The sequence below is a fragment of the Vicia villosa genome, unplaced genomic scaffold (genome assembly GCF_029867415.1).
Source record: "Vicia villosa cultivar HV-30 ecotype Madison, WI unplaced genomic scaffold, Vvil1.0 ctg.000232F_1_1_3, whole genome shotgun sequence".
NCBI lineage: Eukaryota > Viridiplantae > Streptophyta > Magnoliopsida > Fabales > Fabaceae > Vicia > Vicia villosa.
In genome coordinates this window covers 108,149-180,237 of record NW_026705087.1, presented here as the reverse complement: position 1 = coordinate 180,237, position 72,089 = coordinate 108,149, and the positions used below count along the sequence as shown (strand labels likewise).

The 72,089-nt window shown below is 34.9% G+C and overlaps 2 protein-coding genes and 1 non-coding gene across 3 annotated transcripts; 2 read left to right on the top strand and 1 right to left on the bottom strand.

Annotated features, from left to right (window-relative positions):
- Positions 1 to 35,136: 35,136 nt before the first annotated feature.
- Positions 35,137 to 40,076, top strand: LOC131625651 (zinc finger CCCH domain-containing protein 30-like). Its single transcript, XM_058896496.1, has 2 exons — positions 35,137 to 35,276; positions 37,310 to 40,076. The coding sequence occupies exon 2, from the start codon at positions 37,321 to 37,323 to the stop codon at positions 39,493 to 39,495; it is 2,175 nt and encodes a 724-aa protein (XP_058752479.1). The 5' UTR covers positions 35,137 to 35,276; positions 37,310 to 37,320; the 3' UTR covers positions 39,496 to 40,076.
- Positions 40,077 to 44,197: 4,121 nt separating this feature from the next.
- LOC131625650 (small RNA-binding protein 11, chloroplastic) lies at positions 44,198 to 46,432 on the bottom strand. The gene is made up of 4 exons (XM_058896495.1): positions 46,044 to 46,432; positions 44,781 to 44,849; positions 44,589 to 44,695; positions 44,198 to 44,489 (listed from the first exon to the last, which is right to left on the bottom strand). Exons 1-4 carry the CDS (start codon positions 46,153 to 46,155, stop codon positions 44,370 to 44,372), a joined length of 408 nt encoding a protein of 135 aa, XP_058752478.1. The 5' UTR covers positions 46,156 to 46,432; the 3' UTR covers positions 44,198 to 44,369.
- Positions 46,433 to 60,944: 14,512 nt separating this feature from the next.
- LOC131625664 (small nucleolar RNA R71) lies at positions 60,945 to 61,051 on the top strand. The gene has a single exon (XR_009290918.1). It is a non-coding gene; the product is annotated as a small nucleolar RNA R71 (small nucleolar RNA).
- Positions 61,052 to 72,089: the final 11,038 nt, after the last annotated feature.

Genomic DNA, 72,089 nt, shown 5'->3' with positions numbered 1-72,089 from the left:
TTCAATCAAAAATTCATTCTTGGTGAATATGATCTTGAAGCCTTTGTCACAAAATTGGCTTATGCTAAGAAGATTATGCTTTAGTCTTTCAACATCTTCAATGGATGTGAAAGGTGGTGTTCCAACTTTGCATATGCCAATAATATTTCCTTTGTTATTGTCCCCGTAAGTGACATAACCCTTGGACTTTTAGATCTAGAGATGAAAATTTGTTTATGTCTCCCGTCATATGCTTAAAAAAACCACTATCAAGATACCATAGGTTTGTAGTGGTCTTAAAGTAAGCCTACAAAAAAAATTAAGTTTTGTTTGATACCCAATGTGCCTTGGGTCCTTCATAGTTAGTTACTTTCTTGAGCCACACATAATGCCCACTTTTAATACTAAAGTTTCTTACATAGCAAACATTAGGTGTATGACCACTTATACCATAATAAAAATACGTAGGAACAAAGTTACTTCTATATCTAAAAATATAAGATTTATTTTTAGGAAATCTCTTCTTAGGATGATGGTAAAAATTGTGTGCTTTATTCACTTTCCCTTTGTTGGATTGATCACTTGTCTTAACAAAGATAGTTTTATAAGTACTTGGTTTTTTTTAAATTTGGAATAACCAAGTCCATTTTTATCATTGGAATATATTTTTTTACTAAGGATAGTGTTCAATCCAATTTTCCATTTTTCATATCTTTCAATAACTCTTTTCGATTGGACAATTTGAAAAGAAAGTGAATTACAATTTTTGCATGTGAAATTCTGTTTTTCTTTTTCAAGAAAAGTTTGTTTTTCAATTTCAAAATCTTTTTCCATGGTGTCAATATTTTCTTCAAGAGATAAAATTGGTTTATTTTGTGTTGACATTGTTTTATATAAAATTTTACATTCATTGAGTAATTCATCATTAGCACCTAGTGCATCATCATTATAAGAAGATGTTTCGTTGCTAACCCCTTCTTCTTCATCATCATCAGAATGGTGTGATGTCATCAATGTAAGATTAATATATTATTCGCTTTTCGATTTGAAAGATGAACTTACTTCATTGTCATCACATGCTACATATGCTTTCTTTGGATTATTGTCCTTCTTCCTTTTGAAGTATTTATTCTTCTTTTCAAGTGTAGGGCATTCACTTTTAACATGTCATCTTTCTCCACATTCATAGCATGTAACCTTCCTGTTGGTGTTTCGCTTTCAATGATCTTCTTTTTCTTTTCGTTTCTTAAAAACTTTTCAAACTTCTTAATAAGATCTTTATCTTTGCCACTAGTGGACTCATCCTCTTGATTACTATCATAATGTTTTAATCTCATCTTTAAGGCAATATCTTTTGAATATTTTTTATTGAATTTCATGCTTCTCCAATCATCCAAGTTCTATTTCCTGCTTTTGGAGTTTTTTTTAATAATGTTGTGGATGTCATATTGGATAAATTCTTCTTTTCGGATACCACCGTTACTTTTGGTTGTCATTCTCAGGTCAAAGATCTAAGCACTTTAAGATTAAGTTCATCGTTAGTAAAAGTATTATCAAGTGCTATCAAATGATTTTTCAAATGCACAAATATTTTTTCAAGTCAAGGATTGATTATCGGGGTTGCATTATGAATAACTCGTACTCTCGACTCAAAGTGTTTAATCTTGATCTTTTAACTTCACAGTTTCCATCAATGTATCCCATATTTGTTTTGTTGTTGTGCAATCTGAAATGCAAAAGAAATCATCCATACTAAGAGCATCTTGAAGAATATTTATTGCTTTCTTGTCATAGAGGATTTTTTCTTATCATATTCATTCCATGAACTCTCATGCTCAGGGATGCCAACACCATCAACAACACTGTTATGAACGAAAGGGTCATTTTCAACTACTTTCCATACTTCTCTTCCTATAGATTCTAGATGCACTTTCATGCGTATTTTTCAAAAATCAAAGTATTCACCACAAAATAATGGAGGCTTTTTAGTGTTGTCACCGTCTTTGAAAACCAGGTTTGTATTTGTTGAAGTCGTTTTGGATCTGTAGGAATAAGTTACCTATAACCTGCTTAATGCCAATTATAAGTATTTAATGCGCCTAAAATGGGGGTGAATTAGGTACTTTAAAATTTATGGTTTTATGAATGGTTACTTCTTTATTTTATGGCTTATGCAATGTGATGAAAGCGATAAAGTGTAGAAAGGTAAAGAACACCGACAAATTATACTAGTTCCCCTCACATTCTGAGAGTATGTCTAGTTCCCTTACAACATGTAATATATTTTAGGCAAAATACCCTTTTTGGTCCCTTATGTTAACCTCGGGGTTCATTTTGGTCCCTTAACTTCAAAAAGTGTCATATTGGTCCCCTAACTCTTCAAAAGGTGTCATTTTAGTCCTTTTTGTCATATTAGCGACGAAAAAACTCAAAAATCGGTCGCTAATATGGATAAAAAACTCAAAAGTTTCATCCTTAGTCTTCAGGATGAATACCCATAACTTCCTAGAATAATCATCAACTATGGATAGAAAATACCTTGCTTCTGAATGTGATGGACACCTTGCAGGCCCCCAAAGATCAGCATGGATGTAATCAAGGGATTCATGTGTTCTTTGTTTGCCTTTGTGGAACTTCACTCTGCAAGATTTTCCAAATACACGGGGTTCACAAAACTTCAGCTTTTCGACTTTGTCTTCACCGAGCAGATTTTGTTTCCCTAATTTGACCAGACCCCTTTCACTGACATGGCCCAATCTCATGTGCCAGATTTCTATCTTCGACAAAGGTTTCGTGGATGCAATATTTGTCAAACCACTTACAACTTCAGCCTCAAGGGTACACAAGCCTTGTTTCTTCACGCCTCTCAAGACTTCCTTCGACCTCTTCATGACTCTTAGGATACTTTTCTCTCCTTAGAAAACATATCCTTTCTTGTCAAATTCACTAAAAGAAAGCAGATTTCTCTTCAAATCAGGAACATACCTGACTTCAGTCAACAACCTTATTGACTCATCATGGAGCTTGAATCTTACAGACCCAACACCTGCAACCTTGCAAGCTTTGTTGTTTCCCAGCGGTACTGATCCACCATCTTGATCACATAATTCCTTGAACAAGTCTTTGTTTGGAGTCATGTGCCAAGTGCAACCTGAATCCATAATCCACTCCTTCCTAGAGTCACTGCTTGAAACCACAAGAACATCAGATGATTCGAAATCATCTTGAACAATGGCTGCATTGCCATTATCCTTACCTCCATGATCTTTCAGGCGTTCAGAGCACACCTTTCATGTGTGACCCTCCTTCTTACAATGATAGCATCGAATACCAGATGCTTCGCCACTATAAGACTTTTGTTGGCTTTTTCCTTTCTTTTTGTCGAACTTACCATCATTTCGCAAGAATTTTCCTTTAACGACCAAACCTTCACCAATAGTCGAAGGTTTATGCTTCATTCGTTCGTTCAAGTCCTTTGAATGCAAGGCTGATTGAACTTCTTCAAAGGACAGGGACTCCCTTCCATATAGGAGAGTTTCTTTGAAGTGAGTACGTGATCGAGGCAAAGCGCACAATAGTAACAGCGCTTGATCTTCATCATCGATCTTTACATCAATATTTTCAAGATCAAGAATCAGCTTGTTGAACATATCCAACTTCTCAGCTAACACTTTGTCTTCAACCATCTTGAATGAATATAAAGCTTGCTTCAGGTAGAGTCAATTTACCAGTGATTTGGCCATATACAAACTTTCAAGTTTCATCCATAACACTGATTCCGTCGTCTCCTTTGATACCTGTCTGAGAACCTTATCACCAAGGCTCAACAAAATTGCGCTGTGTGCCTTCTCGATCATAGTCATCTTCTCCGCTGTCGTTAATGCAACATTAATGGCTGCCTGTCCCTTCAACGCTTCCAAACAACCTTGTTGTACCAGTAGGGCTTTCATCTTCAAGTGCCACATACCGAAATCATTCACTCCGGTGAACTTTTCAATCTCATACTTTGTTGACGACATCTTCTCCATGCTCACCGCACCAATTTGTTGTGAATTTAATGCCAAGAACAAAGTATAATTCAAGGAAAGAATAAAGAACAAGGAAGAAGAAGAACACAAGAATTGGTTATAACTGTTATTCTTTCACTTTCACTTAGAAAACAAGATTACAAGTTTTCAAGAATAACAAATAACCTCTCTCACCCTAAATCAGGATTTACAGCATTGCAATGATGAGAGACTAGTATGCTATTTATAATAAAACCTAACATACTAACTAATGAGATTTTTCCACAAGGCCCATTATACAAGTCAACTTAATAAACAAGCTAACTTAACAAATTAGGGTTTAAACACTAAAACCTAATTTAACATGCTAATAACCTTAGCATCTTCGACACCTGCATGCTCGACTCATCTTCGACTACAACATGCACATTTCGACACCAGCATGTGAACAACCTTCGACTTCATGCTTAACCATGTTGAGCTGTCGAACCAAGAAGCTACCCTTCGACCATACTAGAGTTCGATCCAATATCTCACAATTGCATTATTAACGGTGAAGGGGTAGAGTAAAGCTAAGAAAGGGGTTTCTAGAATGATGGACTCATACTAAAAGAATAGAAGTTCTATAACAAATTTGATCTTTACAAACTTTAACACTAGATAATTTGTAAGAAACTTGTAATGTATTACCATTGGCTCCTCGGAAGGAATTTTTGGTTTTTTTATAATATTGAGTTGGGATCAATCTTCTTGGATGCAGTTTAAATATGCTCCTGAATTTATCAACGTAATTAACTCATAAGTTTTATCTTCAACAAGGAGATTTATTTTACTATATCATTTGTGGGATATTAATTTTTCTATTTTGTTAATATCACCATTTTCATTATTCAAAACGATAGTTTCTTCATTCTTTCTAGTTGAGCTAGATGAGGCTAATAAATTTTGATTAACTTGATTATGAATAATCATGTTTTCTGATAACTCTAAAAGTTTAATTTCTATCTCATCATCATCCCGGATTTTTAGAGTTCTAATTTCATTTTTTTAATTATTAATTTCTTTTTGTAAATCTTTAATAGAAACAGTTTTTTTTAACTGGTTTCTTAAATAAATCCATAACCTTTTTAAATTCTATTTTGTGAATATTCTTCTTATAAATATTGTTTTCATCTATAATATTTTTAATTTATCTCACAAAAAATTATTGCCTCTGAGTCTTGCATTTTGTTTAATATTTTTTTTTTGGTAGTAATTTTGTTTAATATTCTTATTAAGGTATTAGTTTGATTATTTGTTAAAACATTAATTCTTTTGTAACAATTGTTACAATTACAGAAATCTAGACCTAAATATTCATCAAAATTATTAATTTAATATGTTTCTTCGTAAGAATATTTTTTAGAGGATGAGCTTTCTTCCTCTAAATTTAATAGGATATTATTTGAATTAGTTATTAAACTTTCTTTTAAAATATTAAACTGTTGAATTAACAAAATTTATTATTAATTAAAAAATTATTATAAAGAATAACTCATTTCAAAATTAAGAAGAAGCCAATGTATCCATATATTTTGTTACCTAACGAGTAAAAAAATTACCCAATAATTAATTTAATCCGAAAATATAATTGTTTTATTATATTTTAGAAAATGAAAATATACACACGTGCAAGACCGCAACAAACTTCAATATGAAATTCATTTCAAAGTTAAGAAAGTTAGTTAGCAATTAGAAAGTATAGATAGAAAAATTTGGTAAACAAAATAACTTTATAGAATGTAACAACTAAAATTTAAGAGGTTGTTTTGAGAAATTACCATTCAAATTAAATCGTGAACAATCATATATTGATTGATCTTTTCATAAAATAAATGGATTTTTTTTTTTCCTAATGTTACAAGTAAAATAAAAATAATGTGGGACTAGAATTTATAAATAGTTGACACTTTTATTTTTCGAGTTGATTTTATAAAAATAAATTATATCTAATAAAAATATTTAAAATTATAATAAAGTCTATCAATCAAACTAATTATAATTTATATTATGTACTAAATTTATTAGTATTAAATGTGGGAGGTATATTAAAAAATTTAAGTCTCACATAAAAGAAAGATAAAATATAATTATAATTTATAACTAGTCAGAGACCCGTGCTGTCGCCCGGGTGTATTATTTGTGGTGCAGTATTTTTTGAATGATATGAAAAATGTGTAGTAAATAACTAAAAAAATATAGTAATTTAGAATTTTTAAATAATAATCATGAAATAAAAAAAAATAACAATAAAATATTTGTTAATGTGATGACACATGAATGGTCTTAATATCAGAACACTTGTATAGTATCAAATACAAATGTAAAATGTTAGATATAAATGACAATTTTGAAATTATTTATTTTTTTAAAATGAACAATAATCATATAGATTTAATTATATTAAATAATCATACACAAAAAAATATATAATTGTGAGATGGAGAAAAAATTAATATTTAAAGAAAGATTTTATCTCTTAAATTAAAATAATGAATAAATATTGTCTTGTTAGTGACCGGTGAAATATTTGTGGTGTAGTATTTTATAAATGACCCGTGAAATATTGTCTTGTTAGTTATATTTAAATATTTATGATATAGTATTTTTTTTAAATGATAAGAAAATTTTGAAGTAAAGAAATTTGACCAAAAGAAAATTAACCATCTAAAAAAAGTTTTACTAATAAGATAATAGCAGTGTAAGAATTAGATATTGTGTTGATAATGACTCGTAAAATAAAAAGTTAATTATTTGCATGGCTATTGAATATTATTTAATTTGATAAAAATAAAATTTTAATTTTAATAAAAAAAATATTAATTAGCATTGATATTAAACAAATAGAATTGGAGTGGCAGGGTGAAAACAATATCAGAACATATCAGAAAAAGAGAAGTGAAAACAATAATTGTTTAAAATAAAAGAATAAACGTAAACTGTAATTCCTACAAAAGTTAAGGAGATTTAACCAACTATGACTTAACGTTTCTTACTGTTCTCGAAACATATATAAAAAATATAATACTTGTATAAATGTGATACTGGTGTATCTTACTCTAACTATTTATGTTTATTTTTTTAAAACGGTGTTAATTGGAATTTTGTAAATTTATTATATTCCAAATGAGTAAGCTTACTACAACAATGGCTTAATTCATTTATATATACAAAAATGACAACAATACAGATAAAATATTTTAAGCTAAAATACAGTACAGAACATGCTTCATATATTCTTATACACTGACTTATTATTAAATTTCTGTATAGTTGCTTCTCTGTTGGAGGCAATAGAAATCTTCTGATCCTTAAGCAATTTCAAACTGGGAGCCAACAACCGCGTGTAACGATCAAAATACAAAAGCTGCTTCAAGAGAAGCACAAATTCTCGAGGGAACTTTAATCCATAAGTTTCACTGGCTCGAACCTATGGAGTACAACGATGACATAAGTATTATATAATAGTTAGCCTTCATCAAATAATACAATTAGCACAATTAAAAATATCTAACCACGTCAAGAAATAGTGCATTCATCTGCCTCTCATCGACAACGACTTCAGTGTCCAACTCCTGCACTTGAATAGCAGGCACAAATTCAGAATGTAAAAATGCTCCCCAAATTAGCAAACATGTAAACATTGACCTACGTAGTCGCTGTCATGCATAAGAAACTGACAAGTGAGTTTATGTGTGATACAGTTCTCCAAATCTCTGGAAAAGGCATTAGCAAGATCCATTTGCAAAAAATATAACATCATAATATAAAGAAAACCACAACAAAATATTCAAAGAAATAATAGCCTCTCATGTCAGGCCAATATATCAAATAGAAACACCCAATTACCTTCAAATCTTCTTAATGCATTTGTCATTAACTTCATTTCTTATAAAACAGGCTGCAAAGTTTGCTGTTGGGCCTGCTACTGAATATTTGATGATGATTTCAATTGCCGAAAATGTTAGCATATTATAACAACCATGTAACTGAAATAATAATCCATACAATTTAATTGAAACTGATCTAATGGAGATATCCCAAACAATTTGACTCAACCCAAAGGAAAAGTGAATTATTTAATGTTTCACCTTGGTTTTCACCATCTGTCTGCCCAGTCGGAGCCGTTTCATGTCTTTAAATGGTAAATTAGCTTTAGTCTGAAAGTCCAGTTAATGCACCAATAGTTAAACTAATTGTCAAACAGACTCAAAGATGGTACAAAAGTTACATAAAATGACATTGTAAGCATATGCATTCCTAGATTAAGAAATATCAGGTAGAACTTTTTAAAAACAATGAATGAATGACTTCATAAAGAAAGGCATTCACAAACTCCCATAGGTAGAACTTTTTTATGGCTGAAATGCATAAAACCACACAACTTAAATTATATAGTCTTCTATCAAAGACTGAAAAACAAACAGTACTTATAAATATATGAAAACACAATTGGAAACTAAGAACCTTTATAATCTGAATGAATCTACAACTACATAACACCATTGCATATGTGATTTTAAGTTCTTTTAAAGAAGATTGCAAATTTCAATTAGGAGAAAATCATAAGTTCATTTTAATTAGAAACCTCATGCAAGTTAATAGCTAATCCAAACTGTTTGAATTTATGTAGAAAGTGATTTACCTCATAAACTCATTTTACCCCATAAACTCATTTTAACTGATAAACTCATAAATTTATTTGTAACACTTGAAGGCTCACCAGAAAGTGTAACTTTTGCAGTCTCAGATTATAGATCAAAAGGGAAGAAACTGGATCTGGAAGAGGGAAATAAACATGAACATCTTCATACCATGACACCAAAAAACTGGATCTGAAAAAACACAATCGAGCAAGAGAAATAAAATGGACAAACGTTCACCACTGAACCGTGCGTTTTTTCGAGTGATTGCTTACCAACAAATACATTTGGGACAATGTATTGGCGAGTGAGTCTTTTCAGAAACTTCTGCAATTGTGGACCTAATATGAAATACAAAATCAATTAAGATAAACATAAATTGCATACACGAATTCGGATCCATTAGCAGCACCCCCAAGCGCGGGAACTTACAGTGTTCCTCAGTGTTAACTCAGCTATATCATGATATTAACACTAACTATAAAGTATCAAAAACTAAGTGACTAAATTATAATGTAAACAGCTGCCCAATGCATAGAATAGAAGATGAACATGGAGGTTAAAGTTCAAACATAAAATAGAAGTTGTACATAGATGAAAACTACAATAAGTAAAAATGTTGTGTGATAACCAATGAACCAACTCACCAATGTGTTTCTCCTGCTGGCAGAATTTAAACAAATGGCTTCCATATGAAATATCAATTTCAAAATCAATGTTTATCAGATAGTGCCAATACCATTTATTAAAATTGATGGAGGATTAGATGTTACTTACCAAAGGCAGAAGTGCAGAGCTTGCTCCACTTGAAGGCTTAAATGTTCCCTTTGCAAAAACCAACACAACAGTGATCCATCAAAAACCAACACAACAATGATGTTTGAGAAATTTTCCTTACCTCTAACAGAGTCTAGATTTGTAAAAACCAACACAACAATGACCCATCAAAAACCATTAAAAAATAAAGAACCAGAAGGAAGAGAAAAGAAAGATTGAAAACGAAAAAACATTACAAATGTAAATCTTACCAAAATCAAATCAAATATTAAAGCTAAGACACCATCATTTTTTGACCGACTTCATTCTCTCTCTCTCGTGTTCTTGAGATGCACTCTCGGAGAAGGAGAGGCGACGGCCAACGACGAGATCGCTTGAATAAAAATCCAACCGGTTTCTTGTGACACCCATGAGATGGGGAATATGAAAATGGACTTAATGTTTTCATTTAAGGCGGTGGTGGCCGGAGAAAGGGCCGACGGCGGCTAGGGTTTAATGGAGAAGAAAGAGGAGACGAGAGAAAATGGATCGAAGAGAGAGAATAAAAATGTTGTCACAATTGAAGAGGATGGAGGGAAAAAGTTTATCCAAGTACAAAAATTGAAAGAATTGACCAATGAGAACACAACATTTGGCATGTTCTATTATTTATTTTGTTAATTACATGATTAACCTTTTGTATGGGTAAAGAAATTAAAAGGGAAGGGCAAAATGGACAGTTTGAGCAATTTCTTAGTATTGGGTAGATAGTAGATAGATTAAATTTCGTTCTTATCTTACAAACTATAATAAAGCAATACTAAGTTTATCATTTTCAAAATATCCTATTTACCCTTACAATTGATTAAATATTTTCTTTATCTTCATAAGTGGAAAATGACCAATGATTTCTTCCTTAATTCTCATCATTTTCATTTTTATTTTTTACCATTTAAATATATCAATATTTACAATCACGTTTCAACAAATAATATTTAAGATAAAAACAAACTTTTCGTACGTACGCATGGGTCACTATCACCACAATACATTTTTAATCTTTAACTCAATAAAAGATGCTAGAGTTTTAAGTTTTAAATTTTTATCAATTATGTATTTGAAAACTTATAAGTTTTGTAGCAAATTCTTAGGTACTAGACTTGATGCTTTTACTAACTATTTTCACGGGTCACTATCACTACAATACCTTTTTTATTTTAATCAACAAAATATTTTAACATTCCTTAATCGAATTTTTAAACTTTTTTTTTTGCGTTTGTAATAGATTATTCATCTTAAGATTTGACTTACCTGTATGGATGCACGGGTTTTCTACTAGTTATAGAAGGTAACAACTAAAATTTAAGTTGATGTATAGGCCAAGAATTACCGAGTGCAATAGTAAGGATGAATTTAATTGTTTAAGGCCTCACTACCAGTACAAATGTTTCTTTAAAATCCACACTCGGGCATTATGTGAATCCTTTGGCAATTAATCTTGCTTTGTATTATAAAATAGAGCCATTTGGATTTCTTTTAATGTGAAACAACCATTTACAATCAACTATGTTATGACCTTGTGGTGGTGGTGGTACTAAGGACCAAGTACCATTATGTATCAATGCATCAAATTCTTTAGATATTACATGTCTCATATTTGATGGTTAAAGGTTCTTAAGTAATGGATAGTTAGTGACATTGAACACTCGTTTTGGCTTGAATAATTTGTTTTTGGATCTAGTTTGCACATGATACTCACTAGTGGTGGCTGCACTTTGGTTATTTACACAATTTTGATCACGATGAGGAGGTTGAGTTTGATTACATTACCTGATGAAGTGTCTGAACTCAAGGGTACTTATTACAGGATTTTCGATGGTTGTGGTTGAGGAGTATTTGGATTTTTATTGTATTGGTGGTGGGTTCGACAAGAATTATGTAGTGTGGAGAAGTGTAGTTGATGCTTGGAGGATTTAAAGAGATGGTGCTAGTTTGGCTAGGTACTTATAAGGAAAATGGTTGTCATGAAAGGTGACGTGTCTAGATGTATAAATTCGGTTGGTGATGAGGTCAAAGTAGTGGTAGGAATATTGTGAAGGTGAGTAACTTGTAGTGACGTAACCAAGTGAAGCAAAGACATCTAAAATAATAGAGATGGTTAGGATTGTGTTGAGCATGGTTTAGTACTTGATATGAAGTGTCCATATTTAAATTTAGGGTGGGTAATCTATTTACTAAGTATGTTATTGTACAGAAAGGAAATAACCATAATGTATTAGGTAGTTCAGCATGATGCAAAAGTGCACGTGTTGTTTCTACTATATGTCTATGACTTCGTATGCAGTAGCATTATGTTCAGGTGTATGTGGTAGGGCGGTGTAATGTGATATGCCATTGCAATTATAGCACTAGAATAGATAGGTTAAAAAAACTTTTCAACAATGGCTTTGAATTGAGGAAAGAAAATTGAGACATCCAATTTATTTTTAAGTGGATACAACCAAACGTATTTGGTGAAATGATCAAGAAAAATAAGGTAATAAATAAGGCAGAGGATAATATGATGAACTTAATTTTTTTCTTCATCATGATGAACTACTAAATTTACCATAAATAAATTCAATGGTTGTGATTGATTATAAGCAACCTACCATACATGTAATATCTAAAGAATCAAATATTTACATTTATATCGTATTTTTAACTAGACTCCAATAATTATCACAAATTACAATTAAAGTTATAACTTTATTAATTAAAATTTTATATATAAATAAATGCAACATTTTTAAATTATATATATATAAACTAGGAAATGTGCGTAATATTGGACCATTCCACTCCTTCAATGGAATTCTTCAATTTCTTATTATATAATTTCTTGTTTATTAATTAAAGAAATCAAATTATTCCTACAAAGAAGACCTTGTTTCCTAATATTACTTTCCTCCCAACCCCACTTTCTTATTTTTTTCATTTTTTATTTAATTATATATAATATATGTGATTAATAATAATCATTTAAAGTATAATTGTGCATATATTAAAATATTTAATGTACCTTCTTCTAATATTATGTTTAACTTTTTAATGTTTTTTGTTTTATGTAAGGCGACTGTATTTTAATGTATTTTAGTTTTTATTTACTTTATTTTATTAATTATTTTATAATTTATAAATAAAATATTTATTTAGACCACTAAGTGATTATATTTTTGGGTGTTTATGTAAAATTTATAAAATAATTAATGTAGTATATTAGTCTTTTATTTAAATTGAAAAAAATTTGTTTAACTTGCAATAGTAGGTAACTTTTAGTTCATCATGATGGACCAATAAATATAATTCGCCATGTTAACCTTCACCTATAAATAACCATCTAAAGATTTAATAGGAGAAGGACCCCGTACATCAAAATAAATAATTTCGCGTGGCTCCTTGCTAACTATACCATAAAAAGTAAATGGAAGCTTATGGATCTTGGAACTATTACGTGATATGTATGATAGAGGCTTACTTGTATTTATTTTATTAATGGATAATAGACGTCTCATTGTTCTGTCACATGGGTGACCAAAGATATGATGCCATGGTGGGGATGATGAGTTGATGGTGATGAAGGCAGTGGGAGAGGTGGCATGTGGTAGATTCCATTTTTATGAAATCCTTTGAGAAGTGGTGCCCTTATTTTCAGACCCTTTATCAAGAAATGATTAGAAAATTTTTAAACCGAGATGGGGTTAGTTTGGTATAGATATGAAACAAATATTAGATTTTGTAAAATTTGAGGAACATGAAGAACTTTAGGTAGATGCAAGCTATATATTTCTGTAGGAATAATAACCTTACAAGTGTGAGTTATTGGAATTATGGATCCATCACTTATAATGATTTGGTCTATCCCTGTGTAAGGACTTAGGAGACAAAGTTTATCAAGTTGATTGGTGAGATTAATGGTGTGTAGCCCTCGAATCCAATATCTAGTTTGTTGAAGTTTCAAAGTTTGCTCGAGCATGATGAGTTGATGGGCCAAAATTGTTTTTAGATGGGTATTCATGCAATTTATAGCAGACTTTTGTTGTGTGTCTAGGCTTGTCACAATATTGACAAGTGGCTTTATTGGAGGTTCCAAGAGATGCATATCTAACTTGTTGAAATGAAATGACATGATTACTAATATAACCACGTTTTTTGAAGTTTTGTTTCCATTTGTGTGTAGCATGGACATAAGTTATGGGATACGCATCTTCATCTCTCTTGAGATGACTTTCATATTCAATTAGAAAGTTATGGAGTGCGTCAAATTTAATTGGGTTTTCATGAGCACGAAGAGTAGCAATGATTTCTTTGAACTCAGATCCGAGGCCATTCAATGTATGAATAACGAGATCAACATCATCCAATGGATAGTTGTTTACAACTAGTTCAACTGACATCGCTTTTGTAGATTTATGTGCTTCCAGGTGTAAACTTGACAGCCTCGTAAAAGATCCTCTCTGATGTTTCGATGATAACAACGATAAATAAAGTCGGTGGCAATAACTTTAAATCTTGATGATAGTGATCTAACCACAAAAACATCTCATTCACCGTTAACAAAAAGAGACTCAAGATTAAAGTGCTTATATGATTAAGAGCAATCCAACCAAAAATCTTGAAGCTTTAAATAAAGTATAAAATTTTGCCAGGTCATGATTGTCTGCCTGTCTGAGTGACCCGAGTTTTGTAAAAGTACAAAATAACTTTTAAAGTACTAAGTCAATTCACACACACACACACACATGTTAAAAAAATTCAAATTTTTTATCATGAAAATTGTTTTTTGGCCAAGCCAGGTGATTAAGAAGCAGTTAAATCTCTTTCCGAAACTTTTTTGATCTAACCAATCAATTGGATACTTAATCCTACCGATTAGCAAAACTTTTTAAGCTAGCTAATAGATTAGAATGTTATGCTAATCGATTAGAGAATGACTAATCGATTAACAAAGCAATTATGCCACCACATTAATGACTTGCAACAACTTTATATCCAATATTTCCTTTTTGTGCCTGCTACTCGATTAAAAATGAATTGGCTAATCGATTAGAATGTTATGCTTATCAATTAGCTAATTAAGTTAGCCCATATTATTTTTCATTTTAATTTTTTCCAACTCCTATATAAAAGAGATTCGTCTCCACTTCATTTCACGTCACTTTCCAACGTTTTACTATTTCTTTGGAATGCATTTCTCTAATTTCTCCCCATATCTCTCTACAAAATATTTCTTTTCATTTTATATTTCCCTAGTGCTAGTAAGTGAAGCTTTGCTTGTGAGGAAGGAATTTATTGTAAGTGACCGTGTCAATCGTTTATATTTTTAAGGCTGCGATACTCTTAAGAGATCGAGCCTGGTTCGTGAGATAAATCTATCATAAAATCTCTGTGGTTGGTTTCTAAGCTTCACCTAAAAACACTTTGTTTTGGTTATTGAGATAAGCCCTAAATCTCTAATCGGTTTGTTAGCTTAGCGGGGGTAAAAGCTGTCATTGGTTGGGCAAAAGTTTGTAAAAATATAAAGATCATATTGTATTAAGGTTCGTAGGCATAACCTTCAAAAAGCTCAAAAGTCTATAGTCAAAATCTCAAGAAGACCTCTTGGGGACATGACCAGGTCAACGTTAGGCCAAACCTGTATAAATATCGGATTCAATCTCTTTAACCATATCCTTTTCTTTTCTGCAATTTACTTTCAGTATTTTATTTCCACTGTAAATTACTAACATAATTTTAATCGAGAAATATATAAAATTAATCACGAATTTTGAATACCACAATTCACCCTCTTTTGTGCTTGAAGTTACTTATCCAACATCTTTAATTGCTTGTAGATTATTTGTCACCAATTGTGTATCTTTGCTAAACTGAGACAAGTGTTCTTTAAGATGCATGATGTGAGAGCGATTTTTGCTTACAAACATCTTGTTAAGAATGTCCCATGCTTGTTTAGAAGTTATGACATTCTTGAGCATGATAATGATGTTAGACGTTGGCCTTAGGATCTAGAGGGGGGGTGAATAGATCGTACACAGTTTTACGGATTTAAACGACTTTTCAGCGGAAGTGATTCTGAATCGACTCGCGTCTATTCCGAACCACTATCGAAACGATTATATATGTGTTTAAAAACCAGTCAAAGACTTGAGGTAAATGATAAGAGTATATGTTGCAGAATCAAAGCGTTTCTCTTATTGAAAATCAGATTAACTTTTTGTATGATGGACAATGTTTGCAATGCAGTAAGAGTGATAGAAACAAATATACAAACACTTGGTGATAATGATCAAATTTAAGGTAATTCAATGTGTGGTGGATTGTGATGTTTATGTAAGTTCTTAATTCACAATCTTAACACTCGAATCGTTGATCAATTTGCTATTATAACCAAATATGAACAGAATGTAAATGAAAAAGTAAAAGCGACAAGAACGCGATATTTGTTTAGGCAGTTCGTCGATCGTCCTCGCTACGACTACGTCTGCCCCCAATTCCAAATTGAAATTGGGTAATCTTTCATTAATGTTGAAAGTAGTATATACAAAAAAGATAACAAAGCGATAAACGATAAACCAATTATGTCGATCCTTTGAATCTTCTTCCCCCTTAATCTTGAACAAGATCAAGGTTATCCAAGAGCTTCACTTTGATTCCCTTCTGCAGTGTCTTGATTCCTTGAACTCCCCGTTCCTCAATCGTTACACTCAGTCGAATCCTCAATGAACGCCTCTTGATAAAAACCCCCAAGAACCACCCGTCGTGGAGGACAAAACCCGCAGATTTTATTCACCAACAAACCCCACAAACCTTCACCCACTAGGAATCTTCAATTCCGTTCCATGGACGTTATCGAACTCATCACTAACCCGCAACGCAAGAATGATTATGTGTAATTGTGTTGGAGATGATGAAGAACGAAGATGAGAAGCGTTTGTGTATCTTTCAGTCGTTGGTGTTAATGAATAATTAACATGGAATGATATATATAGTTGCTGGTATGTTGGAGCAGAGAAAACACATAATTTGGGAAGTTTTCAGCAATTAGGTTGACCTACTTTAGTGCTTAGGTCGACCTAACAGAAGAAGAGTTGAAGTTGTCCCAGTTAGGTTGACCTGTTGAAGGTTTAGGTCGACCTAAAGTCATTTGTTTCCAGTTAGGTCGACCTGTTGATGGTTTAGGTCGACCTAAAGTCAGTTGAAATGCATTTTTGTGACTTTTCTTCAGTTTAGGTCGACCTAGGAGTGTGGGTAGGTCGACCTAACAGTGACATGTGTAAATCCCTTCAGTTTAGGTCGACCTGGGAGTGTGGGTAGGTCGACCTAACAATGACCTTGTCAGTTTTGCTGAGTTTGCTCTGGTTTTGAGTCGACCTAGGGCTTTGCTTGGTCGACCTAACAGATGCAATACCATTTTCTGAGTGATTTGAGCTTCATAATCTTCCATTGTCTTGAGTCATTCATTTATGCTTTTGTATTTGGTTGCTTGTGATGTTTGACATGAATCAAAAACTCATTTGTGAGTGTATGCTTGTTCTTACAAACTCCCCCTTTTTGATGATGGCAAACATTTGATTAAATGACGAAAGCTCCCCCGGTCTTGTATGCGTAAGCTCCCCCGTACTCTCAACTCATCTCCCCCTTTGACAACATCAAAAGAAACCAGGAGAATAGTAGAAGAGAATAGCAAAATAATCTAAACAAAACAATGTCTTACATAACACACTAGTAAAGAAATAGAGCATAATATCCAAACATATTTAAAGGTACAAACCAAGCTAAAGTTCAAGTAATAAGAGACATAATAACATGACAGAAATGAGATGCAATGCAATGAAACGAACTAATGCAATGCTCGCTAACGTTTGCCCAAACATGTTAGATGTATGCTTATTCTACTATTTTCATGTCCAAACATGATATGTTATGAGTAATGATGAACAACATATACATGTAAATGAGATAGGTGGAGAAGCATATAAGAAGTCACTATAAACATGTTAATTGATAGCATATTATAGCATCAATGATATTTTTGGAAGTGAACAACAAACATGTTACCACTTTCTCAATTATAGGTATCTCGTCATCATTTCGTAGAATGAAGTATATTCCTCTAGTCAATGTGGAATGATACTTGATGTGATGATGAACTACCTTCATACTGAGAGAGATGTTAGCTTGAGCATAATCAATATATATATAAAGTAAAGGAATAAAATTAAGAAAACAAACGCATTTAGCTCAAATTAGAGATATCTAATATCCCTAATTCCCAATGAATGTTGAAGAACTGCTCCGTTGCAAGAGGTTTGGTGAAGATGTCAGCTAGTTGCTTCTTGCTCTTCAAGTTTATGGTACTTGTGTTGTCGCACATGATAGGTATACGATCAAGCTTAATACCAAAGTCAAGAAGTTGTTGCTTGAACCATAATATTTGTGCACAGCAGCTCCCAGCAGCTACATATTCTGCCTCAGCAGTAGATAATGCAACCGATACTTGTTTCTTGCTATGCCAACTTATCAATGAATTTGAGAATAGATGACACGTTCCACTGGTGCTTTTTCTATCGGATTTGCAGTCAGCAAGATCTGAATCAGAGAATCCTACCAAATGACACTCATTTCCCTTTGGATACCATAGGCCATATGTAGTAGTTCCACGTAAGTATCGCAGAATTCTTTTGACAGCTTTCAAGTGAGATTCTTTTGGACAAGATTGATATCTTGCACACATACACACACTAAACATGATGTCTGGTCTTGAGGCAGTAAGATACAATAGTGAACCTATCATACCTCGGTATAATTTCACGTCAACCTCTTTACCTTTCTCATCTTTTGTCTAGATTAGTATTTGTTGCCATAGGTGTGTCAATTTCTTTTGCTTCACTCATTCCAAATCTTTTGAGCAGCTCCGTACAGTATTTAGTTTGATTCACAAACGTTCCATGACTGAGTTGCTTGATTTGTAGGCCAAGGAAGAAATTTAGCTCACCCATGAGACTCATCTCAAATTCACTCTGCATAAGCTTAGAAAGATCTTTGACAAGTTTTGCATTAGTCGACCCAAATATGATGTCATCTACATAAATTTGGACTAAGAGAATATCTTTATCTTTTCTTTTAATAAAGAGAGTAGTGTCAACTTTACCCCTAGAGTACCCTTGACTAAGGAGAAATTTGCTCAAACGTTCGTACCAAGCCCGAGGGGCTTGTTTAAGACCGTATAGAGCACGTTTCAGCTTATAGACATGAGTTGGATACATGTAATTCTCAAAGCCGGGTGGCTGAGCAACATAGACTTCTTCATTTATATATCCATTTAGAAAGGCACTTTTAACATCCATTTGGAATAGTTTGAAGTCTCTAGAACAAGCATAAGCAAGTAAGAGACGAATAGCTTCGAGACGTGCTACAGGAGCGTATGTCTCTTCATAATTAATACCTTCCTCTTGATTATAACCTTGGGCAACTAATCTAGCTTTGTTTCTAGTAATAACGCCGTTTTCATCAAGTTTGTTACGAAAAACCCATCTAGTGCCTATTACTTGATGATCTCCCGGATGAGGGACTAAGTCCCAAACATCATTCCATTTAAATTGGTTTAATTCTTCTTGCATGGCCATTAGCCAATGCTCATCAAGTAATGCATCCTTAGCGTTTTTTGGCTTAACTTGTGAAACAAAAGCGAAATGATGACAGAAGTTACTTATCTTTTAGCGTGTTGTAACGCCCCTTGAGATGTCTCTTATTATATTGTCAATTGGATGGTCTTTCACATTTGTCCAGGTCTTGGGAAGTTCTTCATTGTTTGAGATGCTTTCTTTTTCATTTTCATTGTGAGACTCATCTTTCTCTCTCTCAGCATCTTTCTTTACAATACTTTCATTCTCGTCTTCCTTATCCTTGACAATGTCTTCAGTGGACGGACCTGCACCATTAAATGACAGACCTTTCTCGACATATTTTGCATAAGATTCATCAAAAGACACGTGTACTGACTCTTCTACTATAAGTAATCTCTTATTATATATCCGATATGCTTTGCTAGATTGTGAGTAACCAAGGAATATGCCCTCATCAGCTTTAGCATGTAGATGTTGTTTGCTCTTAAGCCCTTAAACATAATGTCTCTTTTCTTAGTATGTTCTATTGTGCAGCCAGAATTTGTAAACATTACTTTAAAATCTTTGTCACACAATTGACTTATACTTAAAGGATTATGTTTAAGACTTTCTACTAGCAGCACATCAGTTATAGTAGTGGTAGAAGGGTTACCTACACTTCCTTTACCAAGTATGGCTCCCCGATTGTTATCTCCATAGGTGACATATCCCTTTTTCTTTGCTTGAAACTCAACGAAAAGAGATAGGTCTCCAGTCATGTGTCTTGAACATCCGCTATCAAGGAACCACAACCTTTCGGCAATGTCAAGACACTTTTCCTGCAAGATTAATTTAAAGAGGGAGGTCCCCAATTTTCATTGGGTCCTTGGTAGTGAGTACACAATTTGTTGCACTTAGGCAACCATTGAAATACTCCTTTAGGAACTAAAATTCTCCTAAATTTGCATTTTTCAATGGTATGTCCCTTTTTGCAACAATAATGACAGGTAATAAGATGAGAATATGGAGTTTTGCTAGTTGATACTTTTGGTACAAAAGTGTATTTACTATATAAAGGAGTATACGATCTTTTGCCTTTGTCGGAATGTTTTGCTCCATTTTTCTTTAGATATTTGTTGTATCTTCGCACAAACAGTCCCATTTCCTCATCATCGGAGTCTTCGTCATCACTTGTGTCACTATCCTTTGGCTCTCGTTTTGAGGTCTTGGAGCTCGAAGCTTTTAGAGCTATTGACTTCTTCTCTACCTCTTTCTCCATGTTCTTTTCTTTCTTTGTCCTTTTCTCATGCATGTCAAGGCATTTAAGGTGTTGTTCATGTTCCTCTAGTTTACCAAATAGAGTTGTGATGTCTAAAGTGTTTAGATCATTTGCTTCCTTTATTGCTGTAACTTTGGGTTGCCATTCCCTGTTCAAACATCTTAAGATTTTGTTAGTAGCAACTGCATTGGAAACAGGTCTATCAAGAGAATTTAACCGATTTTTCAGATGAACGAATCTCTTCTGCATGTTTTCGATGGATTCACCATCTTCCATGTGGAAGAGTTCGAACTCTTGAGTTAACGTATTGATCCTAGCTAGTTTGACATCATCCGTTCCCTCGTGGGCAACTTGCAATGTGTCCCACATAGCTTTAGCTGATCTACAATGGGAAACGCGATAGTATTCATCAACTCCTAGAGCTGAGATTAGAATATTTCTCGCTTTCCAATCGTATGCATATCTCTTTTCATCTTTAGCATCCCAAGTATTTTCTGGTTTTGGAACAACTGCACCAGCTGCATTTGTCATGGTGATCTGAAAGGGACCATTGACAATAGCTGTCCAGATGTTCCTATCAATTGCATTGATGTGGACACACATACAATCCTTCCAATAGCCATAGTTTTCACCGTTGAAAACTGGAGCTCTATTATGAGCCCCTTTAGGTCCGGAAGCCATCTTTCCAATAAGTGTTTCACGTAGCACGGAATAAACCAGAGCTCTTGATGCCACTTGTTAGACGTTGGCCTTAGGATCTAGAGGGGGGGTGAATAGATCGTACACAGTTTTACGGATTTAAACGACTTTTCAGCGGAAGTGATTCTGAATCGACTCGCGTCTATTCCGAACCACTATCGAAACGATTATATATGTGTTTAAAAACCAGTCAAAGACTTGAGGTAAATGATAAGAGTATATGTTGCAGAATCAAAGCGTTTCTCTTATTGAAAATCAGATTAACTTTTTGTATGATGGACAATGTTTGCAATGCAGTAAGAGTGATAGAAACAAATATACAAACACTTGGTGATAATGATCAAATTTAAGGTAATTCAATGTGTGGTGGATTGTGATGTTTATGTAAGTTCTTAATTCACAATCTTAACACTCGAATCGTTGATCAATTTTCTATTATAACCAAATATGAACAGAATGTAAATGAAAAAGTAAAAGCGACAAGAACACGATATTTGTTTAGGCAGTTCGTCGATCGTCCTCGCTACGACTACGTCTGCCCCCAATTCCAAATTGAAATTGGGTAATCTTTCATTAATGTTGAAAGTAGTATATACAAAGAAGATAACAAAGCGATAAACGATAAACCAATTATGTCGATCCTTTGAATCTTCTTCCCCCTTAATCTTGAACAAGATCAAGGTTATCCAAGAGCTTCACTTTGATTCCCTTCTGCAGTGTTTTGATTCCTTGAACTCCCCGTTCCTCAATCGTTACACTCAGCCGAATCCTCAATGAACGCCTCTTGATAAAAACCCCCAAGAACCACCCGTCGTGGAGGACAAAACCCGCAGATTTTATTCACCAACAAACCCCACAAACCTTCACCCACTAGGAATCTTCAATTCCGTTCCATGGACGTTATCGAACTCATCACTAACCCGCAACGCAAGAATGATTATGTGTAATTGTGTTGGAGATGATGAAGAACGAAGATGAGAAGCGTTTGTGTATCTTTCAGTCGTTGGTGTTAATGAATAATTAACATGGAATGATATATATAGTTGCTGGTATGTTGGAGCAGAGAAAACACATAATTTGGGAAGTTTTCAGCAATTAGGTTGACCTACTTTAGTGCTTAGGTCGACCTAACAGAAGAAGAGTTGAAGTTGTCCCAGTTAGGTTGACCTGTTGAAGGTTTAGGTCGACCTAAAGTCATTTGTTTCCAGTTAGGTCGACCTGTTGATGGTTTAGGTCGACCTAAAGTCAGTTGAAATGCATTTTTGTGACTTTTCTTCAGTTTAGGTCGACCTAGGAGTGTGGGTAGGTCGACCTAACAGTGACATGTGTAAATCCCTTCAGTTTAGGTCGACCTGGGAGTGTGGGTAGGTCGACCTAACAATGACCTTGTCAGTTTTGCTGAGTTTGCTCTGGTTTTGAGTCGACCTAGGGCTTTGCTTGGTCGACCTAACAGATGCAATACCATTTTCTGAGTGATTTGAGCTTCATAATCTTCCATTGTCTTGAGTCATTCATTTATGCTTTTGTATTTGGTTGCTTGTGATGTTTGACATGAATCAAAAACTCATTTGTGAGTGTATGCTTGTTCTTACAAACTCCCCCTTTTTGATGATGGCAAACATTTGATTAAATGACGAAAGCTCCCCCGGTCTTGTATGCGTAAGCTCCCCCGTACTCTCAACTCATCTCCCCCTTTGACAACATCAAAAGAAACCAGGAGAATAGTAGAAGAGAATAGCAAAATAATCTAAACAAAACAATGTCTTACATAACACACTAGTAAAGAAATAGAGCATAATATCCAAACATATTTAAAGGTACAAACCAAGCTAAAGTTCAAGTAATAAGAGACATAATAACATGACAGAAATGAGATGCAATGCAATGAAACGAACTAATGCAATGCTCGCTAACGTTTGCCCAAACATGTTAGATGTATGCTTATTCTACTATTTTCATGTCCAAACATGATATGTTATGAGTAATGATGAACAACATATACATGTAAATGAGATAGGTGGAGAAGCATATAAGAAGTCACTATAAACATGTTAATTGATAGCATATTATAGCATCAATGATATTTTTGGAAGTGAACAACAAACATGTTACCACTTTCTCAATTATAGGTATCTCGTCATCATTTCGTAGAATGAAGTATATTCCTCTAGTCAATGTGGAATGATACTTGATGTGATGATGAACTACCTTCATACTGAGAGAGATGTTAGCTTGAGCATAATCAATATATATATAAAGTAAAGGAATAAAATTAAGAAAACAAACGCATTTAGCTCAAATTAGAGATATCTAATATCCCTAATTCCCAATGAATGTTGAAGAACTGCTCCGTTGCAAGAGGTTTGGTGAAGATGTCAGCTAGTTGCTTCTTGCTCTTCAAGTTTATGGTACTTGTGTTGTCGCACATGATAGGTATACGATCAAGCTTAATACCAAAGTCAAGAAGTTGTTGCTTGAACCATAATATTTGTGCACAGCAGCTCCCAGCAGCTACATATTCTGCCTCAGCAGTAGATAATGCAACCGATACTTGTTTCTTGCTATGCCAACTTATCAATGAATTTGAGAATAGATGACACGTTCCACTGGTGCTTTTTCTATCGGATTTGCAGTCAGCAAGATCTGAATCAGAGAATCCTACCAAATGACACTCATTTCCCTTTGGATACCATAGGCCATATGTAGTAGTTCCACGTAAGTATCGCAGAATTCTTTTGACAGCTTTCAAGTGAGATTCTTTTGGACAAGATTGATATCTTGCACACATACACACACTAAACATGATGTCTGGTCTTAAGGCAGTAAGATACAATAGTGAACCTATCATACCTCGGTATAATTTCACGTCAACCTCTTTACCTTTCTCATCTTTTGTCTAGATTAGTATTTGTTGCCATAGGTGTGTCAATTTCTTTTGCTTCACTCATTCCAAATCTTTTGAGCAGCTCCGTACAGTATTTAGTTTGATTCACAAACGTTCCATGACTGAGTTGCTTGATTTGTAGGCCAAGGAAGAAATTTAGCTCACCCATGAGACTCATCTCAAATTCACTCTGCATAAGCTTAGAAAGATCTTTGACAAGTTTTGCATTAGTCGACCCAAATATGATGTCATCTACATAAATTTGGACTAAGAGAATATCTTTATCTTTTCTTTTAATAAAGAGAGTAGTGTCAACTTTACCCCTAGAGTACCCTTGACTAAGGAGAAATTTGCTCAAACGTTCGTACCAAGCCCGAGGGGCTTGTTTAAGACCGTATAGAGCACGTTTCAGCTTATAGACATGAGTTGGATACATGTAATTCTCAAAGCCGGGTGGCTGAGCAACATAGACTTCTTCATTTATATATCCATTTAGAAAGGCACTTTTAACATCCATTTGGAATAGTTTGAAGTCTCTAGAACAAGCATAAGCAAGTAAGAGACGAATAGCTTCGAGACGTGCTACAGGAGCGTATGTCTCTTCATAATCAATACCTTCCTCTTGATTATAACCTTGGGCAACTAATCTAGCTTTGTTTCTAGTAATAACGCCGTTTTCATCAAGTTTGTTACGAAAAACCCATCTAGTGCCTATTACTTGATGATCTCCCGGATGAGGGACTAAGTCCCAAACATCATTCCATTTAAATTGGTTTAATTCTTCTTGCATGGCCATTAGCCAATGCTCATCAAGTAATGCATCCTTAGCGTTTTTTGGCTTAACTTGTGAAACAAAAGCGAAATGATGACAGAAGTTACTTATCTTTGAGCGTGTTGTAACGCCCCTTGAGATGTCTCTTATTATATTGTCAATTGGATGGTCTTTCACATTTGTCCAGGCCTTGGGAAGTTCTTCATTGTTTGAGATGCTTTCTTTTTCATTTTCATTGTGAGACTCATCTTTCTCTCTCTCAGCATCTTTCTTTACAATACTTTCATTCTCGTCTTCCTTATCCTTGACAATGTCTTCAGTGGACGGACCTGCACCATTAAATGACAGACCTTTCTCGACATATTTTGCATAAGATTCATCAAAAGACACGTGTACTGACTCTTCTACTATAAGTAATCTCTTATTATATATCCGATATGCTTTGCTAGATTGTGAGTAACCAAGGAATATGCCCTCATCAGCTTTAGCATGTAGATGTTGTTTGCTCTTAAGCCCTTAAACATAATGTCTCTTTTCTTAGTATGTTCTATTGTGCAGCCAGAATTTGTAAACATTACTTTAAAATTTTTGTCACACAATTGACTTATACTTAAAGGATTATGTTTAAGACTTTCTACTAGCAGCACATCAGTTATAGTAGTGGTAGAAGGGTTACCTACACTTCCTTTACCAAGTATGGCTCCCCGATTGTTATCTCCATAGGTGACATATCCCTTTTTCTTTGCTTGAAACTCAACGAAAAGAGATAGGTCTCCAGTCATGTGTCTTGAACATCCGCTATCAAGGAACCACAACCTTTCGGCAATGTCAAGACACTTTTCCTGCAAGATTAATTTAAAGAGGGAGGTCCCCAATTTTCATTGGGTCCTTGGTAGTGAGTACACAATTTGTTGCACTTAGGCAACCATTGAAATACTCCTTTAGGAACTAAAATTCTCCTAAATTTGCATTTTTCAATGGTATGTCCCTTTTTGCAACAATAATGACAGGTAATAAGATGAGAATATGGAGTTTTGCTAGTTGATACTTTTGGTACAAAAGTGTATTTACTATATAAAGGAGTATACGATCTTTTGCCTTTGTCGGAATGTTTTGCTCCATTTTTCTTTAGATATTTGTTGTATCTTCGCACAAACAGTCCCATTTCCTCATCATCGGAGTCTTCGTCATCACTTGTGTCACTATCCTTTGGCTCTCGTTTTGAGGTCTTGGAGCTCGAAGCTTTTAGAGCTATTGACTTCTTCTCTACCTCTTTCTCCATGTTCTTTTCTTTCTTTGTCCTTTTCTCATGCATGTCAAGGCATTTAAGGTGTTGTTCATGTTCCTCTAGTTTACCAAATAGAGTTGTGATGTCTAAAGTGTTTAGATCATTTGCTTCCTTTATTGCTGTAACTTTGGGTTGCCATTCCCTGTTCAAACATCTTAAGATTTTGTTAGTAGCAACTGCATTGGAAACAGGTCTATCAAGAGAATTTAACCGATTTTTCAGATGAACGAATCTCTTCTGCATGTTTTCGATGGATTCACCATCTTCCATGTGGAAGAGTTCGAACTCTTGAGTTAACGTATTGATCCTAGCTAGTTTGACATCATCCGTTCCCTCGTGGGCAACTTGCAATGTGTCCCACATAGCTTTAGCTGATCTACAATGGGAAACGCGATAGTATTCATCAACTCCTAGAGCTGAGATTAGAATATTTCTCGCTTTCCAATCGTATGCATATCTCTTTTCATCTTTAGCATCCCAAGTATTTTCTGGTTTTGGAACAACTGCACCAGCTGCATTTGTCATGGTGATCTGAAAGGGACCATTGACAATAGCTGTCCAGATGTTCCTATCAATTGCATTGATGTGGACACACATACAATCCTTCCAATAGCCATAGTTTTCACCGTTGAAAACTGGAGCTCTATTATGAGCCCCTTTAGGTCCGGAAGCCATCTTTCCAATAAGTGTTTCACGTAGCACGGAATAAACCAGAGCTCTTGATGCCACTTGTTAGACGTTGGCCTTAGGATCTAGAGGGGGGGTGAATAGATCGTACACAGTTTTACGGATTTAAACGACTTTTCAGCGGAAGTGATTCTGAATCGACTCGCGTCTATTCCGAACCACTATCGAAACGATTATATATGTGTTTAAAAACCAGTCAAAGACTTGAGGTAAATGATAAGAGTATATGTTGCAGAATCAAAGCGTTTCTCTTATTGAAAATCAGATTAACTTTTTGTATGATGGACAATGTTTGCAATGCAGTAAGAGTGATAGAAACAAATATACAAACACTTGGTGATAATGATCAAATTTAAGGTAATTCAATGTGTGGTGGATTGTGATGTTTATGTAAGTTCTTAATTCACAATCTTAACACTCGAATCGTTGATCAATTTGCTATTATAACCAAATATGAACAGAATGTAAATGAAAAAGTAAAAGCGACAAGAACACGATATTTGTTTAGGCAGTTCGTCGATCGTCCTCGCTACGACTACGTCTGCCCCCAATTCCAAATTGAAATTGGGTAATCTTTCATTAATGTTGAAAGTAGTATATACAAAGAAGATAACAAAGCGATAAACGATAAACCAATTATGTCGATCCTTTGAATCTTCTTCCCCCTTAATCTTGAACAAGATCAAGGTTATCCAAGAGCTTCACTTTGATTCCCTTCTGCAGTGTTTTGATTCCTTGAACTCCCCGTTCCTCAATCGTTACACTCAGCCGAATCCTCAATGAACGCCTCTTGATAAAAACCCCCAAGAACCACCCGTCGTGGAGGACAAAACCCGCAGATTTTATTCACCAACAAACCCCACAAACCTTCACCCACTAGGAATCTTCAATTCCGTTCCATGGACGTTATCGAACTCATCACTAACCCGCAACGCAAGAATGATTATGTGTAATTGTGTTGGAGATGATGAAGAACGAAGATGAGAAGCGTTTGTGTATCTTTCAGTCGTTGGTGTTAATGAATAATTAACATGGAATGATATATATAGTTGCTGGTATGTTGGAGCAGAGAAAACACATAATTTGGGAAGTTTTCAGCAATTAGGTTGACCTACTTTAGTGCTTAGGTCGACCTAACAGAAGAAGAGTTGAAGTTGTCCCAGTTAGGTTGACCTGTTGAAGGTTTAGGTCGACCTAAAGTCATTTGTTTCCAGTTAGGTCGACCTGTTGATGGTTTAGGTCGACCTAAAGTCAGTTGAAATGCATTTTTGTGACTTTTCTTCAGTTTAGGTCGACCTAGGAGTGTGGGTAGGTCGACCTAACAGTGACATGTGTAAATCCCTTCAGTTTAGGTCGACCTGGGAGTGTGGGTAGGTCGACCTAACAATGACCTTGTCAGTTTTGCTGAGTTTGCTCTGGTTTTGAGTCGACCTAGGGCTTTGCTTGGTCGACCTAACAGATGCAATACCATTTTCTGAGTGATTTGAGCTTCATAATCTTCCATTGTCTTGAGTCATTCATTTATGCTTTTGTATTTGGTTGCTTGTGATGTTTGACATGAATCAAAAACTCATTTGTGAGTGTATGCTTGTTCTTACAAACTCCTCCTTTTTGATGATGGCAAACATTTGATTAAATGACGAAAGCTCCCCCGGTCTTGTATGCGTAAGCTCCCCCGTACTCTCAACTCATCTCCCCCTTTGACAACATCAAAAGAAACCAGGAGAATAGTAGAAGAGAATAGCAAAATAATCTAAACAAAACAATGTCTTACATAACACACTAGTAAAGAAATAGAGCATAATATCCAAACATATTTAAAGGTACAAACCAAGCTAAAGTTCAAGTAATAAGAGACATAATAACATGACAGAAATGAGATGCAATGCAATGAAACGAACTAATGCAATGCTCGCTAACGTTTGCCCAAACATGTTAGATGTATGCTTATTCTACTATTTTCATGTCCAAACATGATATGTTATGAGTAATGATGAACAACATATACATGTAAATGAGATAGGTGGAGAAGCATATAAGAAGTCACTATAAACATGTTAATTGATAGCATATTATAGCATCAATGATATTTTTGGAAGTGAACAACAAACATGTTACCACTTTCTCAATTATAGGTATCTCGTCATCATTTCGTAGAATGAAGTATATTCCTCTAGTCAATGTGGAATGATACTTGATGTGATGATGAACTACCTTCATACTGAGAGAGATGTTAGCTTGAGCATAATCAATATATATATAAAGTAAAGGAATAAAATTAAGAAAACAAACGCATTTAGCTCAAATTAGAGATATCTAATATCCCTAATTCCCAATGAATGTTGAAGAACTGCTCCGTTGCAAGAGGTTTGGTGAAGATGTCAGCTAGTTGCTTCTTACTCTTCAAGTTTATGGTACTTGTGTTGTCGCACATGATAGGTATACGATCAAGCTTAATACCAAAGTCAAGAAGTTGTTGCTTGAACCATAATATTTGTGCACAGCAGCTTCCAGCAGCTACATATTCTGCCTCAGCAGTAGATAATGCAACCGATACTTGTTTCTTGCTATGCCAACTTATCAATGAATTTGAGAATAGATGACACGTTCCACTGGTGCTTTTTCTATCGGATTTGCAGTCAGCAAGATCTGAATCAGAGAATCCTACCAAATGACACTCATTTCCCTTTGGATACCATAGGCCATATGTAGTAGTTCCACGTAAGTATCGCAGAATTCTTTTGACAGCTTTCAAGTGAGATTCTTTTGGACAAGATTGATATCTTGCACACATACACACACTAAACATGATGTCTGGTCTTGAGGCAGTAAGATACAATAGTGAACCTATCATACCTCGGTATAATTTCACGTCAACCTCTTTACCTTTCTCATCTTTTGTCTAGATTAGTATTTGTTGCCATAGGTGTGTCAATTTCTTTTGCTTCACTCATTCCAAATCTTTTGAGCAGCTCCGTACAGTATTTAGTTTGATTCACAAACGTTCCATGACTGAGTTGCTTGATTTGTAGGCCAAGGAAGAAATTTAGCTCACCCATGAGACTCATCTCAAATTCACTCTGCATAAGCTTAGAAAGATCTTTGACAAGTTTTGCATTAGTCGACCCAAATATGATGTCATCTACATAAATTTGGACTAAGAGAATATCTTTATCTTTTCTTTTAATAAAGAGAGTAGTGTCAACTTTACCCCTAGAGTACCCTTGACTAAGGAGAAATTTGCTCAAACGTTCGTACCAAGCCCGAGGGGCTTGTTTAAGACCGTATAGAGCACGTTTCAGCTTATAGACATGAGTTGGATACATGTAATTCTCAAAGCCGGGTGGCTGAGCAACATAGACTTCTTCATTTATATATCCATTTAGAAAGGCACTTTTAACATCCATTTGGAATAGTTTGAAGTCTCTAGAACAAGCATAAGCAAGTAAGAGACGAATAGCTTCGAGACGTGCTACAGGAGCGTATGTCTCTTCATAATCAATACCTTCCTCTTGATTATAACCTTGGGCAACTAATCTAGCTTTGTTTCTAGTAATAACGCCGTTTTCATCAAGTTTGTTACGAAAAACCCATCTAGTGCCTATTACTTGATGATCTCCCGGATGAGGGACTAAGTCCCAAACATCATTCCATTTAAATTGGTTTAATTCTTCTTGCATGGCCATTAGCCAATGCTCATCAAGTAATGCATCCTTAGCGTTTTTTGGCTTAACTTGTGAAACAAAAGCGAAATGATGACAGAAGTTACTTATCTTTGAGCGTGTTGTAACGCCCCTTGAGATGTCTCTTATTATATTGTCAATTGGATGGTCTTTCACATTTGTCCAGGCCTTGGGAAGTTCTTCATTGTTTGAGATGCTTTCTTTTTCATTTTCATTGTGAGACTCATCTTTCTCTCTCTCAGCATCTTTCTTTACAATACTTTCATTCTCGTCTTCCTTATCCTTGACAATGTCTTCAGTGGACGGACCTGCACCATTAAATGACAGACCTTTCTCGACATATTTTGCATAAGATTCATCAAAAGACACGTGTACTGACTCTTCTACTATAAGTAATCTCTTATTATATATCCGATATGCTTTGCTAGATTGTGAGTAACCAAGGAATATGCCCTCATCAGCTTTAGCATGTAGATGTTGTTTGCTCTTAAGCCCTTAAACATAATGTCTCTTTTCTTAGTATGTTCTATTGTGCAGCCAGAATTTGTAAACATTACTTTAAAATTTTTGTCACACAATTGACTTATACTTAAAGGATTATGTTTAAGACTTTCTACTAGCAGCACATCAGTTATAGTAGTGGTAGAAGGGTTACCTACACTTCCTTTACCAAGTATGGCTCCCCGATTGTTATCTCCATAGGTGACATATCCCTTTTTCTTTGCTTGAAACTCAACGAAAAGAGATAGGTCTCCAGTCATGTGTCTTGAACATCCGCTATCAAGGAACCACAACCTTTCGGCAATGTCAAGACACTTTTCCTGCAAGATTAATTTAAAGAGGGAGGTCCCCAATTTTCATTGGGTCCTTGGTAGTGAGTACACAATTTGTTGCACTTAGGCAACCATTGAAATACTCCTTTAGGAACTAAAATTCTCCTAAATTTGCATTTTTCAATGGTATGTCCCTTTTTGCAACAATAATGACAGGTAATAAGATGAGAATATGGAGTTTTGCTAGTTGATACTTTTGGTACAAAAGTGTATTTACTATATAAAGGAGTATACGATCTTTTGCCTTTGTCGGAATGTTTTGCTCCATTTTTCTTTAGATATTTGTTGTATCTTCGCACAAACAGTCCCATTTCCTCATCATCGGAGTCTTCGTCATCACTTGTGTCACTATCCTTTGGCTCTCGTTTTGAGGTCTTGGAGCTCGAAGCTTTTAGAGCTATTGACTTCTTCTCTACCTCTTTCTCCATGTTCTTTTCTTTCTTTGTCCTTTTCTCATGCATGTCAAGGCATTTAAGGTGTTGTTCATGTTCCTCTAGTTTACCAAATAGAGTTGTGATGTCTAAAGTGTTTAGATCATTTGCTTCCTTTATTGCTGTAACTTTGGGTTGCCATTCCCTGTTCAAACATCTTAAGATTTTGTTAGTAGCAACTGCATTGGAAACAGGTCTATCAAGAGAATTTAACCGATTTTTCAGATGAACGAATCTCTTCTGCATGTTTTCGATGGATTCACCATCTTCCATGTGGAAGAGTTCGAACTCTTGAGTTAACGTATTGATCCTAGCTAGTTTGACATCATCCGTTCCCTCGTGGGCAACTTGCAATGTGTCCCACATAGCTTTAGCTGATCTACAATGGGAAACGCGATAGTATTCATCAACTCCTAGAGCTGAGATTAGAATATTTCTCGCTTTCCAATCGTATGCATATCTCTTTTCATCTTTAGCATCCCAAGTATTTTCTGGTTTTGGAACAACTGCACCAGCTGCATTTGTCATGGTGATCTGAAAGGGACCATTGACAATAGCTGTCCAGATGTTCCTATCAATTGCATTGATGTGGACACACATACAATCCTTCCAATAGCCATAGTTTTCACCGTTGAAAACTGGAGCTCTATTATGAGCCCCTTTAGGTCCGGAAGCCATCTTTCCAATAAGTGTTTCACGTAGCACGGAATAAACCAGAGCTCTTGATGCCACTTGTTAGACGCTGGCCTTAGGATCTAGAGGGGGGGTGAATAGATCGTACACAGTTTTACGGATTTAAACGACTTTTCAGCGGAAGTGATTCTGAATCGACTCGCGTCTATTCCGAACCACTATCGAAACGATTATATATGTGTTTAAAAACCAGTCAAAGACTTGAGGTAAATGATAAGAGTATATGTTGCAGAATCAAAGCGTTTCTCTTATTGAAAATCAGATTAACTTTTTGTATGATGGACAATGTTTGCAATGCAGTAAGAGTGATAGAAACAAATATACAAACACTTGGTGATAATGATCAAATTTAAGGTAATTCAATGTGTGGTGGATTGTGATGTTTATGTAAGTTCTTAATTCACAATCTTAACACTCGAATCGTTGATCAATTTTCTATTATAACCAAATATGAACAGAATGTAAATGAAAAAGTAAAAGCGACAAGAACACGATATTTGTTTAGGCAGTTCGTCGATCGTCCTCGCTACGACTACGTCTGCCCCCAATTCCAAATTGAAATTGGGTAATCTTTCATTAATGTTGAAAGTAGTATATACAAAGAAGATAACAAAGCGATAAACGATAAACCAATTATGTCGATCCTTTGAATCTTCTTCCCCCTTAATCTTGAACAAGATCAAGGTTATCCAAGAGCTTCACTTTGATTCCCTTCTGCAGTGTCTTGATTCCTTGAACTCCCCGTTCCTCAATCGTTACACTCAGCCGAATCCTCAATGAACGCCTCTTGATAAAAACCCCCAAGAACCACCCGTCGTGGAGGACAAAACCCGCAGATTTTATTCACCAACAAACCCCACAAACCTTCACCCACTAGGAATCTTCAATTCCGTTCCATGGACGTTATCGAACTCATCACTAACCCGCAACGCAAGAATGATTATGTGTAATTGTGTTGGAGATGATGAAGAACGAAGATGAGAAGCGTTTGTGTATCTTTCAGTCGTTGGTGTTAATGAATAATTAACATGGAATGATATATATAGTTGCTGGTATGTTGGAGCAGAGAAAACACATAATTTGGGAAGTTTTCAGCAATTAGGTTGACCTACTTTAGTGCTTAGGTCGACCTAACAGAAGCAGAGTTGAAGTTGTCCCAGTTAGGTTGACCTGTTGAAGGTTTAGGTCGACCTAAAGTCATTTGTTTCCAGTTAGGTCGACCTGTTGATGGTTTAGGTCGACCTAAAGTCAGTTGAAATGCATTTTTGTGACTTTTCTTCAGTTTAGGTCGACCTAGGAGTGTGGGTAGGTCGACCTAACAGTGACATGTGTAAATCCCTTCAGTTTAGGTCTACCTGGGAGTGTGGGTAGGTCGACCTAACAGTGACCTTGTCAGTTTTGCTGAGTTTGCTCTGGTTTTGAGTCGACCTAGGGCTTTGCTTGGTCGACCTAACAGATGCAATACCATTTTCTGAGTGATTTGAGCTTCATAATCTTCCATTGTCTTGAGTCATTCATTTATGCTTTTGTATTTGGTTGCTTGTGATGTTTGACATGAATCAAAAACTCATTTGTGAGTGTATGCTTGTTCTTACAAATGATACTTTGATTGATTGAGGATATATTGACGTGTAGGATCATCTTATCCCGACATCCCCAGTATGTGTGATCTGCATGATTTTGTGCTGGATAAATTTGGTACCATTAACAAAGCCTAGAAGGTCGTAGCCAATCATGAGGGCATTGAATTGCACCTTCCAAGCAAAGTAATTGAAGCATGTAAGTTCGATGGATGTTTGAGATTGAAGGACTACAACATATGTTGTCTCACTGATTATAAAGATTTGAGCAACTGATATCATAAACAAACATATAAATCACACCATTGTTCTTCTGCTTTTATTGATCGCGAATACAATATACAAATAGGAAATATATACGTGCAAATCAAATAATTATAAATTACGCTAAGAATAAGATATTTTTTTACCTAATTATCCAAATATGAATGTGTCAAATGTCTTTGTTTTTAGAATTTGGATATATGAGATAGCTGTTTTATTTAAAAAAAATTATATTTTATTATTTTATTCAATATTATTGTAATTTTTTGACCATAGACTTTTGATTATTTATGAAGATTAGTCAGTTTCATTAAAAACAATTATATTATATTTATTCATTCAATATTATTGTACTTTTTTTTTACCATACCCTTTCAATTTAAAAGAAAATCCAAACAAATTATATAAAATAATGTAAATTTTATTTAGATTTCACAAAATTCATAGTAAATTTTAAATAATATAAAAATTGTTGATAAATAGAAAATTAGTTTTTTTTTTTGGTGTGATACATCATACATCTCCCTTTTTCCTACACTCGATTTGACTGCACAAGTGACCACTGTCTTTTAACCCAAAGCTTATACACTTCTTACACATGCTCTTTTCTAATTGGCGGATTCCAAATCCACCATTTCATTCCACTTAATAATTCCTATAAAATCCACAACAGTCAACCGGTTCAACCCACCCACACCCTTTTCAAACCCTACCCACCCCAATTCTCTCTCTCACCTGCTCTCCCGGTTCCCCGTGGCCCCACTCCCCGACTTCATTTGGACTTCATTTGGCGTGCATTTCAGTATAATTTCACTCCCATTTCACTCTCCTCCAAAAAACTTTTTTAAATTCACCCTAAATTCATCTTCGTTTCATTTCAATTTCATTTCAATTTCAAAAACGTTACTTCTCTCTCTTCTTCACTCCCTCTCTCTCTATCTCGTTTCTATCAATGGAGATGCAAAACCTCTGAATCTCTCTCTCTCTGCCAGATCTCGTTTCCTTCTTCCGATTCACTCTCCGGCATTCTCCATTTTCCGATCAGATTGCCGATTAGGTTTTCCTTTTCCGATCATCTATATCATCGCCGATCTCATCATAACCACTCCTATTCGGTAAGTCTTCACTCTGCAAATGAATCGATCGATCATTTTTACTCGATCTGAAAATTTTCACTACAAAAAATTTGCTCCAATTGTATAAATGATTTTAACATTTTATACAGTTTTTCGCGATTCATGATAAGTTTTAAGATATTTATTTTATTAATTTTAGGTTTTTATTTTTTTCTCTAATTTTAGTTTATCATGTTTATTATTTTTGCAAATTACCGTGATTCATGCTAATTTTAAGATATTTATTTTATTAATTTTAGGTTTTTATTTTTTCTCTAATTTTAGTTTATCATGTTTATTATTTTTGCAAATTATCATGATTCATACTAAATTTTAAGATATTTATTTTATTAATTTTAGGCTTTTCTTTTTCTCTCTCTCTCTCTCTCTCTCTCTCTCTCTCTCTCTCTCTCTCTCTCTCTCTCTAATTTTAGTTTATCGTGTTTATTATTTTTTGCAATTTTCTATATAAATTCGTGCTTATATATTATTGTATTGTACCTACTGTGTTATTGATTTTGCTAAATTAATTTATTGAAAACTTTATTTTGCATCTCTATGATAATTATAAAAATATAATAGCAAAATAATGAAAATAACCTTATTAATTATTAATAATAGGAATATACATATATAGATATATAGAAAAAAAATATAGAAATGAAGGAATTTATTTATTTTAAATGATACTATTTTCTGGCTGAAAAAAATTGATAACTGTTTTTTTTGTGAGAGATTTTGGTGTGAGCTTGTGGTTTTGTTTTATTTTTTAATTTTTTAATTAAATAATTTTATGTTTTTAGTTTGATTTACTGATTTTTCTGATGGTGTAGATTCTTGATGTATATAAGAGATGCGATTTTTACTTCGTAAAAATGGGAATAAAAATCATGCATATCTGTTTTCTTTTTCTTTAATTTTTAAAATGTTTTTGTTACGATGTTTTAGCTTTAATTATTCTTTTTAGATATGATTCCGGATTTTATTCAGATCTATATCCTTGCGTAAAGAATCATGTGTCTTGTATGTCTATGCGATTTTGTTGGAATATTAGCCCCCAAGTCTTTATATTTTGTTCTATTTACGCTATTTTATGCAAGAATAAAGTTCCATTTACGCCATTGGTTGTGACTTATGTATGACTGTGTGTTCTACTTTTGTGTTTTGAGTTTTGTTTGGGAAAAGATGTTTAAGTTTACTTATTATTGAGGTATGAATTATATTGTTAATTGTTTATTTATGTCCAGTGAAAAAACATGCATTAACTTGTGGGTTTGCTTGTCTTTGTATAGTTTTTGTTTTCAGGTAGTTTGTTTCAGTGTTGTATTGTTTTTTGAACTGATAATGTTCTTGTTAAGTTTACTGTCTATTTTTAGATATCTACTCTAGCTTTGTTTTTTCATCTCGTCTATTAAAGGGTATGCTTGTCTTGTTATATTATTTGTTGTATATTATTTCCTTTTTATATGTACCTTAACCTATGTAGCACTTACACCTCTGAAAAAAGGCGCGTCTGTCCGTGTCGGACACAATAACCGACACATGTGATTAAGTTAAATTTATTCATTTTTTCGCATTATTATTGGTGTCGCTGTGTCAGAGCCAGGGTTGTGTTTAGGGTGTTTGTGTTTCATAGATCTTAACTGTTTATTGTAGTTCCAATTGCACTTGATTATTGTGTTATTGATGTGTGAAGTGTTCAACTATTTTGGATTATTCTCTTCTATTTTGATTTCATGACCTGGGACAGTTGGTATTTTGACTTATATTTTGTTTGGCCCTGATAATTTTGTTGAAGGTTAACTTGTTTTATATGTTTGGTTTGTTTTGGTTGTAGTATTTAAAATTTCTATTATAATCCCCTAATTTGATATTCAGGATCTCAATTAATTTATTTAACTAAATTGTTTTATATGTAGGTTCATCGGTTTATTTTTGTTTTCTTTTCTTCTTTTGTTGGATTTAACTAAATTTTTGTTTGCTAATTTTGTTTTTCTGGTCACTTATCAAATTTCATGATTATTTTTGTTCAGTTAATTGAAGGATGTGCAGTGGTCCTGACAAATCAAAATCTCGTTCAACTTCTTCATCTTCATCTGCGGAAGAAGGTTCAAATAACATCAAAGACATGAAAAATCTAACAGTTCATACCGATGATTCTTTTTCCAATCTGCTTGAACTTGCTTCTAACAATGATTTTGAAGAATTTAAGGTAGCTATAGCCAGCAATGTCTCTTTAATAAATGAAGTTGGCTTCTGGTATGTCCGTCAAAAGGGGTCTAAACAAATTGTTCTTGAGCACAGAACCCCTTTAATGGTGGCTGCATCCTATGGAAGTGTTGATATTCTTAAGCTTGTACTCTCATGTCCAGAGGCTGATGTAAATTTTGCTTGCGGTAATGATAAAAGCACTGCTCTTCACTGTGCTGCTTCAGGTGGTTCGGTTAATGCAGTTGATGCTGTTAAACTGCTTTTATCCGCTGGTGCAAATATCAACTGTGTGGATGCTAATGGAGACCGTCCAGTTGATGTTATTGTTGTTCCACCTAAGCCTGGAGGTGTGAAAACAATTCTTGAAGAACTACTTGCAGATAGTGATTCTGACAGCTCTGTAGATGGTTGTTCTCTTCCATTATCTGTTAATTCATCAAGTCCTCGTTCAGCTGCCCCCTTATCATCAACTGAAAATGGGTCTCCATCCTCTCCTATGGCTCCAAAGTTTACTGACGCAGCTGTTAACTCTGCCTCTGAAAAGAAAGAATATCCAATTGATCCGTCACTTCCTGATATAAAAAACAGCATATATGCCACAGATGAATTTCGTATGTTTTCATTCAAGGTTCGCCCTTGTTCCCGTGCATACTCTCATGATTGGACTGAGTGTCCTTTTGTTCATCCTGGAGAGAATGCTAGAAGGAGAGACCCCAGAAAGTTTCATTACAGCTGTGTGCCATGCCCTGATTTTAGAAAAGGGGCTTGCAGACGTGGAGATATGTGTGAATATGCCCATGGAGTATTCGAGTGCTGGCTACACCCTGCTCAGTATCGGACAAGGCTCTGCAAAGATGGTACTAGTTGTAATCGAAGGGTGTGTTTTTTCGCTCACTTACCTGAAGAGCTGCGTCCCTTGTACGTGTCCACTGGATCTGCTGTTCCTTCACCCCGGTCAGCAGCATCTGCTCCTAATGTCATGGACATGGCTGCTGCTATGAGCCTTTTTCCTGGTTCACCATCATCAATGTCTCCCATGTCTCCATCTCCCTTTGCACAGCCGATATCTCCATCTGCAAATGGCATGTCTCACTCAAACAATCCTTGGCCACAGCCAAATGTGCCAGCACTTCACTTACCTGGAAGCAATATTCAAACTAGTCGTTTGAGATCTTCTCTTTGTGCCCGAGATATGCCACTTGAAGACTTCAACAATATGATGCAAGACTTCGATGGTCAGCAGCACATACTAAATGACATGAGCTGTTTCTCACAGCCCCGTCCTGGTGCCATATCAGTGAGCCGATCCGGTCGGTCTAAAACACTAACTCCATCAAATCTTGAGGATCTATTTTCTGCTGAAGTTTCTTCATCTCCTCGGTATTCCGACCCAGCAGCTGCTTCTGTATTTTCTCCAACACACAAATCAGCTGTCTTCAACCAGTTTCAACAGCTCCAAAGTTCACTATCACCCATAAATACAAATGTTATGTCACCTAAGAATGTTGAGCATCCTCTATTCCACCAGGCTCCATATGGTGTCTCTTCTCCTGGAAGGATGTCACCAAGAAGCATGGATCCCCTCTCTCCAATGAATTCTCGATTGTCTGCATTTGCTCAGCGGGAGAAGCAGCAGCAACAGATGCGGAGCCTCAGTTCAAGAGAACTCGGCGCTAACAACCCCGTCTCGGCTGTCGGGTCTCCAGTCAACTCCTGGTCTAAGTGGGGATCCCCTACCGGAAAAGCCGATTGGTCAGTAAATGGAAATGACTTTGGTCGATCTCAAAGATCCACACCTTTTGAACATGGAAACAACGGAGAAGAGCCTGATCTATCATGGGTCCAATCCCTCGTCAAGGAATCTCCACCTGAGATAAAAGAGAAGCGTGCAGTTTCTGGCCCTATTCCATCTGCTGAACTGAATTCCAATCCTCAAGTAGAGTCTACTGATCATTCGGTTTTAGGAGCTTGGCTGGAGCAAATGCAGCTGGACCAACTTGTGGTCTAGCAATATTGACCCTTTTGCTACATATTTGCTGTGATAGATATTTAATTTAATTTCTTCAGGTACACATTCTTTTGGTGAATTTGAGCCCCGGAAGCATCGAAAGATGGTGGCTGCGAAGTTCCCGGAGGATAATCGTATTTTTTATTCCCTTTAATTTTTGTCATTCATTATTTTATATTTTACCTTGAAGTTCAAGGGAGTTTGATAAAGAACTCTTTCTCTCTTGGGATGTTAATGTTATTATTATCCAGTAGAAAAGAAAAGAAACTCCTGTAGAGGTATAGGTATTGTTCCAAAACAGGATTCTTTTTTCTCATTTTACTACTACTCCAACCCTCTTTTAAAGAAAGCTGAATGGTTTTTATTAAGCAAAAGAACCAACAGCTTCATTTGTTTATAAGTTCCTTTTTCTGCCGTGTTTAAGATTCTGTCAGTAAATTTATGTTGCATATGTAGGAAGTTGAGAACTGAGTTTCTTATGGAGGAATTAGACAGAGGTGTTATGAGCTATTGAATATTTATTGCAAACAGATATTTTAGAATACAGTGAAGATTACTTTGTTCTTGTTCTTGTGCTGTAACTGCGTTGTACTCTGATTATTTCCCAATTCAAAGCTATGGTTTATTCATAAGCAAGTTAATGTTAAATTTTTTATTTTTTTATATTAAAAATTACAGAAGTTATATATAGCTCAGTTTTGACAAAAATACCAATTTCTACTTCAAAGACCTATTAGCGTAAACCCTTAACCCTCTCATCTTGCAACAAGCCACCGTTTCTTGTCGTGCCATACAGGTTGTTGCCGCCACCTCTCCTCTATCTGGCTTCATCGTTTTGTTTTTGTTTCTTGAGATACCAATGTCTCAAACATGTGGGTGGTGTTGCTGATTCCTTTAAAATTGATTTTGTAGTAGCTGTCAGTTAGTTAAATTTTGTCAACTAGTCCTTGAAATTTATCATAGACAAATATGATTAATTAAGAGTATCAAAATTAGTGGTTCTACATGAAAAAATTTGGAGGCTTACGTATCCTAAATCCTAATGATGTCGACTCTGGGTGGTGCAGTGGCAATAAAGTGGGTTGGGCCAAAACCAGAGGAATGGTTGAGTTTTTCTTGTTTCAGATTTGGTTACAAGTGTGGGACACGTGGCTAGATTTCCATGATATGTATGTGACCGTTACTTGTTAGTAGGAAGTAAGGATAGCATTAAATGTTGTGTTGTGTTGACGTATATGGGACCAAACCTTGTTTTAGAGACACACAAGTGTTATGTTCATGAATGCCAATACAGATTTTGATGTCACTTCTTTTATTTAGAGTGTGTTTGTGTATGAAATTTGCTGTTTTTAATTGTGGTCCCTTTGAGATTAATGGGGTCTTATAACTCTCATATCTATAACCACTAATCCCATTAACTAAGGTAGATATTTGATGTCTTGTTTTGACGATGCAAATAAATATCACATTAACTATTTTTTACTCTCTTATTTCTATTATAACAAATATTTTTATAAATTTATTAAATAATTTGTGTACATGGTCTTATTAATTTGATTTTGTCTGATAATCTAGTAATAGAAATTTTATCTTCTAAAAAAAATAGTGAAATGTCGCTAGGTCGAATCAACACTTTTAAGGGTGTTCATATTTAAATTGATCTAAATAAATACCACAACTCATTAAAATAACAAAACTATAATTTTTGTTTTGTTTTGAATATTACTACTAAATTTGTTTGATGTTATTTTATAAAAACCGCCCGATTTAGATCAAATTTTTTATTGATCTTTTAGAATCGATCCAACCCTCGTGTATACATTTTTTTACTTATTTATTTTTTATTAATATGATATGTTGGTTAATTTATTATTCGATGATATTTTTTTAATATTTATTAGTTTAGTTTAATTTATTTATTTTTATTATTTTATCTAGTAATATTAATTTTTAATATTCTATATGTTATATATTATATCAATATTTATTATTTATTAATATTTTTATAATTTTAATTTGAATATTTAAAAGTTAATTAAATTAAATCGCTTGAAATTGGATCAGATTGAATTGAATTATTTTAATCAATCATTCAAAATTGAATCAAACTGTTAATAAATTTAACTTTGGATCATATGAATTTTTACCTCAAAACCAATTCAAACCACACCACAAATATCCCTAGTCTTTGCATACCTACCAATTAAAGCGACTTAACAAAAGTATCCAGTCTTATTATTATAAGAAGGAAATATTTTAAAATTATTTTATTTTTATAATTGAATAACTTTCTGACCTAAAAAAAAAAAAATCAGAATTTGGCTTTTTATTGTTGTAGATGATTTATGAAAATTTAAAATAAAGTACGGCCGGTTGATAAATTTCTGAGGATGATTCAGAGAGGCTACGGAAAGTTTGGACCATCAGGTTTCAGAAATTTGTTTTGAGCAAGTCCAAAATCAGAATTGAGGTAAGCTTTTGTTGCATGTGAATTATTCATCTTTCAAACGTTTGCAGAGTGTGTTTTTTATACTAGTAATTTATCGATTGAAATCACGTGACTTTGAGGACAGAAAAAGAAAATTGCATACATACTCCCACTATTGGATAAGTGAATAAAATAAAAGAACTTACCCAACATGTGTGTAATTATGAAAATGAGTTTTAATATCCACATATACTAGTATATATGCTTTGGTGTATGTTTGATTTGGATTTGGGAAATGTCAAAATAATTTTTGAGGTGTAATTATTTTAGAGGCGTAGAATTAATTTTGTATAATTTTAAGATGTTTGGTTAGATAAAAATAAAATTGATTCTGATTTTAGAATTGATTCTATTTGAAGTTAGAATTTGTAGCTTCTGTCTCCAGAATTGATTCTGATATTAAACTCACTTTTAAACTTAATTATGATAAAATCAATTCTACCAAACTCAATTATGCATACTGCCAATTCAAACACACTCTTATTTGATGTATGCATTAACAGGTAAAAATTTATGAGCAATGCTATGTATACACCCCTTTTTTACACCAAATGATTTTACACCGTATGCATATACTTCTTTTATTACTACACAATTGTCAAAGTAATGCTATGTATACACCCCTTTTCTACACCAAATAATTTTACACCGTATGCATATACTTCTTTTATTATGCACAATTGCCAAAGCAAGAAAAGAAATTATTAAAAAATAAATTAGTATATACTTATGATCTAATTTACAGTGTAAGTGTACACTTTATTTAGTGTACAAGTAGCATTTCTCAAAATTTATATACATGTTAGGAAAATGTGTTTTTTTAGGAAGATAGGAAGATGCTTGAACAAATGTATATATACATTGATCAATCAAACAAGTTCTATTATACTTTCATAGTAACATTACATAATTGTTTAAATAAAATAATTTCTGTTTTCGTCTCTCTTGTGATGGTCCAAAAGGAATGGGGCAATACGTTTCAAATATGTTTAGGGGACCATATACAATGTACATTCAATAGTAATACCATTTTGGTTGGAAAATGCAGTTACATATTTGTAGTAAAAACAATTGAGTAAAAATGGAGCAAACCTAGATCTTACTTCCTCATCTCAATTTCAGTTAATTGCAGTCACTCAAAAAGTTTTCAAGCTAGGTTAAGAACGAACCCAGGTTTTCGAGCTAGGGTAAGAATAGGTTTTCGAGTTAAGGAAGGTCAAAGAACAACATTTCAGAGCACCATCTCAACCCCAAGGGTTCTCCTATTGGTGAAAACTTGGGCACTGAAAGTGTGTTTATCTCAAAGTTTCATGTTCGAATTCCATTAAATGCTAACAATTCCTACCTAATTGATTGTGCCAGACCTTATCCGTAATGACAAGACGCAAACTTGCTAAAAAGTAAAGCATAAAAAACCCCGCAACACGCAGTGGAGCATATTGGAAAGAAACAAGATTTTGTTTTCATAAAAATGTTTGTGTGTGTTTGTTGTGTAAGGCTTGGCTGTATCCAAACTATGTTTGCAGTGTAGACTTTTTAGAAATAGACAAACAAGCTCCTAACCTTTTTCTTATCATATCAATCATTAAAGCACTTGCACATTGCTATCCCCAATCTAAAGTGGCATAACTACTCCACTTGCCAGGGAAATATTCCATATTTGTCAGAATAAAAAAGTTTAGCAGGCAGCAAATCAAAATTGTCAGATAAAAGATCAAGCAACTCATATTTCCATTTGAGTGCGTGTTTTGAATTTGATTAGTAGAGGCAAATTGCGAGTTGCCTGATCTTTATCTAATAACCTCAATCTATTGAGATTCATTTACTAAATATCTTGCTGGCAGTAAAAAAGCTTTAGATTGTCCGCAAATCCTAGCTCAACTGACAAAAATCGACATTGTTAGGTTGAACGTCGCACCAGGGCTCGAACCCTTCTCACGGTTGTGTGTGTGAGTTTCTAGTGGTTATTACAAATTTTTCTACCAACCAAAAAACAAAAGCTTTAGGCTTAACACCTCTACTACTGCTATGCTATCTTTCCTTGAATTATAAGGTCTGGTCTCTCACTTGCTCACAACAGAAAACTCCAACAGATTAAGCAGAAACTAGAACTACTCTTAGCTAACATCAATTTTATTTACTCTTAGCTAAACTCTTCGGAAAATAAGTTTGAAATCCTAAAATATAAATGAGATATATAAATAATATCGAGACTTTGAGCAAAAGTATTAGTTATTGATTGGCCAATCGTGTTACGTTTATACATTAATTGGTGGATTAAAATATGTAACTTTTACAATAACATTATCAACCAGAAGCGCTCGGATGAGATATGGCTCATTCCCTCCTTGGGTTAGGTGCTGTCTTACCTTATAGGTCTTTTTGTCTACTTCAATTCATATGCACTATCATCATCAGCATTTGTAGTTTTAGTTGCATGCTTGTAAGTTTTCTTCTGCTCGTCAGGTGAATCCATGTCTACATATAACACACGCCCGTGTAATATCTGCAGAAAGCTTTGAATCATTTTCTGAATTTGTTTTTCGTGGAGGCTATGTTTAAATAGTTACCAGAGTTTTAAAAAATTAGGCTAGTAGATTCTAACCTTTCCATTCATGTCAATCTGTGCTTTGCGGGCTTCTTCCTCCTCTGAAAAAGTCACATATCCAAAACCTTTGGATCTATTCTTGGCTTTATTCAATACTATATCAGCTGGAAAAAAAATGAAATGAGGCATGCATGAGAATTTTAATCTGAGAGGTTTGGGGTTTGTGACATCAATATAGACACATACTACCTTTGAGGACATTTCCATATTGAGAAAAAGCTTCTGCTAATTTCTCCTCTGTAGTAGAAAATGCTAAACCTGCACCAAGATTTATAGATCACAACACCCGCAAGTATTAACGGGCATTTTTTACATGAGAACAACAATACAACAGCACTAACATTTTGGTATATTCATCTAATCAAAAGGGCAATGATTGATAAGTATGGAACTACAAGAATCCCATTAAAAAGAACTCTAGAGCAAGAACAGAAAGTTACCGAAATAAAATAGTCAAAATGATTAAAAATAAACCTTTTTGCAATTTCAAGTAATCTAGGACTAGGACTTGGGTGGCTTTGTGAATCAATGCCACAAGTGAAACCTGATGCATTCTATGGTGTAGATACAGTGATCATGATTAAGTTGTTCTTACATCATGCTAAAGGTTTCACTTTGTACATTTTCAAAAGCATTCTACAAGCTAAAATTCCATCATAAAAAACAGTAAATTAATACACTTAGTACACATGACTCTTGAAGTGCATAAACAAATACAAAGGAAGGTTAAGGTTGAGTCTTAACTCAAATTTGATTGAAAAATCCAAAATTATCCTTAAAACGATGTAAATTCAAGGGGTAATTTCAGTTTCTTAGGGGAGAAAAGGATAGCGGGCCAGAAACCGCTCCGGGCCGGAAACCGCTATTTACCCTATAACGGTCGCTATAGTGTTCTACACCGCTAAGGCTCTTCCCATGGCGGTGCCGCTATTGACTACAGTTTTCTTACAGATCACATATGGTTTGCTTACTGACAAGTAAGGTTTTAAATTGCAACCGTGTTCACAATTGCAATCGCACCAGGATCCTAGACATTATCAAGAATCACAGTCAATTGCAAGTTTGCAACTGAAGCAGCTCAACTGCATAGAGATTTCCAAAGCCTCTATGTCATAGCCTAAATAGGTAGATATCTCTGTTAAAACTATCTCTGCATAGCACCGACATCTCTGGAAAAAAGGTGTGGCCGTGTCCAACACAGACACTTATGATTACTTTTATATTTTCATTTTTTCAAATTATTACTGGTGTTACCGTGTCAGTGTCAATGTGTCGTGTTCTCGGTGCCTGTGTTTCAAAGAAAACTTTGCTCATAGGGATATAATGTTAGAGATTTTGCAAACTAAAGATTCAGTTAAACTACAGATTCAGTTTTTACCTGCCAAAACCTAAAGCTCAATCAGATATCAAAGAAGAACATGAAACAGCTAAAAGAAAGCAAAAAAGTTATACCTTTGACAAAAACCTTGGAACTCTTTCTACGAAGGAAGAGACGTTGAAAAAGTGAAGCGTGAAGCTTTGAGCAAGAGAACACCGCTGCGGAAAATTCTCGCGCTGCTGCCATGAGAAATTGGGAAATGCAGTTTTCACATTTCAGTTTTAGGGTTTATCGAAAGAGAACTCACTCGCCACCAGTAACAGAAAAACTGGTTTAAGTAGCGGCGGTTTGTTGTGGAGATGTTGCGTGGTGGTCGGAGTTGTCGTGAGTGTCTGCACCGTGGAAGTTACTGATCGGAATTGTGGCAGTGGTCTTGTGGAGGTGGAAGGTGCTGCTGCTGCAACTTCGTCACTGTGGGATTTGGATCCGAAATCTAAGGCATTCTCAAATGCATCATTGTAGGCGTTGGATTAATAATAGAAGAGAGAAAAAAAATATTAACTCATATTAATCTAGACCATTTATTTTAAAATTTAATAATTCAAATTCATTTTCATATATATATATATATATATATATATATATATATATATAATCCTTCTATATCAATTATTTTACTATAGATGTTAAAAGCTTTTTTTCTATTAACGCGCATTAAACTAAATTAATAGCAAATATACTGTAGATGTCAATAGTTTTTTCTCCATTAAAATGCATAAATTGAATTATTAACAAATAATTTGGTGAGATAAAATATTTAACTTTTGTTATGAATATTTATATTAGTGATGTCTACTCTTCTCTTAGTTTTTCATCTTTTTATTCCATATTTAATATGTGTGATTTTCCATCTCCCTTAAGTTCTATAAATAGAGATTCACATACTTGAAAGAATATAATATTACTTTTCTCTTCTCTACCTCTCTTTGATCTCTATTGTTTTAGTTAGTTTTATAACACGTTATCAGCACGAAACTCTACCAAGCTTGAAGAAAAAAATTTGAGCCCTAACTGTTAGAGGTAATATTAGTTAATTATTTATTATTTTTCTTTCTCATTATCCATGTTGAATTTTGATATTATATCTTATTAAATTATGAATAATCTCTGAAGAATTACAAAACAATGTGTTTGTTATATAGTTCTTGAAGAACTTAACAAATATACATTAAAGATAGTATTAAGTTTGTTATATATCTTTTGAAGAACTTATCAAATATCCTAGAAGGATATTATTGAGTTTGATATAAAATTCCTGAAGAACTTATCAAGCATCCCTGAAGGATTATAAATATTGTTATTTTTATTAGTAAAAGATTTGTGATTGAGTTTCTGAAGAACTACAAATTGTGATTGAGTTCTTGAAGAACTATAAAAAAAAATTTGTGATTGTGATTGAGTTCCTGAAGAACTACAAAAAAAAACCTCTCTTAAACTAATGTTAAGATATCTCAAGAGGATTGCTTAAAGAATTATTTTTCTTAATCGATGTGAATATTTGTGACATGACTTTGAAGGGAATTTTTTGAGCTTCCTAGAAGGATTATGCAAATAATGGTTTTTTTATCACTACGAAGATCATTTGTGATATATAATTTTCGAAGAGTTAAAGTTTTAAAATAAGGATTTCTCACACCTTAAAATGTTATATCTATAATATTAGAAGAATTTCATCATGATATGAATGAAACCCAGAAGGATTGCATCTATGCTAATAACATATCTCAGAAGGAGTGCATATGTTATGTTAAAAACTAGAAAAATAATTGCATCACCTATATTATCGTATTCTAGATGGCTTGAATCAATAATAGTGAAGTATTCCAGAAGGATTTCACAAAAAAAATTGTGTGTTTCGATGTAAAAAAAAAGAAAAAGAATTGTAATATACTCATAAAATGTTTGTCATTCCAAAAGAATGACATGAGTGACTCTAACACATCTCAGAAGAATAACTATATTTTTGGATTATTATAATTTTCTAGCATTTGGCTATGTTAAAAACTTATTAAATTTGTTAGAGAATAAATTATTTCATAATTAGAATTATATATATATATATATATATATATATATATATATATATATATATATATATATATATATATATATATATATATATATATATATATATATATATATATATATATATATATATATATATATGATATAATTTTAGTGATATGATTTTGTTAATTATATGATAATATGTTCATATGCATGTGTATGATTAAAGTGTTAAATCATAGATATTATTAGGATGATCAATGTTTGCGGATACAATTTATTTATTCACATTATTTCTAAATATTGATATTTTAACAAGAGAATTAAAACATTGCAATCTATTGAAGAATATATCAATAGTCTAAAGTTGCTACATATTTTAAAGTTGTTATAATAGTGATTAGATTTCTCATATAAATCTTAATTATACTATTCTTTTCTTTTTACAAGTATAGTGTATGAATGACATTTGTTAGTCCATCTTAAAGGCATACGAAAGTAAGCTCATATTTTGATAGAGTTGAGATTCGAATGAACTTTAATCCTTTATATTTTTTGTGTGTGTTCTCTTTATGTCTTGCCAAATATTTTCGTCATAGATAATTCACAAGAATTATATTGGAGATATTGAATATTTTTGTATTACACAAATGAATTTGGACATAAAATGTATAATAGAAAAGCTACCGGCTTTTCCCTCAGGCTTGTACTACACTTATATTAGTACAATTGAAGCACATGTCATTGTAAACCACTAGTTTACGAATTACACTTAAATGTGTCATTGGTAAAACCGGTTGGGTCATCTCGAATATTTAATATGATGCGAATAATTTGTATTGAAGAACCAGAAGTTTCTTCAATCTAGTCCATTTTTGTGTGTTTCTAAAGGAAAATAAAATTTTGAGAAATTACGTTTTATGACATTAATTGTTGCATCGACTAAAATATCATGCATATGTCTCTACTCACAACCAGAAGTTTGTGAAATTATTTTCTCAACTAATTCGACTAAGATCTTGTTTTTTGGATTTTTTAGAAATTCCTGTATAAGTATGACATATGTTATTAAAATTGACATTGAATGTCATGTAATATATGTTCATAAAAAGAAAATGGACCCGAAAATCCATTCTTTAGACGTCTAAAGTTAATCATATGGTTGATACTTATGAGATCATCAATTCTAAATTATATATTTGAAACACCCAAAGTATGATATTAAGATATTTATTCGCATTAAGCCAACAAGATACTATATCTTAGTCCTCCCTAATTTATTCTGATACTTCTCATCTAAGTGAACATTTGGATGTATTGTGTATATTCCAATTGTTCCAATATAATACATTATGATGAGTCATGGAAGAATATTGGAAAAATATAATTAATATGAATCTCAATTTTGAGGATATAATTTGAGGAAAAATCAAATACTTGATTGCAACCCATTAGGCTGATTATCACTTGATAAATTAATTTTCCCAATATTAGGGGGAGGGAGTAAGCAGCTGAAATCATGAACAAGAAGTTCAAATGAACAACTGAAATCATGAACAAGAAGTTCAAATGAACAAGTTAAAATAAATTGTTGTCTTGATCCTCATACAAATCAATATGAATCAAAAGTTCAAAATATTATTCATTTGCAAAGTTTATGAAATAAATTATCAGTTGATAATACTCCACTCAAAGTGGATTCTCCTATTGGATAATATAATATTGCAAATGAGTTGTTCCTGCGCTTGAAGCGTGGTATGTGAAATTCTGGTAAGACAGACCCCAGATGTCATATACGAAGTTGTGACATCTGGTCTGTCATCAGCTTGGCTGAGGCAGTACATACAGATCCCCCAATTTTTTATTACTTCTAACATCCAGAAGTCTGGAAGTGTTGGGATCACATATCAGTTCAGTTAACATAAACAAATCTTCTTTGCAGAGATTCTGTGTTAGCACAGTCATTAAATCACACACTGATGTCATGCACGATGTTATGACATCCAAACTGAACTTACAAATAAACAATGCAGAAACATAAACAACACAACAGAATTGTTCACCCAGTTCGGTTCAATCAACCTACTCTGGGGGCATACCAAGCCAGGGATGAATTCCACTATTAGCAGTATCAATTCAGAGCTAAACTCCCAGTTTACAACTCCTCACTTAATCACTACCCAATGACCCCTCTACCTAGGTTCTCCCTAGATATGGAATATCTCCATTCCACTCCCAATCATAGCAATGATGTCTAGCAGTCAACAACTTAGCCACTGCATCGACGGCTTAATCACCAACAATTTAAATATACATAATGGAGTAGTTCCAAGAACACAATCTTCACTCATTGCTTCACAGCTTCTGAGTGAATATAATAAATCTCTTACCTACAGGCTTCGAGGCACAAATCAGTGACCATCCCACAACCTGGGTGGTTCACTTACACAACAAACCCTAATGACTACATTATGATCGTTAGGTTTACAAGGCTACAAAGATTCCTATATATAACCTGATCCTAGTTGGACTTGGGCTTAAAATCGCAGCACTCCTTGCTGTTACAAATCACAGAAAACTTTTTGCTAAAAACAAGGTCTTCAATCATAAGTTTCCTAATTTATCTTCATAATTAGAAACTGCATAATTCTCGAATATTCTAATCTTGATTCTCTTGACCTTTAAACCTGCCACATAGGATTGCATAATATTCCATAGAAAATTCTGCATCTTTTGAGTACTTTACTGAATCTTTATATTCCAGCTCAGCAGGCGCGTGACAGCTAAATATAACAGTAACTGCTGTCAAATACTGATGTCACAGAGCATGTCGTGACATTCCATAGAACATCTTGATGTTGTACCTGTTCTGCATAAATCACAGCAAACAGTATTCTTCACTTCAATTCTCTGCTTCTCACATATCAGGGTGCCAAAAAGACAGCCCATGATTTGTTTTATTCCTGATGTACAATCAGCACAATCTTTAGTTTCCCAAAATAAAGATTGAGATAAATAAGGAAACATAATAGAAATAGAATAGAAAATGTAGCAGCTACTGCTGTCAAACACTGATGTCATGACGTCGAGCATGACATCCAACTCACAGCATGTATTAGTTTACACAACCAGAACCTGCATAACCTTTAACACTACACACCACATGTCATGACCTTAGTCAAGACAACAGAATACACATGAATGTTTTACCATAAAATGCAGCCAATCAAAACATCTACAATCTCCCCCTTTGGCAAATTTTTGGCTAAAACATTCTGTCACCACATTAGAGAAACATAGTAGAAAAATATCTAGCAAACTACCAGTTATGCAAAGCACATCAAAACATCAATCTTGCTGAACAAGTTCCACAAGCTACACTATCACATAACATGAACAGAACCATCTTGTTCAATATGGTCTGGGGTGACACTCTCTTCTCCCCCTGTTTGGCCATAAATGTTGCCAAAGCAACGAACATCTCCCCCTTAAAAGTTACTCTGCATGACATGACCACGACACACACAAAAAACACCATCTGATAATCTTTAGATACCACTTCGCCACCAGCTTGATTAGAATACAATAAGTCACCCACAATGGGAGATCTATATTACAAGATGCACTCTTTCATAGATAGCTCATAACTTCTACCACAAGCTCCAAGAGGTGAATAGAAAACACCTCCTTTTTGTCTTCAACTTATTACTCTTCTGCCCAAAAGTAATTTGTCTAAGACTATCCTCAAGAATAATCAGCTGCCATATGTTGATTATCTTGATCCTTCGAACCCACTTCTGAGATGAACCAAATGTCAACACATTGTGTTTTAACATCTAGCTGTTGAATTCAGCTCCTTCTTCTGCCACTTGAAAGAACTTCCTCCCTTTACAGAACCAGAGTTCAATGCTCTCATAGACCTGATTGTGAAACCAAGTTTGAGTACGCAACCTCCATCCTGCAGTTATGCAGTTATGTCATCAAAGCTCACACTTTTATGAATCCCTGCTTCTTTTCCAACAACATCAGACACTCTGATGCATGAGTCATCAGAAGGACTAGTTAGAGACTAATCCTCTAGCTGTACCAAGGATGCCACTTCCTTGAGCAAAGCTATTTCCATGATGTCAAGAATACTGCCACTTGTTCTTGACTTCACAGTGTGCATTAGCCAATGCACTTCCTTACCTAGATCAGAAATAAACTGATCCAAGTAACCACTATCAAGATTATGATGTCTTCTTCTTCTTGTGCACTCCAAAGCTGAACATGTTTCTTGCCAGGAAACCTTTTTCAGTGATCATATGCTTCTGCTGCCACCAAAGAGATAGATCTTAAAACAATTGCACTATCCTTCCTGTACATGGTCTTGAAGAAGAGATGTTCCAACATCTTTAAGAACATCATTTATCTTGAACTTCCAAGGATAATCAATTAAATACTTGTACTTTGCACAAATAACAATTGATCTTAAATCCTTTCCCAGTTAGATTCACCCTTAGGAAAGAGAGAGATGAATCTTTCCTTACAAATGTGTCACACAACAACTAGAACCCATGTGACATCGTTCAATAGCCAACTAAACACAAGGCTGAATCAGACGTGGGGAGGTTAACCAAATCTCCCCCTCAAACAAACAATCATGGAAACTCCACACCGCTTATCCATACATTGTACATAAAAGTCTCATTATACAACATCCCTACTAGAGGCAACTAACTCCATGAGTTATACCTATACATACTTCATACACCAGTTGAGGATACTATACTTACATAAACCATGGTTAATAGAGATACCATGCAGCGGAAAACAACTAAAATTTATCCTCAATAAACCTCAGGCCTAAAACAATAACCTTTGCATCAGTCAGCTACACATCATTCATGATTAAGGGATAATATATGCCATATCTCAACAAGGTTTCTGGAACAGATTCACTTATGACATAACTCCTGAAAATACCTCAGATTCCACACAGTAATCTGACTCCCTTGAATCATCACACAATATTCAAAACCATATTTCACTATGCACGATACACAGTATTCAGTTTTCAACACTAACTGTTCTATGGTTAAGAAAACAATTCACACATCTGGTTCCTTTGATCAAAAGGACATACCAGATACAAGCTCATCTTTGGATTTTCATAGAGGTCTTGAAAAGAAAACCTGAATGAATCCTTTCACTTACACTGAGCTCTTCTTCCAACTCCCATAAGCTTATGCCTGAAATAAACTAACATTTGGGATGGAAGGTTCAATTGATTGTATTCTGACCAATCAACACAAAAAGCAGATGTCTCCTCTTCCAGATCAGGAGTAGGTTCCAAACAAATGTACTCACACTACATAAGTTCAGCACCAGAACATCTGTTCTTCAACTGGTAGCTGCAAACCAGTATGCCATCAGTTCCTTCTTCTTGAAACACACAATTCTTGACAATCTTAAAGATCATCAAACAACTTTGCAGATGAATATGAGGAACACTGATCATTTGAACCTCTTCAACCTCAATAACCATGCCTTTATGAGTGGACTTGAGAAAAGATCTCAAGTATCTTTGACACTTGTACTAAAGTTGAAAACAATCTGCTACAAATTCTGTTGAAAACCATATAACCCTAGAGATCTTCTTTCAAAGATAGGATTATGCATCAGATGCTATGCAGCAGAAAATAGCCATATATCAATAGAGATTACACAATGCTTACTCCCAGAACCAGTTGTAAGCATGACATCCAAGAATTGCAGCTGAACAATTCATCAATATGCTTGCTTCTTCTTCAAGCAACACAACAAGACCTAACCAATATTCTGACCAGAAAGAAACAGATAAGCACAAAGAATACCTTATCATTAACTTCACTCCCGCATGAAGGTTTTGACAATCTTCTTCTCTGTACCCTGCTATATGCTGAATAAAACACCCCAAATTCTTCACTCCCGCATGAATCATTTGGATATCAGTAACACCATCTTCCCTTGCCAAGAGAATACACCTGTTATGGTCAGTTTGGTCCAGTCTTCCACACATAGGTCCATCCTCCACTTCTAGGGACCATTCAATATGAACATGAATGTTCAAACAATCAACTACCTCCAACAACCAGAAAGTATCTCCCATGGATCTCATCCAGAAACAGACAGGATGCCTGCTCTGATACCAATTGAAATTCTGGTAAGACAGACCCCAGATGTCATATACGAAGTTGTGACATCTGGTCTGTCATCAGCTTGGCTGAGGCAGTACATACAGATCCCCCAATTTTTTATTACTTCTAACATCCAGAAGTCTGGAAGTGTTGGGATCACATATCAGTTCAGTTAACATAAACAAATCTGCTTTGCAGAGATTCTGTGTTAGCACAGTCATTAAATCACACACTGATGTCATGCACGATGTTATGACATCCAAACTGAACTTACAAATAAACAATGCAGAAACATAAACAACACAACAGAATTGTTCACCCAGTTCGGTTCAATCAACCTACTCTGGGGGCATACCAAGCCAGGGATGAAGTCCACTATTAGCAGTATCAATTCAGAGCTAAACTCCCAGTTTACATCTCCTCACTTAATCACTACCCAATGACCCCTCTACCTAGGTTCTCCCTAGATATGGAATATCTCCATTCCACTCCCAATCATAGCAATGATGTCTAGCAGTCAACAACTCAGCCACTGCATCGACGGCTTAATCACCAACAATTTAAATATACATAATGGAGTAGTTCCAAGAACACAATCTTCACTCATTGCTTCACAGCTTCTGAGTGAATATAATAAACCTCTTACCTACAGGCTTCGAGGCACAAATCAGTGACCATCCCACAACCTGGGTGGTTCACTTACACAACAAACCCTAATGACTACATTATGATCGTTAGGTTTACAAGGCTACAAAGATTCCTATATATAACCTGATCCTAGTTGGACTTGGGCTTAAAATCGCAGCACTCCTTGCTGTTACAAATCACAGAAAACTTTCTGCTAAAAACAAGGTCTTCAATCATAAGTTTCCTAATTTATCTTCATAATTAGAAACTGCATAATTCTCGAATATTCTAATCTTGATTCTCTTGACCTTTAAACCTGCCACATAGGATTGCATAATATTCCATAGAAAATTCTGCATCTTTTGAGTACTTTACTGAATCTTTATATTCCAGCTCAGCAGGCGCGTGACAGCTAAATATAACAGTAACTGCTGTCAAATACTGATGTCACAGAGCATGTCGTGACATTCCATAGAACATCTTGATGTTGTACCTGTTCTGCATAAATCACAGCAAACAGTATTCTTCACTTCAATTCTCTGCTTCTCACATATCAGGGTGCCAAAAAGACAGCCCATGATTTGTTCTATTCCTGATGTACAATCAGCACAATCTTTAGGTTCCCAAAATAAAGACTGAGATAAATAAGGAAACATAATAGAAATAGAATAGAAAATGTAGCAGCTACTGCTGTCAAACACTGATGTCATGACGTCGAGCATGACATCCAACTCACAGCATGTATTAGCTTACACAACCAGAACCTACATAACCTTTAACACTACACACCACATGTCATGACCTTAGTCAAGACAACAGAATACACATGAATGTTTTACCATAAAATGCAGCCAATCAAAACATCTACAGTATGAAAGTCGGTTCCAATGTTAAAAGTCCTCTACTAAAAAAAGAAACTAAATATGACCCAAGTGAGGATATGAAAATACTAAGAGCACTTTGATCTAATTTAATTTTTAGTTCCAGAAGAACAAATCAAGTACTTGAAATATGAAATAAAGAGATCTCGATAAATTATGTTATGGATGAAATGAAATAGAACCGAAATTGAGATAACCAAATAAAGTCAATATTGACAATGTCTTTGTATATAATATAGCGTTAAAAATGATCAATGATAATGAGGATCATGAGCCAAATCTATTAAAGATTGTAGACTAAGTGAGAATTGGTCAAAATAAATATATTCAAATGAAGAAGAATTAAACTCACTTTACAAGTGACTCACTTTTGGACCTATAGTCCGAACACCTCAAGGTGTGAAACTAATTGGATATAAATGAGTTTTTGTGAAAAAGAAAAATAAGAATGATATAAAGTTTGATTTATGGCTCAATGATTTTCACAAAGACCTAAGATTGATTTTGATAAAACATATTCATCTGTACTAGATTCAATCGATTTTTGATAATTAATTAGCCTTGTAACACATGAAGGGCTTAATTTGAACATGATGGATGTAATGACATCTTATTTATATGGTTCACTTAATAGTGACATTTACGTGAAACTCCCTGAAGGGTTCAATATACCAGAGGCACGTAATTGTGGATCTCGAGAAAACTACTACATCAAATTGAACAAGTCTCTCTATGGGCTGAAAGAATCTGGATGCATGTGGTATAATCGCCTCAGTGAATATTTACTAAATGATGAATATACAAATAACTCAATTTGTACTTGTATTTTCATAAAATGATGTGGAAAAGAATTTGCAATAATAGTTATCTATATGAATGACATACATATTATTGGAACTCCTGAAGAGCTTCCAAAAGCTATAAATTCCTTAAGGAAAGAATTTGAGATGGAGGACCTAGTAAAAACAAAATTATGTCCAGGCTTACAAATTGAGAATTTGGACAATGGAATATTTGTACATCATGAAGGTTATATAGAAAGGTGTTGAAATGTTTCTATATGGACAAATATCATCCATTGTCTACTCTAATGGTTGTTAGATCATTAGATATAGAGAAAGATCCTTTCAGGCCTCGAGAAAGGGATGAAAAATTGGTCGGTGCTGAAGTACCATATCTTAGTGCAAATGGAGCACTAGTGTACTGTTGTGAAAAACGATGTCAAGAACAAAATATAATAGGAATTAGGGAAGATAAGAAGAACACAAGAATTGATTATAACTGCTATTCTTTTACTTTTTCTTAAAACAAGATTACAAGTTTACAAGAATAACAAATAACCTCTCTCACCCTAAATTAGGATTTGCAGCTTACAATGATGAGAGACTAGTATGCTATTTATAATAAAACCTAACATACTAACTAATGGGCTTTTTCCACAAGGCCTGTTACACAAGCCAACTTAATAAACAAGCTAACTTAACAAATTAGGGTTTAAACACTAACCTAATTTAACATGCTAACAACCCTAGCATCTTCGACACAAGCATGTGAACAACCTTCGGCTTCATGCTTAATCTTGTCGAACCAAGAAGCTACCCTTCGACCATACTAGAGTTCGATCCAATATCTCACAAATCTCCACCTTGGACCTAACTCTACAACATCAAGGGAACAAACTAACTTTCTTCATGCAGCTTTATCAACTGCATACAGTGGAAAAACTTGCAACTCGGCAATGTCTTTGTGATCATATCAGTAGCATTGTCCTCAGTCGAAACCTTCAGCACTTGGACTTCTCCATGCTCGATTACTCCTCTAACGAAATGCAGCCTCACATCAATGTGCTTAGTTCGCTCATGATAGGCTGAATTTTTTGACATGTGTATTGCACTTTGACTATCACATTTAACAGTGATACCTCGACCTTGAAGTTTCAGCTCCTTTGTAAAACCTTCAAGCCACAATGCTTCTTTCACAGCTTCAGTGAGGGCAATATATTCTGCTTCAGTGGTTGATAGAGCAACAACCTTCTGAAGTGTTGCTTTCCAACTAATTATTGTGCCAAACATAGTGAAAACATATCCGGAAATAGATTTTCTAGAATCCATACAACCTGCATAATCAGATTTGACATATCCTTCAATTTTTGCTTTACTATCTTCGCCCAAGGCTCCACCATAAATTAGGAATCTGTTCATAGACCCATTTATGTACTTTAAAATCCACTTTAATGCTTGCCAATGAGCCTTTCCAGGGTTCGCCATGTACCTGCTTACAAGACTTCCTGCATATGCTATGTCGGGTCTAGTACAGACCATAACATACATCAAAGAACCAACTATATTAGCATATGGGATGCTATTCATATAGGCTCTTTCGACATCAGTACTGGGACACTGATCAATACTCAACTTGAATTGAGGGTTTGTTGGAGTCACAACTGGCTTCGAATTCGACATACCAAACTTTTCGAGAATCTTCCGTAGATATGTCTCTTGAGATAAGCATAACTTTGACTTCTTTCTATCTCTTCGAATGTCAATTCCAAGAATCCTGGAAGCAGCTCCCAGATCCTTCATATCGAACAACTTATTGAGTTCAACCTTCACCCTCATCACATCTTCGGCATTGTTGCTTGCTATGAGAATATCATCCACATAAAGCAACAAAATAACAAATAAATTACCAGGTCGAAATTGAAAGTAAACACAGTGGTCGAACCGACTTCTAATGAAACTTATGCGTGCCATGAACTTGTTGAATCTCATATTCCACTGTCGAGGAGATTGTTTCAGCCCATATAAAGATCTCTTCAGTTTGCACACATATTCTTCCTTCCCCTTTTCGACATACCCTTCAGGTTGCCTCATCAGGATTGTTTCATCTAGATCACCATACAAGAACGCAGTCTTCACATCCATCTGTTCCAGTTCAAGGTCGAACTGTGCCACCATGGCAAGCAACATTCGATTGGACCTATGCTTCACAATAGGAGAAAACACATCATTGAAGTCGACACCTTCTTTCTGAGTGAAACCCCTTGCAACTAACCTTGCCTTGTATCTTTTCGATGTCACTCCTTCGATTCCTTCCTTAACTTTGAAAATCCATTTACAGCTGACTAACCTTGCCCCTGCAGGTTTCTTGATCAGTTCCCATGTATGATTATCATGAAGAGATTTCATCTCATCATCCATGGCCTTCATCCATTCTGTCTTATTTCGACTCCTCATAACTTCCTTGTAGTCTCTAGGTTCTTCGTCTAGAACCTCACTTGCAGAGATTAAGGCATAAGCTATAAGATCAGCATATCCAAGTCTCTGAGGTGGCTTGATGGCTCTTCTCGACCTATCTCTTGAAAATAGGTAGTCATCGATAGTTTCCTCAATTTCGTCAGCATCTTCTGCTTCTTCTTCGACTTCATCAGGGATATGCAATTCAGCATCAACATGCTCAACCTCAACAGGAATCTCTACCTGTTCCAGCTCTTTTGCACTTCGACCATCATCATCAGTTTTCTTGAAAGCCATTTCTGTGAAGTCAAGACTCTCCATCTATTATGTTTTGATGAAGACAAAATGATAAACAAATGAATGGAAAAAGAATGGAAAAAGCTTCAAGTTTAATTGTAACATCAAGTGATCAAGATTCGTCATAATGAAAGCTAGCAACAAATATATCAAGAATTCTACTTTGAAGACTAACATTGATCTTAAATTATTGAGGTACAAGCATGCAATATATATTGATATTTTAGTGCTCAAAATACACCTAAATATTCACTTGGATGCATGGGTCAATGTGGTTAATTATCAAACTATTTATATAATTTTTATCTTGCATTTGAAAATTTATTTTTAACGTTTGAACCATGTTAAATCACATTCAAATATGATATATTTACTTGGATAAATCAATAGATGTTGTATAAAGTTGGTTCAAATATTTAGGCAATTTTTTAATTTTTCAATTTTTAAAACATGCAGATTTTGGTAAATTATGGCAGTTTTAGCCGTCATAACAACACTGAAAACCGCCATAATTCACACCGTACTGAAACAGTATTATTTAAATTTGAAATTTGAAAAATGTGTTGCACTTATTAAGTCAAGTATTTGTTAGAACCGACTTAACAAGTCTGTACGGATTTAAAAAAACAACAATTATTTTAATACCTTTTCATGCACCTTCATGAATCCTTCTTATTTTAACATGGCATTTTTTTTATGATATTTCTCCATGACTTCACCATGTTTCATAAAGGTGTTATGTACTTATAAATACATGAAATTTCAAATTTAAAATCACCTCTTCCATTGCAATTAACATCATTGTCCTCTCTCTCTTTTGGATCACTCGGTTTATCCTTGGGTCTACTTTCCTCTTCAGTTGTCTTCCTAGGGCTTTGGAACATAGCAGGGTTTTTAAGCCTAGGGTCAGTCGGTTCATCCATCTCTCTACCACTTTACAGAATAATAGCATGAGCATGTCCTTTTGGGTTTGGTTGTGGCTGTCCTGGAAATGTCCCAGCAGGTGCGGCAGTAGGTGCTTGTTGCTGTGCCACTTGAGAGATTTGTGTCTCGAGCATCTTGTTGTGAGTGGCCAACGCGTCTACTTTAGTTGCTAACTATTTGATTTGCTCATTAGTGTGCACGTTCTGGTTTATGAAATCTTTACTAGTCTGAGTTTGAGTGACTATGAAATTTTCTATCATTATTTCTAAGTTAGACTTTCTAGGGACGTTAGGAGCAGCGAATGGTGCCTTTTGATACCAGGTGGTACACTGGGTGCTTGACCAGGTGCGTACAAAGCATTATTGTTCTTGTATGAGAAATTAGGGTGATTCTTCCATCCTGGGTTATACGTGTTTGAGTAGGGGTTTCCTTAAGCATAGTTTACTAGTTCGGGAGAAACTCCTGCCAAAAGTTGGCACTCGGGGGCAGCATGTCCAGACATCCCGCATATTTCGCAATTCGGGGAAACAGCAGCCACGGCGGCTACAGGTGCTATAGTGAGGTTTTCAATCTTCTGAGTTAGGGCATCGACTTTGGTGTTAACGCGGCCGAGGCTACTTATCTCGTACATCCCACTCTCCGTTGAAGATTTTTATCCATAAGTTTTCTCTGATTGAGCTCTCTCGCTTCCCCATTGATAATGGTTTTGAGCCATACTTTCGATAAGTGTGTAGGCATCAGCATATTCTTTATCCATCAGTGCGCCACCTGCGTCGGCGTCAATCGTAAGTCTCGTATTGTAGACGAGACCATTGTAGAAGGTATGGATGATTAACCATTGTTCTAAACCATGATGTGGACATAGTCTAAGCATGTCTTTGTATCTCTCCCACGCTTCGAATAAAGACCCGTTGTCTTTTTGTCTAAACCCATTGATCTGGGATCTTAGCATGGCGGTCTTACTAGGTGGAAAATAACGCGCCAGGAAGACTTTCTTAAGTTCATTCCAGGTCGTGACAGAATTGGTGGGTAAAGACTGAAGCCAAGCTCTATCCCTCACTGAAAAAGGAAAAAGGCGCAGTCGGATAGCTTCCGAACTGACATTATTCGCCTTTACAGTGTCTGCGTATTGCAGGAACACTGATAGATGAAGATTAGGTTTTTCCTGTCGCATTTCCAGAAAATTGGTTTTGTTGTACAGCTGACAACAATGATGGTTTTAGCTCGAAATTATTCGCCTCAATAGCAGGAGCAGCAATGCTATTGTGAGGTTCAGCTTGCGAAGGAATAGCATAAGATTTGAGAGGACGCGGCTGTTCTCCCATGGTTGATTCTTCAACTGGTTCAGAAGTAAGAGTAGGAACAAGAGTGCGAGTACGTCGTAATCGACGTGATACAGTGATAGAACGCTCTGGTTCGAGAATTTGCAGCACTAAGTCCTCACTTTGAGAGCGAGTACTTGGCATGCACAAAGGGAATTAGAATAATTGAGTTTGCCTTAGTCTCTACAACGTAACAGTTAATTACGATTGTCGACTAAATTAGTCCCCGACAACAGCGCCAAAAACTTGATCGCGACAATGGGGTATGTCTGTGATTATGACTGCAAGTGCACAGTCTGTCGCGTAGTTTTAAAAGATATCGAACCCACAGGGACTAAGAATCGACCTAATGTAGTTAATCGCTACTACGTAAATCTAAGGCTAATATTTGATTGATTATGATCAAACAGGGAATTAAAAAGAAATATTATTAAATTAAATCTAGGATAATAATATCGGTATGCAATGGTCGAACTTCGGGGATCTAGTAAGCCATCGATGCGGATCGTAATTTAAAATCACTTTTCTGTAGAAATCATTAGTTGAAAAACCCTCCTCTCACACTCTCGTGTTTATTGATTATGATTTCACTATCAAACCTAAGTGAGCGCTCTCGCTGTATCAATTAAAGTTCAAAGTGATTTTTGAAAACCAATGAAAACTAATTACCCTTAAAGCGCTCTCGCTGTATTTAAGGTTAATGCCTAATTTCTAAGGTCCAGTTAAAATCTCAAACTCTCGTTTTTATTGATCCTAACTTCTATTGTTTTTAACTCTCGTTACAAAACAGTTTAATTAAGCGTTTAGAAATATCAGCCAGACAAATAAATTCAATTAATAAACTACATCGAAGAGTTACTCGATTCCCTCGGTTATGTGACCTTACATACCAATAAAAGGTATTTAGCTGGACATTGTTTTAATAAATGGAACAGGATAGATATAACATGTAAATAATGATCCAGGCATAATTCTATAAACTAACATAAACTGACAATAATAATTAAATGCTAATAAGTAAACCTGAATTAAATTGCAGACTGAAAGTGTAATCTTGCTGTACCAAATCTTGAATCCGGGACGAAAAATAAATGCTGAAAATTAATTCTAATGCTAAAACTAAAACTAAACTGAGGGTAACAATGAAAACTAAATCGCAATAGAGTTTCCGGTGTGGAAATCTATTGCCGGAAGCGGGTAGGAAATAAGAACAGAATTGGAAAAAGAAACAAATGAACTACTTGATGGCAGTAGGGTAAAACTTCGTAACCCTCTCAATAATTCTTGAAGGGTATTTATAGAGTTGCAGATTCTTGGGTTTGATCACGTTCCGTAGATGTTGCAGTTTTTTCGGAGGAGAGAATGGCGGAGAAAAATCTGGACGAACGACTTCTGGGCTTGAGTGTGTGACTTACGTCACACACTAATATTGGGTGCCGTACGGCAGGGAGGGGGGTGCGCCGAACGGAAGGTGCCCCAGAACGCCATCCGTCACGTGCTCGACTTAGTCTTGGCGCGTTGGGCCTCCTGCTTCTGGGTCTGCTTCCTCTTCTATTTGCACCTCCTCTTGCAATTGGCATTTTAAGCAATTCTTCTCCATTTTAAGTCCTTTTTCCGACTATTCCTTTTGCGAGATCCGATTAACTAAATTCCTGAAAACAAATAGAAATACCGGCATAATACAAAATAAAATAATAAAATCGAAATAAAATAGAATAATAATGCATGTAAATTAAGCTAAATATACGATACGTTTTCGTGTTATCAGCAGCCCAGAGAATCAATCCTTGATTTACAAAAAAGATTCGTTCACTTGAGTGCTCTTGGAAAGAAAGTCTCTACCGAGGAACAAAATCTAAAGGTGCTTAGATCTTTAACAAGAGAATGGCAATCGAAATTAACGTCGATATCCGAGAAAAAGAATCTATCAAAGATGACTTCTGCAACCTTGTTCGGTAAACTTCAAGAATATGAAACATAACTCGGAAGACTTGAAACGCATGAAATTCAAATAAAAGATTCAAAAGACATTGCCTTAAAGACAAGAGTCAAACATCATGATGACAATCAAGAGGATGAATCCACTAGTGAAGAAGATAATGAGTTTATCAAAAAGTTTGAAAAATTTCTAAGAAAAGAAAGGAAAAAGGGGATCATTAAAGAGGAAGCACCAACAAGGAAGGTTAAATGCTTTGAATGTGGAGAAAGAGGACATGTCAAAAGTGAATGCCCTACACTTGAAAAGAAGAATAAATACTTCAAGAGGAACAAGGATAAAAAACCAAAGAAAGCATATGTAGCATGGGAAGATAATGAAGTAAGTTCATCATCCGATTCCAAAAGCAAAGAATATACAAATCTGGAATTGATGGCTTCACACCACTCAGATGATGAAGACGATGAGGTTAGTAATGAATTTTCTATTTTCGGTAATGATGTACAAGGTGCTATAGATGAATTGTTAAATGAATGCAAAAAATTATATAAAACTATAGCATCTCAAGAAAAACAAATCTTGTCCTTAGAAGAGAAAGTAGAAACAATTGAAAAGGAACTTAAGGATGAAAAATAAAAGATGATTAATGATCAAAAAGAAAAACTTATGTGTAAGAATTGTGAATCATTGTCTTTTCAAATTGTTCAATTTAAGAGAGTTCTTGAAAGGTATGAAAAGGGACAAATTGGGTTGGAAGGTGTCCTTAGGCAACAAAGATTTCCTAATGATAAAAGTGGTCTTGGATACTCAAAGTATAACAAACCAAGTACTAGTAAAACTATATTTGTCAAGGCTAGTAACCAACCAATTCAAGAGAAAGTGATCAAGCCTAAAGTAATTCAACATTATCCTAAAAGGAAAAACTTTGTTAAGAAGAAATCTTATCCTCCTAGATATAGAAGTAATTTTGAACCTACTTGCTTTTATTGTGGTATTATTGGTCATACACCTAATGCTTGCTATGTAAGAAACTTTAGTGTACCAAGGGGGCATTATGTGTGGGTTAAGAAAGGAACTAAATATGATGGACCCAAAGCACATTGGGTACCAAATCAAACTTAATTTGTTTTGCAGGTTTGCTTGAGGACCATCTACAATCTATGGTGTTTTTGACAAGTAGTGGTTCTAAGCATTTTATGGGAGACATATACTAACTTTCAAATCCAGTTCTAAAGTCCAAGAGTTATTTCAAATATGGGGAATACCTTAAAGGAAGAATTCTTGGTATAGACAAAGTTGAAGTACTAACTTTCACATCCATTGAAGATATACTTTATGTTGAAGGACTAAAGAAAAATCTTCTTAGAAAAATCCAACTTTGTGACAAATGCTTCAAGTTCATTAATTATGAATATTTGATGAAGCCACTCATGAGGTAAAACTCATAGGTAAAATAGTTAATAATAGTTTCATAATTTATTTAATATACTTGAAGTCTCCATCCTTTTTGCTAATGACAAAAGGGGAGAAGATTCTATGTATTTTTGTATGTCTTTCTCTAGCATTTTGTAGCAAGCATAAAATATCAAAAACTCTTAATCATAGATCAAGGGAAAGCATTGATCAAGGGGGAGTTATCATTGTTAGGGGGGGTATAATCCATCAAGCTTTCAATGGTTTGTCATCATCAAAAAGGGGGAGAATGTGAAGTCAAGACTCTCCATCTATTATGTTTTGATGAAGACAAAATGATAAACAAATGAATGGAAAAAGAATGGAAAAAACTTCAAGTTTAATTGTAACATCAAGTGATCAAGATTCGTCATAATTGTTAGAACAAGATTTGTTCTGATCAATATTCTTAGTTTTGATGATAACAATGTATATGAATTTTGTATGAGATAATGTGGTACTCTAATACTATGCAATTTCCATTTCAGGAATTATATAAAGAGTATGCACAAAATCAGCGCAAGAAGCACTGACTCAGAAGGTTCAGCATGCAACATCAGAACATGGTCTGGAAAGACATCAGAAGATGGTCAAGCAGAATCAGAACATGGTCTATGGAAGCATTAGAAGGACTTGAGATCAGAAGAAGAAGCACTGAAGTTCTCATGGTATCACGCTCAGAAGCACTTCAAGGTCAGAAGACAAGAAGATGCTCTGCACCAAGCTGTTTGACTCTGATGATATTCAAACGTTGTTCACACAAACATCAGATTAGAAGCAAGTACTAGCTGGCAGGCTACGCTGACTGACAAAAGGAACGTCGAAAGCTATTAAAGGCAACGTCAGTAGACACAGTGAAAGCAAGGCTCGAGGTAGTTGAAAAAAGAGTGAAACATTAAATGCAATGCTGTACGGAGTACGCAAAGCATTAAATGCTCCCAACGGTCATCTTCTCAAACGCCTATAAATAGAAGTTCTGATGAGAAGCTGAATACAACACTTGCGCAAATATACAGAAACGCTGTCAAATTCAAAAAGCTCTCAAACTTCATCTTCAACCTCACTACATTGCTGTTGTAATATATTTAGTGAGATTAAGCTTAAACTTAAGAGAAAATCACAGTTGTGATAATAGCTTTATAAGAAGCATTGTAACTCTTAGAATTTGTTTACATTAAGTTGTAAGAACTAGAGTGATCAGGTTGTTGATCATAATACTCTAGAAAGTCTTAGAGGGTATCTAAGCAGATTGTTCCTAGAGTGATCAGGTTGTGATCAGTATACTTTAGAAGACTTAGAAGTTGTCTAAGTGGAAAACCATTGTAATCTCGTGTGATTAATGGATTAAATCCTCAGGTGAGGTAAATCACTCCAAGGGGGTGGACTGGAGTAGTTTAGTTAACAACGAACCAGGATAAAAATCATTGTGCAAACTGTTTTTATCTTACAAGTTTTAAAGCTACACTTATTCAAACCCCCCCCCCCCCTTTCTAAGTGTTTTTCTATCCTTCAATTGGAATCAGAGCGCCGGTTCTAAGGTGCAAGCACTTAACCGTGTTTAGAAAAGATTCAGGAAGAGAGAAACGCTTAAGTCAAGATGGCTGGTGAAGATCCATCAAACACATCTACATCTGGCTCTGCTGAGCAATACAATGGAAATGGTTACAATGGTTATAATAGACCACCAGTATTTGATGGTGAAAACTTTAAATACTGGAAAGATAAACTTGAAAGTTACTTCCTTGGTCTAGATGGTGACTTATGGGATCTGCTGATGGATGGTTACAAACATCCAGTGAAAGCTACCGGCGTAAGGCTTACAAGACAAGAAATGAATGATGATCAAAAGAAGCTATTCAAAAATCATCATAAATGTAGGACTGTTTTGCTGAGTGCTATCTCTCATGTTGAGTATGAGAAGATATCTAACAGGGAAACTGCCTATGATATATATGAGTCATTGAAAATGACCCATGAAGGAAATGCTCAAGTCAAGGAGACCAAAGCTCTTGCTCTAATCAAGAAATATGAAGCCTTCAAGATGGAGGACGATGAAAATATTGAGAAGATGTTTTCAAGATTTCAAATGCTAACTGCTGGATTAAGAGTTCTGGACAAAGGCTACACAAAGGCTGATCATGTAAAGAAGATCATCAGAAGTTTTCCCAGAAGATGGGGTCCAATGGTGACTGCATTCAAGATAGCAAAGAATCTGAATGAAGTCTCTTTGGAAGAGCTAATCAGTGCCTTGAGAAGCCATGAGATAGAGCTGGATGCAAATGAGCCTCAGAAGAAAGGTAAGTCTATTGCATTAAAATCTAATTATAAAAAATGCACCAACACTTTTCAGGCTGAAGAAGTAGATTCTGAAGAATCAGAATCAGAAGAAGAAGATGAACTGTCCATGATCTCCAGAAGGGTGAACCATCTCTGGAAGAGCAAACAAAGGAAGTTCAAGAGCTTCAGAAGTTCAACGAAGCTTGAAAGAGGAGAATCTTCTGGAGGCAGAAGATCTGACAAGAAGAAGGTCATCTGCTATGAGTGCAATGAGCCTGGACACTTCAAGAATAAATGTCCAAAACTTCAGAAGGAGAATCCCAAGAAGAAGTTTCATAAGAAGAAAGGTCTTATGGCAACATGGGATGATTCTGAATCAGAATCAGAATCAGACTCTGAAGGAGAGCAAGCAAATCTTGCACTAATGGCCATAGTGGATGATGGATCAGAATCTACATCAAAATCAGATTCTGAAGAGGTATTTTCTGAACTATCTAGAGAAGAGTTAGTTTCTAGTTTAACTGAACTTCTGGAACTCAAGGCTCATCTTAGTATCAAATACAAAAAGCTGAAAAAGCAATTTGAATTTGAAACTAAGAAGCTGGAAGTGGAAAATTCTGAACTGAAGGAAAAAGTTTTAAAATTATCCAAAGATATTGGATCTCCTTCTGAATCAGAAAAATCCATTCCAAGTCTCAATCATATTCTGAAAGAATATGACTCGAGCTTCAGAAAGTTCCTATCTAGAAGTATAGGCAGAAGTCATCTTGCTTCTATGATATATGGTGTTTCTGGAAACAAAAGGTTTGGTTTTGGCTATGAGGGTGATACCTCACACAAATTTGAACCTGTTGATGATTTGAAAATCACATACAAGCCATTGTATGATCAGTTCAAATATGGCCACTCACATGATATTAGGCTAACTTCACATGCCAAAAGCTTTAACACTACACACACCAAAAAGCAAGTGACACAACCTAAAAAATATCATGCTGCCAAACCTAAAGAATATTAGCTGCCAAACCTAAAGAATATCATGTTGTTCCTCCTGTTACTTATAATGCTAAACCCAAGTTCAATCAGAACTTGAGGAAAACTAACAAGAAAGGATCCAAGAAATTGTGGGTACCTAAGGAGAAGATAATTTCTGTTGCAGATATACTTAACAGCAAAGAAGACAAAGCACAAAATGTCATGGTACCTGGACTCTGGGTGCTCGCGACACATGACGGGAAGAAGGTCTATGTTCCAAGACCTGGTGCTTAAATCTGGTGGAGAAGTCAAGTTTGGAGGAGATCAAAAGGGCAAGATTATTGGCTCTGGAACCATAAGTATTGGTAACTCTCCTTCCATAACTAATGTACTTCTTATAGAAGGATTAGCGCATAACTTATTGTCCATAAGTCAATTAAGTGACAATGGTTATGACATAATCTTCAATCAAAAGTCTTGCAAGACTGTAAGTCAGAAGGATGGCTCAATCCTATTTTCAGGCAAGAGAAAGAACAACATTTATAAGATTGATCTTTCAGATCTTGAGAAGCAGAAGGTGACTCGCCTTATGTCTGTTTCTAAAGAGCAATGGGTCTGGCACAAAAGATATGGACATGCTAGTTTGAGAAAGATTTCTCAGATTAACAAACTAAATCTGGTCAGAGGACTCCTAAATCTGAAATACAAATCAGATGCTCTTTGTGAAGCATGTCAGAAGGGCAAGTTCTCCAGACCTGCATTCAAATCTAAGAATGTTGTCTCTTCCTCAAGGCCGTTAGAACTTCTGCACATTGATCTGTTTGGACCAGTCAAAACAGCATCTGTTAGAGGGAAGAAATATGGATTCGTCATCGTAGATGATTATAGCCGCTGGACGTGGGTAAAGTTCTTAAAACACAAGGATGAGTCTCATTCAGTGTTCTTTGAATTCTGCACTAAGATTCAATCTGAGAAGGAGTGCAAAATCATAAAGGTCAGAAGTGATCATGGTGGTGAATTTGAGAACAGATTCTTTGAGGAGTTCTTCAAAGAAAACGGTATTGCCCATGATTTCTCTTGCCCTAGAACTCCACAGCAAAATGGAGTTGTAGAGCGAAAGAATAGGACTCTACAAGAAATGGCCAGAACCATGATCAATGAAACCAATATGGCTAAGCACTTCTGGGCAGAAGCAATAAACACTGCATGTTATATTCAGAATAGAATCTCGATAAGACCTATTCTAAATAAGACTCCTTATGAATTGTGGAAGAACAGAAAGCCCAACATTTCATATTTTCATCCTTTTGGATGTGTTTGTTTCATTTTGAATACTAAAGATCATCTTGGTAAGTTTGATTCTAAGGCACAAAAATCTTTCCTTCTTGGATATTCTGAACGCTCTAAAGGCTACAGAGTATACAATACTGAAACATTGGTTGTAGAAGAATCAATCAATATCATATTTGATGATAAGCTTGGTCTTGAAAAGCCAAAGCAGTTTGAGAATTTTGCAGATATAGATATTGATATATCAGAAGCTGTAGAACCAAGAAGCAAAGTTTCAGAAGCTGAAAATCTCAGAAGCAAAGAATCAAAAGATCAAGTTGCTGCATCTTTAAAGAATCTCAGAATTTCTGAAGAGCCAACAGTCAGAAGATCTTCTAGACTCACCTCAGCTCACTCAGAAGATGTGATCCTTGTAAAGAAAGATGATCCTATCAGAACCAGAGCATTCCTTAAAAACAATGCAGAATGTCAATTAGGTCTTGTTTCTTTGATCGAGCCAACTTCTGTTGATCAAGCTCTAGAAGATCCAGATTGGATAATTGCCATGCAAGAAGAACTAAATCAGTTTACAAGGAATGATGTATGGGATTTGGTTCCAAGACCAAAAGGATTCAACATCATTGGTACAAAATGGGTTTTCAGAAACAAGCTCAGTGAGAAGGGAGAAGTGGTAAGAAACAAAGCCAGACTGGTGGCTCAGGAATATAGTAAGCAAGAAGGGATTGACTATACAGAAACCTTTGCACCAGTGGCCAAGTTAGAATCTATTCGCTTATTAATTTCCTTTGCCACTCAGCATAACATCACTCTGTATCAGATGGATGTTAAGAGTGCCTTCTTAAATGGTTATATAGATGAGGAAGTTTATGTTCACCAACCTCCTGGTTTTGAAGACTCTAAGCCTCAAGAACATGTTTTCAAACTTAAGAAATCATTGTATGGATTGAAGCAAGCTCCTAGAGCTTGGTATGAAAGATTAAGTTCTTTCCTTCTAGACAATGGTTTCACTAGAGGACAAGTGGATACGACTCTCTTCTGTAAAACATCTAAGAAGGACATCTTGATTTGTCAAATTTATGTTGATGATATTATTTTTGGAACATCTAATGCTTCACTTGGAAAGGAGTTTGCTAAGTCTATGCAGGCTGAATTTGAAATGAGTATGATGGGAGAATTCAAGTATTTTCTTGGGATTCAAATCAATCAAACTTCTGATGGAACTTATGTTCATCAAACGAAGTATGTGAAGGAACTTCTGAAGAAGTTTAATCTCTCTGAAAGCAAAGAAGCCAAAACTCCTATGCATCCAACGTGTGTTCTTGGTAAGGATGAGGTAAGTAAGAAGGTAGATAAGAAGTTGTACATAGGTATGATTGGATCTCTTTTATATCTTACTGCTTCTAGACCTGATATTCTATTCAGTGTTTGTCTGTGTGCTAGATTCCAATCAGATCCTAGAGAATCTCACTTAACTGCTGTTAAGAGAATTCTGAGGTATCTGAAAGGTACTACTAATGTTGGTTTAGTCTACAGAAGATCTAAAGAATACAACTTAGTAGGATTTTGTGATGCTGACTATGCTGGAGATAGAATTGAAAGGAAGAGTACTTCTGGAAGTTGTCAATTTCTAGGAAGTCATCTGATCTTCTGGTACAGCAAGAAGCAAGCTACCATTGCCCTCTCAACAACAGAAGCAAAATATGTTGCTGCTGCTGGTTGTAGCACATAAATGCTCTGGATGAAGAGTCAGCTAGAAGATTATCAAATATATGAGAGTAACATTCCTATCTTCTGTGATAATACTTCTGCCATATGTTTATCTAAGAATCCTATCTTACATTCCAAAGCTAAACATATTGAGATTAAACATCATTTCATTAGGGACTATGTTCAGAAGGGTGTTCTCTCTTTAAACTTTGTGGATACAGACCACCAATGGGCTGATATCTTTACAAAACCCCTTGCTGAAGATAGGTTTAAGTTCATTCTGAAAAATATCAGTATGGATTTATGCCCAGAATGAGAAGATGAGAAGATCTTATGTATGGTTAAATTCTGAAATGTGTTGGGATTATGTGTAGTTAAGAAATTCTGATAATGATCAATTAGAAGTTCTGATTCCGTTATTACTAACGTTTCATTATCTAAGTTGATTCAGAATCTCTTTTAAAGTAAAACAGCTGTCACCAGTTTTCCCGAAAACGAACACGTGTTTACTATTTCTGGACAAGCATGCGTGCAGTTGAGGAGACGCCGCCCTAGGTAACTGTGCAAATCAATTCATTTTGTCACTTTATCTCTCCTAACGTCATTTCTCATTAAATGCAAATTGATGTCATGTTTTTCTGTAATCATTTCACTTAAACCATATTGCATTTATTATTTTCTTTTATTCATCTTTTAAATACCCCGCCTCATCTTCATTTCATCTTTTTCGCTCTCTCTCTTCATTCATCCCTCTCTTTCTGCATTCATCGCATAAACCCTAGCTGTGTCTGAAACTTAGCATTTCATCATGAATCCTTCAAGTTCCTCAAACCAAGCAGAAGAAATGTCTTCCACTCAACTTGTTTTCAGCAAGCATAGGTATGCTCCATTGAAGACCTCTTCCATTCCTTCATCAGAAATGGAAGTTCTCTGTGAGTCCTCGGTGGATTTTGAGAATCTGAAAGTATATGGTTTCAAACCTGATGCAAAGATTATGGCACAAGGATGGTCAAACTATCTTGATAGATTGG

What these genes read in the sequence shown, in the direction of transcription:
- LOC131625651 (XM_058896496.1), top strand. Translation starts at nt 37,321, where the DNA reads ATGTGCAGTGGTCCTGACAAATCAAAATCTCGTTCAACTTCTTCATCT.
- LOC131625650 (XM_058896495.1), bottom strand. Translation starts at nt 46,155, where the DNA reads ATGGCAGCAGCGCGAGAATTTTCCGCAGCGGTGTTCTCTTGCTCAAAG. An exon ending in ATATGGAAATGTCCTCAAAG is followed by an intron (nt 44,696 to 44,780) that starts GTAGTATGTGTC and finishes TTTTTTTTCCAG; the next exon opens with CTGATATAGTATTGAATAAA. An exon ending in AGATTGACATGAATGGAAAG is followed by an intron (nt 44,490 to 44,588) that starts GTTAGAATCTAC and finishes AGCTTTCTGCAG; the next exon opens with ATATTACACGGGCGTGTGTT.